At 37.2% G+C, this 61,778-nt stretch overlaps 1 protein-coding gene across 1 annotated transcript; it reads left to right on the top strand.

The window, feature by feature from the left end:
* Positions 1 to 25,778: 25,778 nt before the first annotated feature.
* On the top strand, positions 25,779 to 58,126 carry LOC127444849 (uncharacterized). The gene is made up of 10 exons (XM_051704429.1): positions 25,779 to 25,905; positions 26,806 to 27,030; positions 27,257 to 27,379; positions 27,994 to 28,026; positions 28,162 to 28,241; positions 28,460 to 28,523; positions 32,850 to 32,939; positions 39,034 to 39,213; positions 42,238 to 42,323; positions 55,842 to 58,126. The coding sequence occupies exons 1-9, from the start codon at positions 25,866 to 25,868 to the stop codon at positions 42,288 to 42,290; spliced, it is 888 nt and encodes a 295-aa protein (XP_051560389.1). The 5' UTR covers positions 25,779 to 25,865; the 3' UTR covers positions 42,291 to 42,323; positions 55,842 to 58,126.
* Positions 58,127 to 61,778: the final 3,652 nt, after the last annotated feature.

Here is a 61,778-nt window from a genome sequence, read left to right as displayed (position 1 = left end):
TCACATAGAGAGAGGCAACGTCAGCTCCTCAAGGGCTTGTGTTTCATTTGCGGCCGGTCTGGCCACCTCTCAGCTGCATGTTTAGTTAAAAGACCCCGCTCGTCGGTAGCAAGGGGGTTACTGGCAAGCGCAACACCCCTAGACAAAGCCCCCAACTTCGCACTCTCCTTCTGATTCGCTTGCAGAGTGGTATTAGCTGCAACGTTATCTTGGCTTTGGTGGATTCTGGCTCAGAGGGAAATTTAATCGACACGGACTTACCCTAAAATGGCGGCTTCCCAGATTCCGACTGGACAAAACTATCACTGCACACAGGCTTAGTGGAACTCATAACCCACTCTACCAAGCCTGTTACCATTGTTTCCAGTAATTACATTGAACAGCTGTCATTCCTCCTCATATGATCTCCAGCTACCCCAGTTGTTCTGGGACACCCGTGGTTGGTAACACACAATCCTCACATTGATTGGGCAACCAACACTGTTTTGTCTGGGAGCTCTTTCTGTTCTTCACACTGTCTGAACTCTGCTGTCTGCTGCGCATCTGTTTTCCCCACTTGCTTAAAAAAATGCCACCATTATCACTGTGCCAAAAAAGTTACCGGCAACATGCCTGAATGATAATTGCCCCATTACACTATCCCCTGTGCCACAGTGAAGTGCCTCAAGTGGCAAGTCATACCCACATCAAGCCCTCCATCCCATCCACATTGCAATGTAGATTTAGGCAAAACCATTCAGTATGACATCATTCTTCACACACTTGGCCCTAGTTGGTTCCGTTCCTGGGGTTCATCGTTTCATCCGAGGGAGTGCGTATGGACCTGGCTAAGGTTAAAGCTGTTACTGAGTGGCCAACCCCAGATCCTTGCAAGGCTTTGCAGTTTCTGGGGTTCGCTAACTTTAATCGAAGATTTATTAGGAACTATAGCCAACTCGCCATGCCTCTGATGGATCTTACCTCCACACGCACTGAATTTAGTTGGTCTCCACAGGCAAAGTCCGTGTTTGCTAAACTCAAGGAGCGATTTTCCACCGCACCCATTTTAATTACCCCTGACTCTGCATTACAGTTCGTGGTGGAGGTGGATGCATCAGAAGTTGGTGTTGGAGTGGTTCTCTCTCAGCGCTCTCCCTCGGATGGAAAGGTGCATCCTTGTGCATTCTTTTTGCACCGGTTAACTCTAGCTGAACAGAATTACGATGTCGGTAACCAGGAATTACTGGCTGTCTGGTTGGCCTTGGGTGAGTGGCATCACTGAGTAGAGGGTGCAGGGACACCTTTCGTCATTTGGACTGATCACAAGAATCTAGAGTACATCTGTAGCGATAAACATCTTAACTCTAGGCAGGCTTACTAGGCGTTATATTTCACTCGTTTTGATTACACTCTCATATCGTCCAGGCTCCAAAAATGTCAAGCCTGATTCCCTTTCTCGATGTTTCAAAATCAAGACATCCACCACCCCAGTGGACACCTTCCTCCCCACTTCTCGAGTGATGGGCATGGTGTCCTGGAAGGTTGAGGCTAAAGTCCGCACCTCACTATGTAACACCGCATCACCCGTCACATGCCCAGTGGGTAAGCTGTTTGCTCTGCGATCAGTTCGAACGCATGTCCTTCAGTGGGGTCACTCGTCCAATGTCGCCTGCCACCCAGGGGCTGCTCGTACTGAAACGCTCATTAGACAGTGTTTTTGGTGGCCATTGCTTATGTGGGACGTTCATCAGTTCGTCGCCACTTGTCCTATTTATGCGACTAGTAAGACCTCCTGTAGTCCCCCGGCTGGGCTCCTCCAACTGCTGTCAGTCCCTTCGAGACCCTGGTCACACATAGCTATGGATTTTGTAACTGGTCTCCCCCCCTCCCATGGCAACACAGTCATTTTGACTGTAGTGGACCAGTTCTCGAAGGCGGCTCATTTTATTCCCCTCCCCAAATTCCCCTCAGCGAGAGAGACAGCAGTAGCAGTCATTATTTACGTCTTCCGTATTCACCTCTGACAGAGGCCCCCAGTTTGTGTCACGTTTTTGGGCAGAGTTCTGTCGACGGTTGGAGACTACAGTTAGTTTGACCTCTGGGTTTCATCCCCAGACAAATGGGCAAGCAGAGTGGGCCAACCAACAACTGGAAAAGATCATGTGGTGTATGGCCTCCCGAAACTCTTCTTCTTGGAGCAAGAGTTTAGTTTGGATCGAGTATGCTCACAACTCGTTGCCGTCATCATCTACGGGGTTGTCACCCTTCCAGTGTAGCCTCAGTTACCAGCCCTCCCCGTTTCCCACCCAAGAGCCCAATACTCAGGTTCTGTCCGATTTTTACAGAGATGCCGACACACCTGGAAAGCCACCAGAGAAGCCCTGTTACAGACTGGCACTCGTGTTAAGAGGTCAGCGGTCCGACACCGATCTAAACCTCTGACTTACGCAGAAGGTCCCTCTGCAGGCAGAAGGTTTGGCTCCCAGAACATTCCACTCCATCTCCCCTGACGTAAGCTGGGTCCCTCATGGCTCCGGCGTTTGCCAGTTCATTCTGTTGTTTGTTTTTCTCTCTCCCTCGTGTTTCACAGGTGGAGTCGGTGAGCATAATCGGCGTTTCCGTGGGAATGCTGATAGCTCCTGGGGAGGCGACAATTACGGTAATGGGTTTCTCACACACTCCACCTGTCTTCCTCTGATTGCACACCCCACTTTATCCCTTGTGTGTTCCCTGTATGTTTGCTGTACCTTAATGTTGTTCTCCTGTTTAGTGTGAAGTTCCGTTCTGTTGGTTGCTTTGTCTCCAGTAGTGTTTTCCCTTCAGATCACCATTGCCTGGTGATCGTGCTCAAGGAGGATTCCTTGGTTTCTGCCCGCGTGTCGTGAGACTAGTTCTGGGTTCTGCTTTGCACCACACCACTCTTCAATGGATTGTTCCAGTCCTCCACAGCACACACACCGACGAACACACTATCCTTGCTCCAGTGGATTCCTTATTGAGTTCGACCGAGCTGGTGCTGTAGCGATTTACCTCTGCGTTTAGGTCCTGTCTTTTCCCAATGTGACAAGCTGTTGCAAGTCATGTCTTCTGTCATCCCAGTGGAAAACTTAGTGAAAAAGTTTATCTAGTACACAAAGTATTTTCCAGAACTCATGTGGCGGCATATACATAGAAAGACCAAAAATATGTGGAATAAATTCATGACGTTTCCATTATTACTTTTTTATTATTTTTGAATAGACATTAAGCAAAAGGACATAGTGGAGCTGGACTTTTTTTTCATCCTAGCATCATCTTGAAGACTTGAAGGTTGGGAGGTGAGAACTTGAAGTCGTAGGCTGTTTCCATCACTGCCTTGTTGACATGCAGAGGGGATGGGGCACATGAGATACCCTGAAGTCAGCAATTATCTCTTTTCAATTTTTGATAGGTTTCTAGTTAATATTTCTTGTAATCTCATCACCATGTCTCATCATTACCACTTATGAGTCATTGAACTTGATGATATGGTTACCCAGGTCCTTGGTAACAGTTATGAGTCTGCAGCTTGAACAGCTAAGGACACTGGGTGGCACGGGTACTCTAGATGATGGTTTGTGAGAGGTCTGGTTATAGATCCTGACCGCCTGAGGTCTGTTAGTCAGGAAGACTAGTATCCAGTGGCAAAGTGTGCTGTGCAGTCCAAAAGTCTTTGTTTTGTCCATTAGTGTCTTTGGTGTGATAGTGTCTAATGCTGAACTGAAGTAAATTAACAGCATTCTAACATAAGTGTTGTGATTGTGTAGAATGTAATGGGCCAAGTATGTGAAGAATGATGTCATACTGAATGGTTTTGCCTGTAAGTCTACATTGCGATGTGGATAAGGGGTCCAATGTGAATGGGATGGAGGGCTTGATGTGGGGATGACCTGCCACTTGAGGTACTTCACTGTGGCACAGGGGAGAGTGCAATGGGGCAATTGTCATTCAGGCATGACTTTTTTGGCACAGCGATAATGGTGGCATTTTTGAAGCAAGTGGGGAAAACAGATATTGGTAAGAACATCAGTCTGCTGGGTCATGAACTCCTTCAGCACTTTACCATTGTTGCATAGGAGAAAGTAAATTTTCGTTGTCAGAGTGAATTGTTACACCGCTACTGGGATTGACAGGACAGACTGATCGGAGTACACTGTAAAAAGTGGATACATGCTGTTGTTACCTTAAGGTTCTATTTTTATTTGATATGATTGTAAAAAAATAAAATAAAATGTATTGCTGTACCCTAAACTATCTAGTTCAATTCTGTCAAATTAAATGTTAAATATTTTTTACATATAATTTAAACCAGTTAAATTAGATTTTACCAACTGAAGCAAATTTTTTAAGGTTACCAGACATAACATATTTAAGTGTAGTTGAGATGGGTGCAAAGGCCTGCAAGTCACAGGTATAGTTCTAAAAATTATTCAATGTTCTTTCTTGTAGGGACAGAGACATGCTTGTAAAATGGATGATACATAGTGTGAACATAATTAAGTTCCTCCTTATTAGATATACACTGAAAAAATGTAAACCTAAAAATGTGCTTCATGTAGTAACATAAAATAACTCTTTGTTTTTTTTAAACAGTCAAAAAATAGTTTAACACCACTGAATCTACCTAAATACATTACCAACAAAACTAATTCTAAGGGTTAGATCAGGTAGAAATACCTCCATAAGGTAACAATTGCAGGTTATCACTTTTTACCATGTAAAATAATCATTGACAATATATTCAGCCTTTTCCCATGAAAATAATGTGACCATGGCAAAATTTTTCCAAAATGAAATGATGTGCTTTATAACATGTTTCTCTGCAGTTTCCCAGTGAAATGTCCAGCAAGTGGCGACCAAAAGCAAGTGAAAGGTGATGTAATAATACAAGGTTTTTAAGAAGAATATTAGATGGAAGTTTTAATTATGAAAATGTACTTTCCTAACCTAAAGCTTTAACCTAAACCTAAAAAATAGTGTCCTAAAAGCAAATGAGAGGTAAACAAAACAGACTTCCTTACCCTAAACCAAAACCTAAACCTAACCGATAGTGTCCTCAAAGCAAATGCAACATGAAAAGAAAATTTTCTGAAGCAACCACATCAGTTCGTGTCGCTTCTTTGACACTCTTGTCTCACGTGTCAGCTTGTTTGTTTGACTGGGCTCGAGCCTCGCTTTCCTGAATTAAAATCAAAAACTCTATGAAGTGATCTACTGAGCAAGTTACATTTGAATAAGAATGCAAATGAAAGCGGGTTTGTAATACAAGCGTTAAAATGTATCGGTTTTCAAATGATGCGTTAGAGTAAAAGTGTTTCGATATCACAACATAGCAGTGTGTGAGTAATAGAGCAAAAAATAAGTGTTTAAAAAATGGAATCCAGAATATTCCTTTAATTTCACTAGGAATCTGTGGCGCAATGTAGAATGCAGCAAGTAAAACGTAGTTTGCAAAAATGTAGTTACAGTATATTAACTTTCATTCTATGAGACTTGGTTGGATATATTGGTCATATTTTAAATACTAATGCATGAAGTTTATTGATATAGAACAGTATTGCACATGACAGCGGTTGGCATTTCTATTATGTTGTTTTTCTATGTTTTAATATGTTCAATGTCAAGTTAAAATAAACAGTTTTATTAATCTGCAGAAGCATGCCAGCATTACTGTTGCTGCCATTTGAGAGCCTCATGTGCTTTTGTGGCCTTAGAATCTTTAAATCTATATCATTTAAAATAGGTTTATAACCTCAGGGAACATATTATGCTCCATATTCTGAATTAAGACAGACAGAGTGACCAATTTATAAGCTCTTTTAATGTTCCATTTATGAGCGTTCTTCTATCCACAAGTCAAGAGCAAATTCACAACATGAAGGCTAGCAGCATTGCCCACACACATCGACTAAAACCTCTAAAATAGAGCCAGACCACAAGAATTCAAAATTAGCTCTTTAAATGTCCAAATAGTTGGAGTAAAATCAGAATATAATTAGAATTATATATGGAATAGAGATAATCAAGATAAGTGTTTACACAAATTATTTCTTCGATTATATTTGCAATAAGATCTAGATTGATGTTTGTGTAAACATTCCTATTATTAGATCTAATCTGAATAAAACTTACCAAGCTCAGCCAAATATACTTATTTGGAAATTTTATTCAAAATATATAAATGCTATTATACCTACAGTATGAACTATATGAATTCATGTTCCTTTTAAAGAAACTTTGATTGATTTCATACTTACAAGTGGTTTTTGTTCTTTTTCTTTTACCAGCCATCAATGATAAAAGTCAAAGAGGTGTCTACAACATGCAGCTCAATATAATTTATGGCATACTTTGAGCTTCTTACCATGCTTCTTAAGATTTCTTAAGAAGTGGTACTATACTGCATGATGTAACATTTAGCTCTCACCCGGTCCATCAATTGCCATCACTTATTCGCAGCCAGCTGTCATAAAGTTCACTGCAGTATTATTAGGAATGCTTCATAAATTATGACTGCTTCATAAATACAGGGTAACAAATCATTGTGTGGTGACTTCAGTTTACCTCAGCCTTCCTCCTTCCATCCTTACTGCCCACCGTGGCTCAATTGCACTCTTTGATTCGCGGTCCAAGCCTCAAATAGTGTTGCTCTTGAGTAGCATCCAACTGGAAAAACATAGTTGATATCTACCATACTTGTATACAGGTCAGAATCATTAGCTTCTGTGATGAAGTCTCTTCAAAATCGAAAATGTTTAAAGGGAACGTTCACCCAAAAATGCTAATTCTGTCAACATTTACTCACACTCATGTCATTCCAAACCTGTATGTCTTTGTTTCTTCTGTGGAACACAAGAGGAGAAATGTTAAAGAATGTTGACATTACGCCACCCCCCCCCCATAAAATAAAGGTCAAGGGTGACCAAGGCTGCCAGTCCCTAACATTCTACCTCTCCTTTTGTGTTCCACATAAGAAAGAAAGTCATAAGGGTTTGGAACAACATGGGGGGTGAGTAAATGATGACAGAATGAGTGAACTATCCCTTTAATGGCATGCAGATGCATTATTTTCACTCTTTTGTATGAGGTGTTGTTCTTGCATGGCATGATTAATCTTAGTGTGTCTTAGAGCAAAACAAAACCATATTGTACCTTACAAGGGCCTTTGTGGTACCATAACGTACCACAGAGGCATTTACTGTTTATTTGTCTGGCTTTGGATTCGAACCTTAAACAAGCAACTGAAAATGTTTTGCCACAATGTAAGACAATATTGTGTCACAATAGAAGTTTTGCAAGAAAATACTGGTCCTCTTAGTATCATACCAGAGATACCATTATGCATTATAATTGTATTCGTGTTGGTTGTAACTTGCCTCATCACTTGACTGACAGAACTCCTCTGAAACAAGAGAAACAGAATGTAATGCCCTGTTACTGTGTGTATCACTGACCACCTCAACCGCATACAGCTATTAAGTATGAGTGATGACATAATGACTCTAACTTTAAAAAATTATACATTAAGTCCAAGTCATTAAAAATCAATCTTAGGTCACATTTTGTGGGTCCTCTAAGCTGAAGTGAACTGACACCTACTATCATTAAGTGTCATGCAAACAGCCACAGGGAGACTGATTCTGGAAAAATAGCTGAAACACACACAGGGTTTTTGAGCAGGGACTGAAAACGTTCCAAGGAACAAAAATGAAAACCAAAAACTAATGAAATTAATTTTTCAGAATGCAATCGAAAATGGGAACAAAGTTCCTTTAATTGTTCCGGAATGAAAACATTATTTACAAATGTTGGTAACCGGTTAATAACCAGTTCATTTCGTTCCAATATTTGTTTTCACGAAACCAAAGTCTGAATGGTTTTCACAGTAAGTTTTGAGAATATCACCACTTGCCCAAAACATCTCTTTTTTTTTTAGGTAAACATGATAAGCTTGTGCTTTGATTTATATAATACCTTTGATAAATGCACGGTTAATCCAGATACAAGGAAAATTGAGGTAAAAAGTACATTTCTCAATTATTTCCAAATCTTTACTAAATTATTGTTAGATACAATGCATTAATTAATATTTGATGCTGCCGGGTTCTGACTAAGAAGCAGATCTGTAATTAAAACAAAGCATTAAAATAATTATAATTATTATTAAATAATTAATAAATGTTTCAAATAAAATAATTCTGCACTCATTGTCCAAACACACCTAAGCAGTGTGTGCATGCATGCAGGAGAGAGAGGTTTTGGCTATTCATTGATTTTAAATGGCCAGATGTATTTTTTTCTTTTTTCTTTTTTTAGATTTGAAATATTTTTGGTGATATATTTAATATTAAGAATACATTTATTGAAAATACGTTATTTTAGGCTACTTTATATTTTGCTTATGATTTCTATGCTGATAATTCCTTATTTATTTTGGTTTAGGCAAGTCCTCCTTTCTTGAGAGATCTGGTAACACTGCAACTGGTATATCATCAACCCTTAACACAGAATACTGCCATTTTAAAAAGTGTGTTATTAACCATTCTTTAATTTCATTCTAACCGGTTATCAGTTGGAAAGGATGCAGCAGAATGCCGAAACCAGAGCGAAAAAAATACAGTTTCTGCTCAGTATGAACTGAAATTAAAATAATTTCATTTTTAGCCCCTGAATCTCTGGATGCTTTTGTGCTGTTTAAATTTCAAAGGTACAAATGGCTACTCTCCCCTACAATGGCAAAATGCAGTAATAACTACAACACTGATACTGGCATTAAATTGATCTGGTTTTAGGGTAGATTTTGTAGTTACTGTAATTTTCACAATCTGTTTTCTCTGAATTTGAGTTAAAGTTGAGCCAAACGCATCTGCCACAGGACAGATAATAGTCTAAGAGACCTGATTCTGGTCATAAATTAATTTTTACAAAATGTGCAATTACTGTGTTTTGCTGTTGCATAGCATTAATGTCACCCCACGTATGATAAAAGTGACTATGCATGGGGTTTTCTCAAAACCCTACAAAAAAATAAAAGCCAGAAATTCAAAAGAGAGTGAGGTTATGACCAATTGCATATCTGGTTCAGAGTCCCATGCTGAAACAGACTGATCCCACTGTGATTTGGCAACAGTAGGTCAAAATGTTGAAATTGGTCTAGCCGAAAGTCAAATCACTGCAACCCGTGGCCAAAGCTGAAATTGTTGTTAAAAGTATTCCAGGTGAATTGTCCACAAAGTGGCAATAAAAGTGAGCTTTTTTAGTTGTAAATGATATGATACAATCAACAGGAATGCATGTTTTATTAACTCTACCCCCTAAATCCAAACCCCAACCCAAAACATAACCGTTAGTGGAGAAAAAATGTAATTTTAGAGCAAAAATGCAACCTCCGAATTGTACTCATCATTGTTTATGTGAACTCACTTACTTCCTGGTTTCCACTAGGCCAAAACCCATTTCTTGGAGGCTACTCGAGGAATGCAGTATAACTAGCACTAGAGAAAAGGGTGATCACGCTAGAATTGATGTAAAAATGTCTGATAGAGGATGGCGCTTGTCATATTGGAAGAATGGGGTTGATTTCAGAGTACATGAACTCAGAGGAAACATGTTGATTTACTATGCGATTATGTTGGCTGAGAAGGCCATCTTGGCCAGCATGCAATTCTAATGCTAGCCTAGGCTGGTTTATGCTGATTTGGTTCTGGTCTAGCTGGTTAAGATGGTCAACTTGTATGTTTTTTCTACTAATGCTGGTTAACCAAGAAAGTCTTGCTGGTTAACCCTTCTGTTCAGCTGGCAATCAAGTAACACTATAGCACCCCACAACAACTGTTTTACATCACTAACCAACCTTTTACTAATTTACAAATTAAAAATTAAATTTTTTATATTAAGCAAATGCATTGTTTTTATATTGAGCTAATAATATTGTGACAATTTACGGATGTATGTGTGTTTGTTTGCATGTGCGTGCTTTGGGTGGGTAGGTGTGGGTGTGTGGGAGTAAAGTTTTGAGTGTGTGTGGGTCAGGTATTTAAGGGTTAAGCTATGCTTTTTTTCAGCAGGGTCTGTAACCCCAGTGTGATAACTTAAGATCACAATAAAAACAGGCCGGAGATGTTCATGGCTGCTTACTCAATCCTTGCAACTTTATTACAAACACCCACCTGGTGAAACCCTAGTTTCTCTTATACATGCAATGCCCCCACCCACTTGTCTAACCAATCAGATATAAGCATACTATCTCCTATGACAGTCTATCACATTTTCTACTCTTAAAGAAACAACACAATTTCTTCTGTATAAACTCACATTCACTCACATTTACCAATTACTAAATTTCTCCGCCCTTTAAGATAGATAACACCCCTCTAACCTGAGTAACATTAATTCTGTAACCCTAAAAAAATTTTGTTTTTGTTTTGTTTTTTTGTTTTTCTAAAACAAATTTTGTAAACAGTACAATATTTTTTTAGGCATACAAACATTCATTAGAAAAACATGAGAAACAACTTTCATGTTGTCTTTCAAAGGAACAAATGTCTTTTTTTTATCTCACAAAGTCTTTCAAGTGTCTGGGCTTTTTAACAGTCCTTTGGGACCTATGCTCACTTGGTGCAGCGCTTAAGTGTCCCCACTGCCCAACACTGGTTGTTGATTAGAGAGCATAACCAATGGCTCCTCAACAGTGTCTCCACTGCATTCCTCAACTCTAACCAAATCTGACGTACTCAAAGGCACGCGCCCGAACACGTCCTCCATGTTCACTGACTTTGAACCTTCCCCCTCACGAGAGAGAATTTGGTTCACATGTCTGCGCACCAATTTTCCATCTCCCAACATGACTTTGTAAGAGAGAGGGCCCGTCATATTAGCAATGAACCCAGGCATCCACTTTGGTCCATAACTAAAGTTCCTTGTCAGTACAGCATCTCTTTCACTAAATCTCCTCCCTGGCAGGAAGATAACACCATGGGACCACGCAGCCATCATATTGCTCAGGAAGGAGATGCATTCTGTCTCCTAGAGGTGGACATATTTTGGTGTGAAAAGTGCAAATCAATCCCAGAACAACAGCAAAGGACCTTGTGAAGATGCTAGAGGAAACAGGTAGACATGTATCTATATCTACAGTAAAATGAAACCTATATCAACATAACCTGAAAGGCTGCTCAGCAAGGAAGAGGCCAGTGCTCCAAAACCACCATAAAAAAGCTAGACTACAGTTTGCAATTGCACATGGGGACAAAGATCTTACTTTTTGGAGCAATTTATGAAACAAATGAAACAAAAATTGAACTTTTTGGCCATAATGACCATCGTTATGTTTGGAGGAAAAAGGGTGAGGCTTGCAAGCCAAAGAACACCATTCCAACAGTGAAGCATGGGGGTGGCAGCATCATGTTGTGGGGGTGCTTTGTTGCACTTCACAAAATAGATGGTATCATGAGGAAGGAAAATGATGTGGATATATTGAAGCAACACCTCAAGACATCAGCCATGCTGTTAAAGCTTGGCCACAAATGGGTCTTCCAAATGGACAATGACCCCAAGCATACCTCCAAAGTTGTGGCAAAATGGCTTAAGGACAACAAAGTCAAGGTATTGGAGTGGCCATCACAAAGCCCTGACCTCAATCTGATAGAAAATGTGTGGGCAGAACTGAAAATGCATGTGCGAGCAAGGAGGCCTACAAACCTGACCAGTTCTGTCTGGAGGAATGGGCCAAAATTCCAGCAACTTATTGTGAGAAGCTCGTGGAAGGCTACCAAAAACATTTGACACAAGTTAAACAATTTAAAGGCAAGGTTACCAAATACTAACAAAGTGTATGTAAACTTCTTACCCACTGGGAATGTGATGAAAGAAATAAAAGCTGAAATAAATAATTCTCTCTACTATTATACTGACATTTCACATTCTTAAAGTAGTGATCCTAACAGACCTAAGACAGGCAATGTTTTCTACAATTAAATGTCAGCACTTGTGAAAAACTGAGTTTAAATGTATTTGGCTAAGGTGTATGTAAATTCTGACTTCAACTGTAGCTACATGAGGGATGTCCTACAGCAACCCTTCCATGATACACTGAAAAATAGCAGGACTGGATGCAACACCAAAAGGTAATCTGTTGACTGTGAATAGTCCTTTGTGTGTATTCAGTGTTACATATTTTTTAGACCCCTCATCTAAAGTCACCTGCTGATATGCCTGGCTTAGATCCAGTTTAGTGTATTTTTCTCCCCCTGCTAAATGTTCTAGTAAAATCAAATCAAATCACATTTATTGTCACACAGCCATATACACAAGTGCAATGGTGTGTGAAATTCTTGGGTACAGTTCCGATCAATATAGCAGTTGTGACAGTGATGAGACATATACCAATTTACAATAACATCAAATTAACACAACACAATTAAAGTCTAATATACACATAATTACACACAACACAATATACAAATAATAACATACACTGTACAGTATACATTACGCACAATATAGATACACATTATTCAATAAAAATAAAAAAGTATATATAGTATATATAGAATGTACAGTAGGTTGTATTGTACTGTATTGACATTCAGGCTGTCGGTTGATAGTAAGTTGTTAAGAGAGAATATATATAATAATAATATAATTTATGACAGTCCAGTGTGAGATATAAGAGTAGAGTAATAAAGTGCAGTGCTGATGTATTTTGATTGTGGGAGATCAAGAGTTCAAAAGTCTGATTGCTTGGGGGAAGAAGCTATCATGGAGTCGGCTGGTGCGGGTCCTGATGCTGCGATACCGCCTGCCTGATGGTAGTAGTGAGAACAGCCCATGGCTCGGGTGGCTGGAGTCTCTGATGATCCTCCGAGCTTTTTTCACACACCGCCTTGTATATATTTCCTGGAGGGAGGGAAGCTCACCTCCGATGATGTGTCTGGCAGTTCGCACAACCCTTTGCAGTGCTTTGCCGTTGTGGGCTGTGCTATTGCCGTACCAGGTGGAGATGCAGCCAGTCAGGATGCTCTCTACAGTGCAGGTGTAGAACCGTGTGAGGATGTGGCGGTTCATTCCAAACTTCCTCAGCCGTCTCAGGAAGAAGAGGCGCTGATGAGCCTTCTTCACAACGACTTCAGTGTGGATGGACCATGTGAGTTCCTCAGTGATGTGGACACCCAGGAACTTGAAGCTGCTGACTCTCTCCACTGGTGCTCCATTGGTGGTGATGGGACTGTGTTCTCTGTCTTTCCTTCTGAAGTCCACCACATGCTCCTTTGTCTTACTGACGTTGAGGGAGAGGTTGTGCTCCTGACACCAGTGTGTCAGAGTGTGCACCTCCTCTCTGTAGGCTGTTAGAAAATGTTCTCAATTCTTTAATCCAACCCCGGCCCAAGAGGTTTGGCCCTGTGGTGGGCACAACCACCACTGGAAGCTCTCTCACCTGTTCTCCATGCTGAACGACTACATCTGCTGCCCCCAGTATGTCTAAAGACTCACCCGTGTACATTTTGAGGTTTAGTGAACAGTCTTTTAACTCCGGTATGTTGCCAACACCCCATAACTTGGCATATGCTTCTTTTGTTATAATTGTCACGCTGCAGCCTGTATCAGTTTCAGAATTGACATCAGACTCATACACTTTTAAGCACACTGTGATTGGAGCAACTTTTGGGATTTGAGTCTCTGACTCACTATGCATGGTGAACAATTCCTGATCCTCACTGGAGGTGGTTTCTATATTTTCACTTATGTGGTGAGCTGATCTGTTTTTCTCTGCTTTTGACTGCTGTTGTTTGTGCCTCACTACTCATTTTTGCTTAAACTTGGTAAAGGGCATCCTTGCTCTACACATTTTCCTGATATGACCCCTCTTACCGCATTTGAGGCACTGTTCTTGAAGGAAACGACATTTGCGCGGTCCATGCTCTCCACCATATCTGTAACAGGAGGACGAGTTTTGTTCCGAGCCTCGAACTTGTGCACCATCTACGATGACTGTTTAGCGTGCACATCCCCTGGTGCTTTGTTTTGGTATTGCACATCCAGCATGGCTTTATTTGCAGTCTCTATGGCTTGTGCCAGCTTCAACGCTTTTTCAAAAGTCAGGTCTGATTCCGTTAACAAACGTCTCTGTATTCCGTCAATTCCACACACCAGCCTGTCACGGAGCATTTCTTTTAACTTATCACCATACTGGCAGTATTGAGCGAGTTCACGCAGCACCGCAACATATTCAGTCTCGTTTGTTTGTCTGTTCCGAGAATTAAACTTGAATCACTGCACGATTTCAATAGGTTTGGGGTTGTAGCAGCTCCACCAACTCATCATAACTCTTCAACAGCCAACTTGAGTTGAACTGGAACCGAAGAAGAAAAATTCCTTTCCTCTTGTAACTTGTGAACTTAATCACATTATTTTCAAATCCTCGTCACCAATGTGACAACTTAAGATCACAATAAAACAGGCCGGAGACGTTCGTGGATGTTTACTCAATACTTGCAACTTTATTACACACACACACTTTGTGTAACCCCAGTTTCTCTTATACATGCAATGCCCCCACCCACTTGTTTAACCAATCAGATATAAGCATACTATCTCATATGATAGTCTATCATATTTTCTACTCTTGAAGAAACAACACAATTTCTTCTGTATAAACTCACATTCACTCACATTTACCAATTACTACACCCAGAGAGGCTGTAGAGAGGGATGTACATGCAACCAAAGTAATGGAGAAAGTATGCTGCAGAGCCACATGCTGGGTTGACCCTTTAGGTCACTGGCAGCAGATAATTGGAGTTAGAAAATAACTGATAGCCTGGCTGTGATGATCGGGGCTAATATCTCAGAGTGGAAGAGGCTTAAAAAGAATAAGATTGCAGCATGAGAGCAAGCAAAAGTGAGGGAGGGAGGTAGAGAGAGCAAGCCATGGAGAGCTTCCTTATGTTTTGTCATCTGTGTTGCAAATTAGGAATGGAAAAAAGCTAAGCGAGTGAAACAGATGGACCACACTGGTGGGGGCTAATACGGACAGTCCTTGGGTCAGATATTTACTTCTAATTAGCCCAAGGAATGTGACGCATAAGAGCGGAACAGATACGTTGCCATTATTACTGGAATTTCCTTCCTCAAGGAAGCATGTGGTGCTTTAACCTGATTAGGTATGGCACTTATCTGAGAGATCAAAGAGCTCCAGGAACTGGTGACATAGTGGCAGAGTAGTGGTGCTTGGAATCCTGTGGCCTGCTCTTTACAGTAGCTGACACATCTCATTCAGACTCCTTTAAAAGTTATAGTTAAAAAAAAAAAAAAAATCCAAAATGTTCAAAAATTTTAATTCTGTCATTTTTTACTCACCCTGACAACATGTCATTCCATCATTCCACATCAGACTTCAAAGGAATAATTCACATAAAAATGAAAATTCTCTCATCATTTAGTCACCCTTATGCCATCCCGGATGTGTATGACTTTCTTTCTTCAGCAGAGCACAAATTAAGATTTTTAGAAGAATATCTCAGCTCTTTTGGTCCATTCAATGCAAGTGAATGGGTGCCAAAATTTTGAACCTCCAAAAATCACACAAGTCAGCATAAAAGTAGCCTAATCCATGTGACTCCAGTGGTTAAATCCATGTCTTCAGAAGAGATATGATAGGTTGGGTGAGAAACAGACCAATATTTAAGTCCATTTTTACTATAAATTCTTCACCCTGCTCAGTCAATCTCCACTTTTACTTTCACTTTCTTCTTTTGTTTTTTGTGATTCACATTCTTCATGCATATCGCCATCTACTGGGGAGGGAGAACAATTTCTTAAATATTGATTTTTTTCTCACCCACACCTGTCATATCACTTCTGAAGACATGGATTTAACCACTGGAGTCATATGGATAACTTTTGTGCTGCTTTTGTGTGCTTTTTGGAGCATCAACATTTTGGCATCCATTCACTTGTATTGTATGGACCTACAGAGCTGAATTATTCTTCTAAAAATCTTAATTTGTGTTCTAAAGAAAGAAAGTCATAGTCAGATGGCATGAGGGTGAGTAAATGATAAGAGAATTTTCATTTTTGAGTGAACTATTTCTTTAAGTAACACATGGGGGGGCCACATTGTCCTCCTTTTGAGATACAATGTTCCACATTGATTTAGTTCTTGTGTCTTTTAAGACCAGAAATAGTTGTGTTCACATTCTAATGCGTGATGCACAATTTTCTAAAGTTTGTGACTGGTGGAATGTTATGCCTGAAGTATTGCTCTACAAAGTTAGATAATTTTCTATCAGGCATTCGAAAAAACTTGATAAAGGCTAAGTGTAATTTTAAATAATTTTATCATCTCTACTTTCCAGGTAATTTATTATACAAATTAACACACTCTCTACATCAGGGGTCGGTATTATTAAAAAAACTAACAATATTAATAAAACTATTATTATTAAAAATGTTGCTGTTTTATTCTATTTTAAAGCTACTCAAGTTATTCAGCCAAAAGTAGTGAGTGGTTTTCTCATTTCCTTGATATTGTTGTTTGATTAATAGCCTTTATATGACTTAGCCTACTAGACAGTGCTCAATACGGTTACGTGCACACTTCAAGTCTGACATTTTGATGCAAATACACTTTTTGTCCCACTGTTTACATTCACTTTAGACCAAACTGACTGCGTTTACATTAATGCCTCACCAAGACGGGCATTGGCAGAATTATGAAATGTATTTGACCATTTAGGCACGTACCCGCATTTGCACTCTCCGAGCACACGTGCATGTAAAGCGCATAAACATTAGCCGCTTGTCAATAAAACAGCACGCAGCTACAGACGCCCAGAAATAAAAAGCCAATCTTTTATATAATATCTAGATCAACCAACCAGTGTTGTCTTGCTGTCGTGATTGATGTAATGAACACTCCTGTTCTAGATGTAGAACATAGTCTAATAAAGAAAATTACTCAAAAGTTTATCATCGATTTCAAGAACATCTGTTCTTTTTTTTCTTTTTTTTTTTTTAAGATAAACATCGAGATTGTTTTATTGCCCAGCCCTATTGATAACATTGCCTTAATCTCTCACATCAACCCAATAATCTCAGTGATAGAGATTTAAATTACAGGCTACATTATAGACACACAGAATCTAGTAAGCAGAAAAATGAAATTACCTTGAGATGTTTCTTCAAATTAGAGGTAGGATTAATGCTGATATCTGGCTTGAGCAAGTTAAACTCACATGACACAATCAAGCAATTGGCCTTTTTCACTGCGAAAAGCCCTTTCAGGTGCGGACGTGATGTTCAGGTGTTGAAAATGCGTTTGAGGCATCCTCCACATCCATAACAGTTGGCACCAAATCTACAGCTGCTGTTCAAGTTTTTTACGCGTGATTTGATTTGACGGGAGTCACAAGACTCTCCTTAGCCAATCATGTTGATGTATACAAATAAAATCAGGACAGGGAAGTAGCGAACACAGACAGTGGGAAAATAGCACATTAAAAGTACAGTTACAGCACTTAAAATGTACTCAAGTAAAAGTATACAATTTTAAAACTACTTAAAAAAAAAGTACAATTCCTGGGGTAAACTACTTAATTACAGTAACGTGAGTATATGTAATTCGTTACTTTACACCCCTGTTCATATGCCACTGCCTGAACCATGGATTTAGGATAGACCTCACTGAAATGACCTGCCGGTTGAACTGCGATGCACCTCACTGATCTCTGCCTACATCACCTTGGTCTAATGATGGACTACACTCTTAAAATGGAATACATAGACTATCAATTAATTGCCAACAAAAGCCTTCATCAGCCAACTAACAAAGGACAATGCATCTATTTGAACTTCTGCAGTTAATCCAGGATGGACTTCAAAAGACATTAGTCATTAATCTTACAGTTCATACAAAATCTTTGTTTAAACACTGGCCCTTAACACTTACTTAGTTTACTCATTTTAAACCATGACTTGCACTGCAAATAAATAACTAATATTGGCACAGTGAGCCTGGTTTCTCCCTAGGTTATTTTTCTCCATTAGCCAACATCTTATGGAGTTTTGTGTTCCTTGCCACAGTCGACTTCAGCTTGCTGACTGGGGTTCTAAATACAGTTATTATTTAATTATCTAATTATTTATATTTATATACAATTTACAATCATATTTAATCAAACTACACAATGATGACTCTAAGACTTTATACATATTACAGTTTCATTTTCTGTTAATGCATGATTTTCTGTAAAGCTGCTTTGAAACGATGTGTGTTTTTAAAAGTGCTATACAAATAAAATGACCTGACTTTTTGGGATATAATGAAAATAAAGAGTGACTCTGGGCTGCTAACCTCCATGAAAGACAAAAAAAAAAAAAAAAAAAAAAAAAAACTTATTCAATAATTAACTTAGTCAATTTAACTCATGCACTATTTTCCAAATCTTCTGAAGCCATATGATTACTTTGTGAACAGAATGTACTTTAAGTCATTATTCACTCTCAAATCATTGATCAACTGCTGTATACATTGCACAAATCAAATATGATTACACACTTCAGCTTTGAGGATTTTGGGGTAATTAATAAATTAATTTATTAACAATCTAATTTAATAATAAAAAAAAAAAATCTAAATATCAGTGGGGCATGTAGGCATGGAGAACTGTTGAGAATTAAAACATGGATGTAGAATAAACTGTTATGTTCTGTACTTGGAGAAGAGCAGGAAGGCAAAAGCCTTGCATTAGCTCTAAGACCTTGATTTATGTGCTTATTCTTGGTGGTTTGTTAAACTTACAAGGATAAACTAAGAAAGAACATAATAACTAACAAATCTGCTAAGCCACTTACAAATTAAGGTTGAGCCTTGCATTGGCAAAGGATGAACTGGTCATTAGCAAGTTTAGTCATAACATACATACACACGCACACATTCACAAAGCCCATGCTCCACACACATGTGGCATACCCACCCGCTCTGCTTTCAGTCAAGACAAACAAAGCCACAAACAATTGTCTTTGGAACTAATTAATTTCCAGGGTACATATACTTTTAATCAAAAAGCAGAATCAGACATCACTGTCTAAAGCAGACTTGAAAAACTACAGGACAAGAGCAAGAATTAATCAACTGTGATTGGACTAAATACACAAACAAAATCAGGGAGACCTAGGGAATATTCTACATAAAATGATTCACATAGCCTGGGTTTGCTTGAGATAAACAACATTTAAAGGAGTGAGTGAGCACAAAAGCTGAAAAACCTGAAATACTACAGGACAGGAGCAAGACATAAAAAAACCAACAGTAATTGGACTAAGGAATGACACAAACAAAATCAGTAACTCATTTACACACATCCAATAGTATACAAGCAGCCAGAATATGCAACTCATTTGATTATATGGTTATTATTAGCATGCTCAGTGGGGAGTTGGATGCTTGTTTTTGACTTATAGAGTTGTCTCCTTCTTCTGGCCACATATTTCAAACTGAAAATTATGTCAAGTTCCAGCATTAGGGCCATGTGCAGTGAGCTATCTGTGAGTACAAGACCAACCTCACATCGACACACTTGCAACATCTGTGTACCACCTGTGGACCTCAGTCTGTGCATGTGTTTCAGTAAGTGAACTCCACTTGAGACCAAAGAACTCCATTGAATTTCCATCCCTAATGAATGAACTTACCATCAATGTTCTGCTGAGACACCGGCTCCTATATACACATAGAGAATTTAGGGAAACGTTTTATGTATTGCAGCTCTAGTGGAGATTTCCTGAACTCTTTTGGGGTAATGCATAACAGAAAAGCCTTGGTAAAAAAATATTGACCTGACAAACAGGTCAACACCATTGTGTCCTTGAGCAAGGCACTTAACTCCAGGGGAATTGTCCCTGTAATAAGGGCACTGTAAGTCGCTTTGGATAAAATGCATCTGCCAAATGCATAAATGTAAATGTAAATGTACTGAACATTCCAGTACCCTGACAACAACCCCATTCTGCTGAGTTACTGACAACCGGCATCTCTCATAAGACATCTTTGCATCATTTCAAATGAGTTTACCTTGTCTGTGGCTCTATTGACAAGACTTGGGTTCTGGTCCCACGTAAACCAGGAAGTAGTAATGTTCAAAAAACTATGATGAGCAGGATTTGAAAGTTGCATTTTCCAAGATAATCCACCAATGGTTTAGGTTTAGGGTTGGGGTTTGGCTTAGGGCTTATGGTTAATAAAATATGCATTCCTGTTGACTGTTTTAGCTACACATTTACAACCAAAAACAACTCGCTTTACAACTTGGATTAGGGTTAGGAATAGGGTTCAAATAGCATTACATTATCAAGCATTTTGTCTCCCATTTTCCCATCAAACAGCATCACTTTATCATGCACTTCACAGAACTCTATCTTTGTCTGTTATTGAGGAAGAGGGATCTGGGGTTTAACATGTACAACAACGACCATTCAGCCCAATTAAATTCAATAACAGAAAATATCAGACTGTTCTCACAGGAAAATCAGTGACTCAAGGTTGATTGTTTTGTCTTCTAATATCCCTCTAAGCTTTCAAAAGAAAATTCTGAACTGCACCAGTGGCCAAAGGTGGAATTACAGTCATGAGCAATAGTACTGAGACCAAACTTGCATTCTGTGACTTCTTTGAATGGATATGACGTTAAAGGCACAATATTCCCAATTTTCTGAAACATTTGAGTAGTATTTACATTAATATACTCCTAAACCTACCCCTAACCCTAAAAGTACAGAGACCAAAACAGCTTTCTTGCACTTAGTTTCGTTGCAAATCTCTTACCTTGCTAGCCGGAATGTGACATGAAAGGCATAACACGGCTGATTTTCGTGGCATGAACAATTGCTACATGGTGGCTCTTGTCTGGAATTCGCCACACTGGATCTGAATTTGGGTAGAGAACATCTCGTACGTAACTATACAGAGAAAATTTCATGGTGGTGACCGTAATTGGGATCATCTTTGCAGGGAAATTGCAAGCTATATCATAAAAATCAGAGTTTGAGTTATATTGTCAGGAATACTAAATCTAAACCTATCTATACAGTATATATCATGTACATTATGTAAAGATTAAAACATGCAAGTCTTCCATTCAGACTTCCAGATCCGTTTATCCTTGCCTGATCTTTTGGACTTTCCTATGGCCTCTCTGGAGATTGTTTTCTCCAGAGAGAATATGGCTCTTATGGGTGTTTTTGTGGAAGCATTAATTGTAAACAGGATGTGTTTTTGTGTGGTCTTTAAGAAAAAGTGTTTCATATTCCTGCTTGGACTTTCTTCAAAACCACCTCTTGCAACTTAAAAATTACTTATGTTAAAGTGCCGAACAAACCACATGTGACAATCATATAAATGGTCACTTTGGGTTTGTCTGGTAGATGTGCGTGTTGCTGTAAGATCACACAAGAAGATTCAGCTATAGCTATTCCAGTCTTCAACCGCAATGCATCATTTGCAAGGAAAACAGCAGCTACAAAGCATATGATTTATGTTTCCCCAATAACCTACCTGCAAATAAAACCCCTCTTTCGAAGTTTTGCTTGAGTGGGAAACTCACACAGTGTTGGGTATAAGTAGAAGCATATGAAACAATGTGAACAATGATTTATACAAGGCACTGCAGAGAGTGTCTGTCAAATGCACCCCTCAGGAATCTTTCATAGAGAGGGAGGATAATAGAGGGCCTTTTGAAAAACAGAGAGGCAGCAGGTCAAAGGTTTGAATGCTCACAGTTCTTGACCTTTTGGCATTAAAAGTCTTGTAAGTTCAAACCTCTATTACCGAGCTGAGCTTGACTTAAGTGGCTACACAGACTGGAGACCCAGCAACAGGTTCCTATGAAGTAATACCACTGGACATTTTATTGGACTAAACACTATACAAACATCCATGCAAATATTTATATTAAGCACTGTAATGTATGTGTGTGGTTGGAGGTTGCTTTGTTGTGTCCTGTAGTCAACATTGTGTTACTATTGTTTTGAGATATAAAGCCAATAATGTGTCCTGCATATTGAATCTATAGAGCTGGTGGAGTCCTGCAGAGCTTCTAGAATCAATGCTAAAGGAGGTGCTTTGCTGATGTCCACTAGGCAGATTACATGGGGTGTATCTTCCAGAAATCATTGACATAAAGGATAAATGTGGAGGAATCACACAGGATATTGGACTAAATGGGAAATTTTAAAATAATAAATGATTGACAGAGAATGTGGACAGGATACATTGAATGAAATCAAACAGCCATGGTTGTGCTGTCCAGATACTTGATTTTCATTGCACAGTCTAAACCCAAAATGACATTAAGTGCATTTACATGTGAACCGAGATAATCCTTGTATAATTTGTTCTTTTCATGTTCAATCAAGAATCCAAAATCATAATAATAAAAAAGTGTTTCTGCAGTTTGAAAAGGCATGGTTTTAAATGAGACACTGTAAAGTAGCAAAAATAACCATAAATTCGCAAGACTAGAAAAGTGCTTAGGTCTTCACATTGTATACAGTTATTTCCGTGAGAGTGGTTGAGCGCTGATTAATGTCTTCTAAAGCGACACAATTGCTTAAGGTGCAAAAAAGATCAATATTTAAGTACTTTTTTAACTCTAAATCATCGTTTCCAGTCTGCAGCGGTATGCACGTGTGATGTAATAGCTTTGGATGTCTCAACTGAGAGGAGAACGAGAGATTATGTCTGTAACACGGCAATGTGAATACGTCACACAAGAGACCACATGAACTCCACCCTCTCCTGAAGTTTACTGGAAGTGTTTGATTAAAGTTAAAAAGTACTTAAATATTGTTCTTTTTAAGCACCAAAAGCGATCGTGTCGCTTTAGAAGACATAAGTTTAACCGCTGGAGTTGTATCGATGAAGTTTATGCTGACTGTCTGTGATTTTTGGAGCTTCAAAATCTGATCACCTTCCACTTGCATTTTAATAACTTATTGAGCTAAGATATTTTTTAAGTTTTTCTTCAAATGTGTTCTGCTGAAGAAAGAAAGTCATACACACCTGGGACATCATCAGGGTGTGTAAATGATGAGAGAATTTTAATTTTTTGGGTGAACTATCCCTTTAAAACGTAAACAGTGATGCGCACAACACGTGCATACATTAGATAAGCTGGTAAGAATGCAATAAAATGTGTTTACATGCAACGTGAAATTGGGGCAAAAAAAAATCTACCTCTGCTGATTGTTTTATGCTTAAACTGTTTCTGACCTTACCTCGATAAAGAAACATCTTACACGTTAAGAACAATGATTCTATTCTGAAATGGCATAAAGTTAATTTTTGTACATTCTTTGGCTATTTTTCTCTCACTAAGAATGTTGACTTCAATGTTTCCAGTTTATAACTTTCACAAAATAATTACATTTCTCAGCTTGTAATATGTTTGAATTTAATATAAGGGTGTGGAAAACATATATAGGATTATGCCCCCAAACAACAAAACACATACAAATTTTCTTAACCTTGTAAAATCTATGGTACAGTATGCTCACATATGCCAATGCAAGGGGAAAAAAAGAGAGAGAGAGAGAGCGAAAGAAAGAGAAATATGTAAAATGGTCCAAAAACAGGTTGCCAGTTTGGTACACAACAGAATAGCATTTCCCCCTTAGGCTATGTGCCTCCACAGATGTTTCATTCAGCCTTTGCAGCATTTAGCCACTCTAAAAGTGCTTCAGCCACTGCTTTCTCTCCCATTGTACTGTGAAGGAGAGAGAGAGAGGGAATGACAGGGACAGGCTGTTTACTACCACCCCTCCTCCTTTCTCCCTGTGTTAGCTTGAGGGAGGCAAAGGGGTGGAGGTGGGGGACGTTTGGGGCGGCAGCACAATTGCGAAGGGTCCAGCTAGAAGCTCCGGGCGGCAGAGAGGGTCATAGAATGGAGCACCACATCTGGGCCTCCCAAATCCTGAATCCGCCGGGTGGGTGGTCTCCTCTCTCCACACCCATTCTCTCCCTCCCTATTTCTCTCAGTCACTCTCTCACTTCTCTGCTATCCCAACACCTCCAAGAGAAATGATTAGCTCATCCACTCTGGCCAGCACTTCAACTCTGATGTGGCAGTCAGTGGCACTGACTGGATTTATTCAGAGCTAGATTAGAGAGCCTCATGGGTGAGCTGCATGGCAAGACCCACAGAGGGAGCCACTGCCTCTGCTGCTGCCTCAGGTTCTTGTGTTGGGCAGCTGGTGGGCTCCTTTCACTCATACAACTAACTGGGTGGCAGTTAGCACTAATCCTGTCACTGATTACCTCTGGCATGAGGAAATAAACAGTAATAAATTCATGTATGCCCTCCTTCCGTCAATACACACACACACACACACACACACACACACACACACACACACTCGGTGCAGCTATCCTTATGAGGACTCTCCATAGACATAATGAATTTTATACTGTACAAACTATAGATTCTATCCCCTAACCCTTCCTCTAAACCTAACCCTCACAAAAAACTTTCAGAATTTTTACATTTTCAAAAATAAAACATCGTTTAGTATGTTTTTTAAGTGATTTGAATTATGGGGACACTAGAAATGTCCTCATAAACCACATTTATAGCATAATACCCTTGTAATTACCAGTTTGTAACCTAAAAAAAGTCCTCGTAAACCACCCAAACACACACACACACACACACACACACACACACACACACACATTTCCAACCATTAACCCCCCTTTTCAACACTTTTCATTGTTTTAGTGTTTATCATGTCTTTCATATTCTTTCTATATGAGTATGAAATTATAGCTCCAAAAGCAAAAGTCTGACAATAGACATTTATAACTTCTTTTGTATGTAAGATAATTTTTTGACATGGTATACATATGCGAGATTTAGAATTGCATTACTGTTTTAGAAAAATATGACATTTTATTGTTTATTGATTTTTCATTAAATACAAGTTATTGTCATATATTAGAAATGTATGTATACAAGTAAACTGCAAATGTAAACAAGTAAAATGCTAATTAAGAGAATAGCATTGATATAAACATGATGTCATGGTTACAGGTTCTCTCTGAACCAATCCAACCAGTTGGTGAGGTTTAAGAAGATTATCTTGTTTTCTCATACTTACAATGACACCTTGTGGCTAGATGTAGTTTTACATGACAATATTCAAAGTATGAATATTAATGTAATGCATCAAATGAGTATGATGCCCTGTGAATTTGCACTGAGAAATACTGTCACTGCCTTTTACAGTAAAAGACTTTCAGTGATATTTTCAAATTCTCATGGACAAAGTTCCTCTGATGCCATTTATCTGATACCATGCATGTGTTTGTGAAATACTGTTTTAAAATGATTCCGAATCAAATTAAAAACAGTGTAGTTGAAAGCCATGAAAATTCTTACTTAAGTGGGGTTACACCACAGAAATTCTTGTCTTATGAAAGTCTACTGTTTACTTGTGTTATTTTTAGGAATGGACTATTTCTATGACGACTTGGGCACTGGCAAGTATGAGGGAGGTATTAAATATCTATTCACATACAGTGTATGCACCACAGATGTTGTCCTACAGCTGTATTTCCTGTTTTCTTGACTTTAAATGGGATTACACTATAATATCAAACATTACAAAGCCCACAGTACCTATGTATTTCAGTTTGTAGACAGTGGAAAATATGGTGCAAGGGGCAGTACAAGAATTATGCAATTTCCTTAAGTGCCTTTTTTGAGAAACTGTCTGATGCATCCTGTGCTGGTCACAGAGGTGGAAGTTTCAAAATATATTTCACTTAGATCTTACTGTATTAAAGAAGGAACACTCATTTGACTAGAGTCTACATTATGGAAAAAATGTGCTGCGTGTCTATTCATCTCCTTATTGGTATGTTTTAAGATATATTTGTGTGTTTGTTTTTTGTTTGTTTTACAATTTTATACAAATAGATAATAATAAAAAAAAGTGGCTTCTAATGAATTGTCTGTTGCCTATGATTGGATTGGAGTGAGGATTTTTTTAATGTTTTTATTTTTTTTAATTTTTTTTTTATTTAGCCATTATTTTAGGGCTGTCAATCAATACAATTTTTGAATCAAATTAATTACATGAGATGCCGATTAATTCATCAAATTAATCTCAATTAATTGCATATATCAGTATTTGCGAAACACTAATAAATATATCATTATAAATATAAATTATAAATTATATGTCAAATGATCCCAAATAAGGATAATTCATTATAATCAAAAGAATTAAATTATCATACAGTATAATATCTATAATAAATATAGTAATTCAGATAATTTAAACATATTAAGTTAAGCATTAGACAATACAAAAAGTGGCTTTAGAAGTCAATATTTTGTTTGTTTTATTTCCATGTAATTGCAAATAAGCTTATTACTGGCCTACAGTTCACAGCAAGTTTGTCAATCTGTCTGAGGTAGACTTGTGCTGTTTTCAGAAAGCGTGTCTTCTTGCATTCCGTCAACAAATTTTGTTGGTCTGTGTTCACATGTGTCAGATGGATGCTTTTTGAGTGTTTCACTGTGGTGTCGCTGGTTTTCAGCATCTTGCGCCATAAATGCAGCATTTTTAGGTTGCTTAGTCAAGTTAAATGTAGTTTGAAACTTTGAAAAACTCATCTCGAGACCCCTGTTTTCTGTTGAGCTTCGTCCAGCTGTATTCTGATTAAATTGACAGCCTTAATTTGATTACAATTTTCTCCCTAAATTGCTTCTCATAAAATGACCTAATCAGTCCTTCTCTGGTAAAATCCAGGTGTCTTTCTTGGCCTGACTAATGCTATTGAAAATGAGGCAATGACCACGATAACCACCATGGAACCCACCACTGCTCCAGTTTCAATGCCTCATGACAACACAACCAAATTCAAAGACATGTCAGAGTACTTAGAAGGCAACTTTACCTCTTCAAACACTGCAAACTCCACTTTTCCCTCTCAAAACACCACTGTTAAATATACCACTTCAGCTGAAGATTCAGGTAACTGGAAAGAAGTAAAAAGCTTGTTTCATTGTGCTTGCTCATTATTTGTGTCCAACTAAACCTGAAAAGTTGGTATCTACACACTTAATGCTGCTGATAACATGGTAGGCAAATTTGTAAGCCAGGTTATACTGTATGCTATGCTGCTCGCTTGAGCATATAAATAAGAATCTCTAAGTGCAAAAAGGACATCTGATGATCTTTATGTTTGCATGGTCAACAGGTTCTCCCACTCCTCCTACCTCAAAAAATCCTCAAACCAGCAATGACACCACACCAGTTCTACCAACCAACACAACTAGCAAGACTGCAAAAACCACCAGAACCAGCAAAACTCTGGCAACCAGTAAGATTGAAAATATTGCGTATTATCATGACTGCATGCATAATGATCACAGAATGTGCCACACTTTAAAAATATATATCGCACTTGATTTTGCATTAAAGAGCAATGTGAGAGTACCTTCAGAACATTAATTTGTCTTTTGTTCATATATACTGAGTCGTTCTTACACAGGAAGGAGGCCTTTTCTGTGGCCTAGTGCTCTTGACACTGACATCATCTGCTAAAAGATTAAATGTAAAATAAATTACTTTTATCATTTACTTAAAAAACTAAGAAAATCCTCCACATGAATTCATAATTATTACAGTATGTAAGTTGTATGATGATACCTAAATTGTTAGTTATATAATTCATTGCATGATTTTGATAGTTGTCTGACCTCTGTATTCTCTTTCTTTTATGTTAATCATATAAAAAGGCGCTCATCGATGACAACTGTGCCGGCAGACTACAACTAGTTTATGAAATTGTTTTACCCCCCAAAACAGAGCACCTGGAGGAGCACTTTTAGTTTTGAAAACAACTTGCTTTTCATTTAAGCATCAATTTCTTCTATTTGTGCATTGAGTTGCAAATATAAGCATTATTATTATCTATTTTATTTATTTTTACAGCAACTATAGTACCAGAACCTAGCTATGGATCAGGTGAATTGTATTCTCTCTTTATTGTCAGGGTTTATTTATTCATGCTCTTTCAGTTTTAATGTTTGTTTTGAATTGATAGATCAAAATATGGTGACCGGGCACTTGTTCATTCGTACCGTTTTTTTCTCCAAACAGCTTACATAATTATCTTGATTATTATTGCTGTGTTCATCACTGGGATAATAGTTTATTTCTGCCTTCAAAAGAACACCAGGGTAAGAGATTTTTGCAAATTATTATAAGGTTGTTTAGGTTGATATAAAACATCTAAACAGCAGCTGAAGTTAAATCCAAAGTCAGTATTAGAAATCAATAAAAATTTACTAGCTCTCTATGCATTCAGTATTTTATAATCATTAGATTGGACATCCAGTATGTCCATTTTGATATTTATCTAATGCAGAGGTACTTTGTGGATTTACATCCCAAACAGGAAGATGCTCAGATCCCACTCAGCACAGTGGATGGAGAGGTGTTTGACTCCACATCAGTGAAAGGTACCTGACTTTCCTAACACTCTATCACCACATGTATTTCTTTGCTTAACCCTCCTATGGTCTTCATAAATGAGCCCTACTTTTGGTACTCCCAGTCATTTTTGACCGGAAAGAGCAAAGATGTAATTTATTTATTTATTTATTATGATGATGATGATGATGTTAATGATACCATTTCTTCTTCCCTTCAGTAATAACAATAAAATAATCAGAATCAGAATGAGCTTTATTGCCAAGTATGCTTACACATGCAAGGAATTTGTCTTGGTGACAGAAGCTTCCAGTGTACAAACAATACAACTACAAGACAGAGATAATAATAATTTTTTTTTAATCAAATAAAAAGTGAATGGAAAATATAAGTATATATCGTAATACACAATAATAAAAAAAAATAAAAAAATAAAAATATATATATATATATATATATATATATATATATATATATATATATATATATATATATATATATATATATACGTATGTACAAATACAAATCTGTTAAATACAGATGCAAGGGAATGTATGGCAGAAAAGGCTGGATATGTTGGATGAATATAAATGTGTATTGCACATAATTATTGCTCACTGGGGCTGTTTTAACTGTTCATGAGATGGATAGGCTGAGGGAAAAAACTGTTCCTGTGCCTGACGGTTCTGGAGCTCAGAGCTCTGTAGCGCCGACCAGAAGGCAACAGTTCAAAAAGGAAGTGGGCTGGATGAGTGGAGTCCAGAGTGATTTTTCCACCCTTTTTCCTCACTCTGGAAGTGTACAGTTCTTGAAGGGGGAGCAGGGGGCAACCAATATTTCTCTCAGCAGCCCGAACTGCTCTTTGTAGTCTTCTGATGTCCGATTTCATAGCTGAACCAAACCAGACAGTTACTGAAGTGCAGAGGACAGACTCAATGACTGCTGAGTAGAACTGTATCAGCAGCGCCTGTGGCAGGTTGAACTTCCTCAGCTGGTGAAGGAAGTACAACCTCTGATGGGCCTTTTTCACAGTGGAGTCAATGTGGGTCTCCCACTTCAGGTCCTGTGAGATGGTAGTGCCCAGGAACCTGAATGACTCCACTGCTGCCACAGTGCTGTTTAGAATGGTGAGGGGGGTCAGTGTTGGGGTGTTCCTCCTAAAGACCACTATCATCTCCACTGTTTTGAGCATGTTCAGCTCCAGGTTGTTTTGACTGCACAAGTGAGCCAGCTGTTCAACCTCCCTTCTGTATACAGACTCATCGTCATCTTGGATGAGGCCGATGACAATAGTGTCATCTGCAAACTTCAGGAGCTTGACAGAGGGGTCCTTGGCAGTGCAGTCATTTGTGTACAGGGAGAAGAGTAGTGGGGAGAACACACATCCCTGGGGGGCACCAGTGCTGATTGTACATGTGCTGGAAGTGAATTCCCCCAGTCTCACTAGCTGCTGCCTGTCCGTCAGAAAGCTGGTAATCCACTGACAGACAGACGTGGGAACAGAGAGATGTAATTTAGTCCAGAGAATAGCTGGGATGATGGTGTTGAAAGCTGAACTGAAGTCCACAAAAAGGATCCTTGCATATGTCCCTGGTCTGTCCAGATGTTGCAGAATATGATGCAATCCCATGTTGACTGCATCATCCACAGACCTGTTTGCTCGATAGGCAAATTGAAGGGGATCTAGAAAGGGTCCAGAGAGCTCCATACCGAGGCAGCCATCAGCGGCACCATTTTTTGTTTGCACTTCTTTTGGAATTTTATGCTACTTTGATCTTATTTACATGTCAATTTCTACATTTAACCATTAATTTGCATATGCAAATAAGAAAATGTATGAAACTTTAGTACATTAAAAACCTTCTATAAGTTGAAACTTGAAGAAAATACAAGAATATGACATAGTGTATATTGGAGGCAGATTGCTGCGATCTGGTGAACAAAATATAAATAACATGACTTGAAAATAATTTTGTGACAATAATAGCCAATAGATGGCTGCAGTGTTCTACGCAGCCACCTATTGTGTTGTCTGATTGCTTGCTGTAACCTAAATTTATATTTTATTATAAGTTGTTTGTATTTGGATATATACAGAATTTAGAAATTATCAGACTATTATTTGTCAAAGTTTATCATTTTAAAATTGATTTGAAGTGTCAGTTTTGGAGTTATCAGAAATGAACAGCAAAATTGTGAAAATTTAATCAGAGTATAAAACAGAAGAATAAGAGTAAACATTTTGCAATTTTAAAATTTCTATAGTAAAAATTTATTTCAAGTCAGTGAGGTGAACAGCAATAATGAACAACAATAAATGCAAAAAAGGAAAAAAATTATAAACAGTAAGGACAGTAAAGAATGATGCAGTTTCTTCATGCATCCGTGGCAGTGTACTTATGATGGCATGTACCCTGCAGATGGATTTTTTTTTTTTTTTTTTTTTTTTGTGCATTTTTTGCACACCATGCTGGTTTTAATGTCTCTTGGGGGACAGTCCGCACACCTTTATTTCTGTGTGTGTGTGTGTGTGTGTGTGTGTGTGTGTGTGTGTGTGTGCATGTGTGTGTCCAGGTATTTCCTACATTATGGGGACCAAATATCAAGGATAGTAAAACCTGAAATTTTTGGTTAGTTACATTTGTGCAGTAGATGTGAGTTCTTCATATTCTTCATTTATCTGTGTTTTTTTTTTATTTATATATATATATATATATATATATATATATATATATATATATATATATATATATATATATATATATATATATACCTTTCATTTAGTTAAGCAAACCAGGTGTCAAAGATAAATGCAGGTGATGAAATTTTAATTCATTTCTATAGGTTTTAGTTTTGTTGCTTATTTTGGTTTTGACTTTTCCCCTAACAAACTAGTGAAAATTGCAGAATGGAAATGACTGCAGTTGACTTGGAAAATAATAGGTTACAAATTTCCCCCTAACCTAAGTTTTGCAACACAAGACATTTTTATTAAATCAGCAAAGTGATTCCGGTCAGAAATGAGCGAAGACCATAGCAGGGTTAAAGCGATAGTTCACCCAACAATAAAATTTCTGTCATCATTTACTCCCTCTTATGTTGTTCAAAAACTGTATGAATTTCTTTCTTCCATGTTACACAAAGGAGATGTTAGACACAATGCAGCCTCAGTCAACATTCACTTTAATTGCATCTCTTTACTATACACTTAAATTATATGGTGACTGAGGATGTCAGCAGGGGTTTGCCTTAACAGAAAATTCTCCAATATTTACAGATTTTTTTAAATACTGATGGATTTTTTCAAATGCTTTCCATCATTTTGACAGATAAAAAAGAAACAAGCAAACAATTTAAACTCAGTTTTGTTCTCTCTCTATCTCTATCTCACTCCCACGGTGTGTGCCCTGCCCTTGTTTTTTGCCTGGTATAAAGATGTGTTTAGGGTGATCCGATCACAAGTAGACAGGTGCCATCACCATATACAGACACATCACAATATACACCTGATCGTAATATGTGTCTCTTTTGACCACTTCTGTTCAGATTTCAAAAGGAGCGTCTCTGATTTCATGACTGTACACATAAATCATTAGTGTACGTCAGTGTGTTACAATATGACAATAAAGCGCAAAAAAGTTTAAGAGCAAAAAGAAACACGTGGCACTGCTTTTCTGCCAATTATAGGCTACCTGCATTTAATCTTAGCACAAACATGACATTTAGAGCAGAATTCCCTGTTATTTTAGTGAAGTACTTGTTTTAACTGAGCTGATGTGCTTGTTTCTTATCTGTGTTACTTTAAATTGATATCATGCACAAGTTCTGGGAAGTCTTGTTCATGAGTATATGAGCTTTTACAAATTGTCCGACCAAGTGGTTATTTCCTTTTAAGCCACACGTAAATGGCAAAATGTAAAAATCTTGTTATAGCTTAGCAGTTGACTAACAGGTAGAACTTTCACCCTAGAACTCCTGTTTCACCAGACTCGCACTTGAAAATAGTATAAAACAATTGTCAAAAGTCTATTATATAAACTGTACACTGCCATGTACATGACATTATAATGGATGCTACGCCCCTGAATGTAGCCTCAGTATTTATGAAATGAAAACATGTATGAATGATAAAAAAAAAAAAAAAGACCATGATTGATATTTTATTATTCAGTCTGTCAGAGTGACTGATAAAGATTTTTTTTTGCTCAATCTCTGGTTGTCAGTCCCTGAAATTCTGACCATCATCCCCTTTCATTTTCCACTGAAGAAAGAAAATCATGTAAAATCAAATAAGTAAATGTTGAGAGAATTTTCATTTTCATCTTTTTAAACTATGTTATACACTGTTCCCAAAGACATGCAAACATTTAGTCCTGTTGAGTCCAGCATACCATTAAAGGGCCCTGAACCTGTGAAGGATGATGAAAAGCCTAGGGGAGAGAAAGGTAAGATACAAGCTGCTGATTTCTGTGAAAATACTGTCTGGTATCAACTTTCCCTTCAGAGATGTTGTTTTATGTTTGTGTATTATAAATATATATATATATATATACAGTTGTGCTGAAAAGTTTGCATACCCTGACAGGAATTGTGTCTTTTGTCTTTTATTTAAGGATAGTGATCATATGAAGCCATTTATTATCACATAGTTGTTTGGCTCCCTTTTAAATCATAATGATAACAGAAATCACCCAAATGGCCCTGATCAAAAGTTTACATACCCTTGAATGTTTGGCCTTGTTACAGACACACAAGGTGACACACACAGGTTTAAATGGCAATTAAATTCCCCACACCTGTGGCTTTTTAAATTGCAATTAGTGTCTGTGTATAAATAGTCAATGAGTTTGTTAGCTCTCACGTGGATGCACTGAGCAGGCTAGATACTGAGCCATGGGGAGCAGAAAAGAACTGTCAAAAGACCTGCATAACAAGGTAATGGAACTTTATAAAGATGGAAAAGGATATATAAAGATATCCAAAGCCTTGAAAATACCAGTCAGTACTGTTCAATCACTTATTAAGAAGTGGAAAATTCGGGGATCTCTTGATACCAAGCCGAGGTCAGGCAGACCAAGAAAGATTTCAGCCACAACTGCCAGAAGAATTATTCGGGATACAAAGAAAAACCCACAGGTAACCTCAGGAGAAATACAGGCTGCTCTGGAAAAAGACGGTGTGGTTGTTTCAAGGAGCAAAATATGACGATACTTGAACAAAAATGAGCTGCATGGTCAAGTTTCCAGAAAGAAGCCTTTACTGTGCCAGTGCCACAAAAAAGCCCGGTTACAATATGCCCGACAACACCTTGACACGCCTCACAGCTTCTGGCACACTGTAATTTGGAGTGACGAGACCAAAATCACAACCATAAGCACTATGTTTGGAGAGGGGTCAACAAGGCCTATAGTGAAAAGAATACCATCCCCACTGTGAAGCATGGTGGTGGCTCACTGATATTTTGGGGGTGTGTGAGCTCTAAAGGCATGGGGAATCTTGTGAAAATTGATGGCAAGATGAATGCAGCATGTTATCAGAAAATACTGGCAGACAATTTGCATTCTTCTGCACGAAAGCTGCGCATGGGACGCTCTTGGACTTTCCAGCACGACAATGACCCTAAGCACAAGGCCAAGTTGACCCTCCAGTGGTTACAGCAGAAGAAGGTGAAGGTTCTGGAGTGGCCATCACAGTCTCCTGACCTTGATATCATCGAGCCTCTCTGGGGAGATCTCAAACGTGCGGTTCATGCAAGACGACCAAAGACTTTGCATGACCTGGAGGCATTTTGCCAAGACGAATGGGCAGCTATACCACCTGCAAGAATTTGGGGCCTCATAGACAACTATTACAAAAGACTGCACGCTCTCATTGACGCTAAAGGTGGCAATACACAGTATTAAGAACTAAGGGTATGCAGACTTTTGAACAGGGGACATTTCATTTTTTGCTTTTTTGCCATGTTTTTTTTTTTATGATTGTGCCATTCTGTTATAACCTACAGTTGAATATGAATCCCATAAGAAATAAAAGAAATGTGTTCTTTAAAAATGGTACATATATTACCAATTCTCCAAGGGTATGTAAACTTCTGAGCACAACTGTATATACATACATACACTGGCAGCCAAAAGTTTGGAATAATGTACAGATTTTGCTGTTTTGGAACAAAGTTGGTACTTTAATTCACCAAATTGGCATTCAACTGATCAAAAAGTATAGTCAGGACATTACTGATGTAAAAAAAACAGCATCATCACTATTTGAAAAAAGTCATTTTTGATCAAATCTAGACAGGCCCCATTTCCAGCAGCCATCACTCCAACACTTTCTCCTTGAGTAAACATGCTAAATTGCTAATTTGGTACTAGAAAACCACTTGCTATTAAATCAAACACAGCTGAAAGCTATTTGGTTCATTAAATGAAGCTTAACATTGTCTTTTGAGTTGCCACAGTATGCAATAGACTGGCATGTCTTAAGGTCAAAATTACGCTAAAAATGGCAAAAAAAGAAACAGCTTTCTCTAGAAACTCATCAGTCAATCATTGTTTTGAGGAATGAAGGCTATACAATGCTTGAAATTGCCAAAAAAACGGAAGATTTCATACAAAGGTATACACTACAGTCTTCAAAGACAAAGGACAACTGGCTCTAACAAGGACAGTAAGAGATGTAAGTACATCAGGGTCTCTAGTTTGAGAAATAGCTGCCTCACATGTCCTCAGCTGACAGCTTCATTGAATTCTACCCACTCAACACCAGTTTCATGTACAACATTAAAGAGAAGACTCAGAGGTGCAGGCCTTATGGGAATAATTGCAAAGAAAAAGCCACTTTTGAAACAGAAAAACAAAAAGAAAAGGTTAGAGTGGGCAAAGAAACACAGACATTGGACAACAGATAATTGGAAAAGAGTGTTATGGATCTTAACCCCATTGAGCTTTTGCGGGATCAGCTAGATTGTAAGGTGCGTGAGAAGTGCCCGACAAGACAGCCACATCTATGGCAAGTGCTACAGGAAGCATGGGGTGAAATGTCAGCTGAGTATCTGGACAAACTGACAGCTAGAATGCCAAGGATCTGCAAAGCTGTCATTGCTGCACATGGAGGATTTTTTGATGAGAACTCTGAAGTAGTTTAAGAAGTACTGAACATTTTTTTCAAATTTGAATAGTCATTTTTCATGTTATTAATGTCCTGACTATACATTATGATCAGTTGAATGCCACTTTGCTGAATAAAAGTACCAATTTCTTTCCATAAGAGCAAAATCTGTACATTATTCCAAACTTTTGGCCACCAGTGTGTGTGTGTGTATTTATATATATATATATATAGAGAGAGAGAGAGAGAGAGAGAGAGAGAGAGAGAGAGAGAGAGAGAGTACTGAGAACTGTGCAAAAGTCTTAGGCACATAAGATGTTTCACAAAAGCATTTGTCTTAAGATGGTTATTATTTGTATCTTCAGCTTTAGCGTGTCAAAAGGAAATATAAATGTTAGACTCCCAAACATTGCTTTTGCAAATAGAAAAGATTAAAATAGAAGAACAGGGAGCCCTGCAACAGATGTCATGGCCCCCACAAAGCCCCCCACTGAACATCGAGTCAGTCTGGGATTACATGAAGAGACAGAAGCAATTGAGACAGCCTAAATAGATAGAAGAACTGTGGCGAATTCTCCAAGAAGCTTGGAACAGCCTATCTGCCAACAACCAAGAAAAACTGTGTCCAGGTGTACCTAGGAGAATTGGGGCTGTTTTAAAGGCAAAGGTGCTCACACCGAATATTGATTTAGCTTTTTTATGTTTACTGGACTTTGTATGACATTAAGTGATAAATTAAAACTATTTATGTCATTATTTTTGAAGACATCCTCACCATGCAACATTTTTCACAAGTGCCTAAAACTTTTGCACAGTACTGTATATATATATATATGAGAGAGAGAGAGAGAGAGAGAGAGAGAGAGAGGGAGAGAAAGGGAGAGAGCATGTTGTGGTATCAAATGTTTTCTTTTTAGAATGGTTTTGAATAATGTATCAGTGATATTCTCTTTTTCCAAGCTGTTTATTCCTTTCATTTGAAATTGTCACCTTCATAACAAGGAAATCAATGGTTCTGTGTATGTCCGTTCATGTACTGTATGTTTCATGAATTATCATTAAGATCTTTACAAAGAACTATGATCATCTTATGAAGCAATAATTAAGTGTATGTGAGGAGAGTGTTATCTTGTTTTTAACTTCACAGATATGTAACGGGAAGCAAACCCATGCTGTTGATAACTGATAAGTAATTTGTAACCCTTGAAAAGCAGTAGTCAGAGTTCAAAGCTTCACTGACCAAATATTGTTTAAGAATAAAGCCCTAAGAGCAGGAATATAAAGCTTTAATTATCTAAATCATCACAGTTATGAACTGTACATTCTATGCAAGTAATGCTAAACTCAAAAATGTGCTTTCAGTTATTGCACAAATAGTCTGGGTATAGTTGGAAACCCTTGGTCCACCAGCTAGACCAGCATCAAATCAGTGAAAATCAACATTAACCAGCATAGGCAAGCAATTACATGCTGGTTAAGATGTTTTTTGTAGTTGAAAGCTACATGTCCAAGCCCAAAATCTAAAAAGAACAAGGATTTTATGAACTAGTTGCAATAACAGAGAGCCCCACAGGATGGACCTCTAAGACAAGACTGGGGAGCTGCCAGACTCCTCTCAGAAGTGAACCACACATTTTACATCTATGTAAAAACCAAGTTAGCAAATAAGGAAGAAAAATCACCTGTAGGGCCACAATGTAGCTAACTCCATGGCAATGGTTTATTCATTTATAATGAATAAACGTCAAAAGCCTTAACCCCCTTTAAAACCAAAACTTGAGAACCTTTGATAAAAATAAACTCAGCTTTTGGATTGTTCAATTTCTGCATAAGAATCTTTATGTAAAATATTGACATTTAATGAACAAAGAACAAGCAATTATTTCTGCAGTACAAAATTATATGCAACACCAATTATCAGTATTTACGCAATAATAACAACATTAATTATTGAAAAGTTGCCCTCTGAATTTTATGAATTTATATGAGCGTGTTGAAAATGTCCTTACTGCTTAAAGTAGATTGTGGGTGGTTACTGAATAAGATGCAGGTTTTTTCAAAATTGGAAGAACTATTTAGTTAATTCGCCCCGTACTCTACAAAAATGCATGTGAGCTGACAGAAGGACCTTTCCCTTCTTTACACTTTCCAAGATCTCAGTGTCAAGACTAAATGTTTTGTTTGTAGATAATTACAGTATAAGCTCTGTGTTTGTTGATAAGGCTGTGAACAACTTGTAAAATGTCAAACAAGGTAACAAAGTAACAAATGTGGCAAACAAAAGGGTAGTACATTATTGTTTGTCTGTGTATAGCAGTAGAATGACTTGGCTGTGTAATAACACAGCATTGCTTCCTATGGTCTCAGAGTCTCTTCAAGCTCCCTATAATTACAGGATGGCTCTTTTTCCCACCAAGATCTGCTGCCTGTCATTGACACGCTCCACAGTTTCCTCTTTGGTCACTAATAGGTCTCTATCCATTTCCTGCCTTTAGCAGCTTTACTTACTGACTGCCTCCAGGTCTAAATGAACCACATGTTAAAAGAGAGTGAGGAGCAATGAGAGAGGGAAAGAAAATAACCATGGAGGAAAAAATAAAACAGTGGTGTGCATTGCAATGACATGGTTGCTAATGGTTTTATGTTGTGCCGACTTAAAGTGCTGACTTTCCAGACATAAGGCTCTGTTTCTACCACCTGTCCACTGTGTCCCTCCCACTGCTAATTTTCAAGATTTATTGCACTTAAAATGATAGGAACAGGAGACATGTCATCAGTTTTGAGACCACAAAGACCAGACACCTAGGTGTTTTAGAGTGCAATTGTCACTGTTTTTAGTGATAGTTTTTAGGAGTGGTATTATCGAGAAACAAGTATCTAACTGCATCAAGTATCAAACTGAAGAGTGTTAAAGGCATAGTTTACCCAAAATTGAAAATTATGTGATCATTTACTCACCCTCATGTTGTTCCAAACCTGCATGACTATCTTTTTTCATGCAACAATATACTGTAGGATAAATTAGGCAGAATGTTAGCCTGAATGTCACCATTCACCTACATTGCATCTTTTTTATACAATGAAAGTGAATGGTTACTGAGGTTGTCACTCTGCCAAGCATCTTCTTTTGTGTTCCACTGAAAAAAGAAAGTCATACAGGTTTGAAACAACAAAATGGAGAGTGAATAATGACATAATTTTCCTCTGAACTTCGGCAATACCTGCACCTGTGCCTGCAACTATATCATTTACTCTAAGAAATATTCTGTGAACTTGTGAAAAGGCAATTTTTTTTTTAATGCAAAACAATGAACTATGATTTTTACTAATTTACATTTATTTCTGTGTCATACTTTTTCCAAATAACTGAGGGACATTTTACTTTTGATCAAATGAGGGCCTTAAATGAATGCTTTCATATGCCCCCAACAGAAACTGCTGATGTTCAAACAGGACACCGTGAGAACTCCCAGGTCAAAGAGAATCCAAAAGCAGAGGAGCTCACTGTGGTAGATCTGACTGATAGAGAGCTGGCCATATCTACCAAGACATCAATGGAATCCCTAGATGAGCCTCTCAATGAAAACAATAGCAACAATTCAAGATTTGAAGGTGAGAAAGGTTTGGAAAACATTTACAGACAAATTGACATTTCTAATGTGAATTAGACTCTAGGGTGAAAGCACTAAGAATTAATTACACCTGCTGATAGCGTTGTTTATTTGCACATGCTTTCTAAATGATTTTAGCACCTGATTCACTAAAAAAATATGCAAATCAGGTAAGGGTGCAAACACGGCCAAAAAAAATATGTGTTGAATGCAATTTACTGTACTGAGTGATAGATTGTGAAGGATGCAGCAGATTACCATGATCTGGCACATTCTGCTGGACTGTACAGCATCACTTCATCACTGCAATCCAGACATCTGAATTAACTGAATGTATATATATATATATATATATATATATATATATATATATATATATATATATATATATATATATGAATATATATGAATATAGCATAACGTGTTAAATTGGCCCAATAATTAGTGAATTTGCCTCAGTCTGTCTGTCGTTTCTGTACAGAGCCTCTTAGAGGACAGGGAAGGAATTTTTTTCTGGACTAATTTTGTGTGTCCTCACAAAAAGTTTTGCATTCCCTTATAATAGTTTTTGTTCCCTCTCAATAAGCTTTGCATTCTCTTGCAATAAATTAACCATAATATTGTAGTAACCATGTTTTTTTCTGGTTTCTGGCTGAAATCATTGATGCTAGTAATATTGTAGAATGTAGTCACCATGCTTGTTCTGGCAGAAACCATGGTTTTAGTAAAGTAAAATTGTAGTGACCATGACTTTAGTAACCATAATTACTGTAGTAAAATCTGTAGTAAAGTAAAATGGTTACTAGTTAAACCGTAGTAACCACAAAATTATTATTTTTATTACCACAGTTTTCCCTTTCCTTTATTACTACCATGGTTATACTATGAATACCATTGTTAAACTATAGTTATCACAGTACAACCATGGTAAATTTTGCGGTTATTATTATTATTATTGTTATTAGTAAAATCTATGTTACATTTATTGCAAGGGAACCCAAAATAATTGTGAGGGAATGCAAAACTAATCTGAGGGGATGCAAAATGTATTTCAAAGTGACGTGTAAATTGTTGCAGGGGAAAGCAAACTTTTTGTGAGGGAAAGCAAAACTATTTCAGAAAAAGAAAAATCCTCCGTTCTCTAAAGCCAGCATTACACAAAACAACTCGCTTTTGCCGAGGGTGTCACACTTTTGATCAGCTTGAAGTCTTGTCAGTTCTTCAGTAAAAGAAGAAGCGCACTGACTGTATAAAACCCCTTGTTGAGTCCATGACGTCATAGGTGGGCGGGGCTACGGACATGCCCGGACAAGTTTCGTCTGATCTAGAGTGTTCTATTGTTGCTAGTGATGGGAAGATCGGATCATTTTACTGACTTGAATCTTTGAGTCTCGTTCAGCAAAATGAACGAATCTTTATTCAAGTCATTTCATTCATTTCGTTCATTTAAGCAGAATTAAATTAAAATGTTACATTTTCAATAGCCAAATCCCCCCAACACGTCTACTTACGCAAACTTTGATTATTGTCCCAATAAGGAAAATTGATAAAGCAGCCAAGGACAAATGATGATAAACAGAAAGATTAGTTCACCTCGTTCTTTTGTCACTGCATAGCGTATACAGCTGTCACGTGACAAAAGAACGAACGACTCGGACCAGAAAACTCGAGAGGCGAACTAATAATTTCTGTTTCCTGTTTGAGCAATGCATAGTGTATACGGCTGTCACGTGAAAAAGAATGAACGACTCGGACCAGAAGACTCGAGAGGTGAACTAATAATTTCTGTTTCCTGTATAGCGTATATGCGGTTTTCACGTAACAAACGAACGGAGGTTGCGCAATGCACATGTGCTGCCAACACAAAATGAACGAATCACTCTCTGAGTCTACTCGTTCTTCTGAGTCACATAAAAGATTTGTTCAAAATGAACGACTCGTTCATGAATGACCCATCACTAATTAATTGTTGCAACAAGACAGATCATACAGTTTGTTTGGATGTATGTGAGTTTTTGACGATGTAAGTTCACTTTAATAAGCTTCTAAGTGATATACATGCATATTCCTTGTGATATAATTAGTTAGTGTTTCCATAGTTATCTGTTTAAGATCTAAGTGTTCAAATTCATTTATAGACAAATAGATATGTAGAAACATGCTAGGAATTTCAATGCTCAAAATATGCCAATGCAATAGTAACAAGCTATTACATTCTGTGATATTTGCACTGGTATCATCATTGTATGTAAACAGTTTAAGCATTGTTGTAGGCAATATATAATGAGTAATTAAGAATTAATGTTTAGTATGGTAACTTGTATGTGCTCCGTCTAGTGGCCATTTGGGTACATTTGACTCTGCAGTACTTAAATGTTATATATTCATTATTTAGACTTATTCCATTGGAATGTACATTCAAGCATTATAAGATTTGTTAAGTTTATTGAATTTTTTGTTCGTTGTTATTCTTTACATCATTTCACAGACCACATTCAATCACATACAAACAGACAAAGAGAAACAAATTACATGTGGAATTGATTTAAATAAATCAGTGCTTTGGAACATAGGCTGTCATGGAACTGTTCTTCTTTGCTTCCTGTTATAAACCTTCTGACCGAGGTTGAAGATAACTAGTTAACACACCAGTGCATGTACACGCACATCATCTATTACATTGGTCACTTGAAGAGAACACAAGAGCCAGCCCCGGTGACTGAGCGATTTTTTCTGTCATGTTGGATCCTTTTTTCCCATTGCTGGAACCATTATTTCAGCAGGGAGTCCCAATGGTCAAGTGATTAACACCTCCCGTTGGCACACGCGCGCTTCGTCTACCTCCGCCTGGCCGGCAATTATGTAAATGAAGCTCATACCTGAAAATCACTGGAAAAATTGGCTAGTGTGGCACTGGCTTAAGCGGCTCTGTATTTGTGGGCTGAGAGAGATTCTGTAGACTTGTGTACCAGATGCATGTTTAATTTTTTCACTCTCTATGCACTACTGCTTTTGTGTTTTTCAGTCAATGACTATGGCCATGAATTCACTGAAATCTGTCTTGATGGCCTACTCTAGAAGAAATCAGCACCTTCTCAGCATTTCACAACAGTAAGTGTTTTACACACATTACACAGAGAAACTCTCAGTGCTTCAATAAATATGGGATCAAGTAAGGAAATGATTATATACTGTACATACTCCGTTTATGGCCTTATATTGTAAGTTCCAATTCACAGATAAAAATGTAAGACATTTCTCCTAAAGGTATTTTAGGTGTACACTTTAGGTCTGTAATGGTAGCCATGACCTCGACTGTAGAAGTTCTAAGGAATGATAAGCTAGAAATGCATCATTAAACATCCTGATTATTTTTAAATTTCTCTTTTTATATTGCGAATCTTATCATAATGGCCCTCATATCAAATATTTCCACAGATTTTAAACAATACAATGCAAAAATAAAAAAATAAATCCAAACAAGATTTTGAGGAACGTCAAGGTTGTGACATTGCTGAGTATGAATAGTTTTAATATATTGTAGAATTAATACTGCAATAATAGATATTATATATAGGAAGTCTTTGTTTGGAGTAGTTTACAAGTGTATATGTAGTAGAGGGCAGTCCATCTCTCATCACACCATATTCACTGAGCTCAATCACTTATGCCTGCTCCAGGTCTCATGTCATCAGACACTTGAGAGAGATACTTCAGTTTTGGTCCTCACTGTCAGGATGTTTTCTGCACACATGCCCAAGCACGTTGAGGCCTAATTGCTGTTTGAGGCTCCCAGTGAAAATTTTTTTTTTATCTTAACAATCGATGAGAGAACCTCATCATTATTTCAGTACATGCCGTCTCATGGTCTTGTCAATAGTATGCTTAATAGTGCTTATAGAGAACAGTTATTCCACACTTTATAGAGTACCTAAGAAATTTTCAAGTTTAGAGGTTTTTGGTTTACTAAACAATGTCCAGTTTAAATGGTTGGATAACAGTAGTTACAGTATTGTGTCAATAAGAGAGATGCTTGTACTGGGAGTTTTTAAAAACTGATTTCGGGGGGGGGGGGGGTAGTGGATTGAGTAGTTGTGCATATATCGTGCCTCGCTTTATAGCTTTAAAGAGACCCAGACATATCATAAAAGTAGCCCATGTGACTCGATTGTCATATTCCAAGTCTTCTGAAGGCATTAAATAGGTTTTGGTAAGAAACAACCCAAATTTAAGATTACATTTTTATTATGAAAAACAACATCCAGGTTGTTTCTCAACAAAATCATATGCCTTCAGAAACATATGATGCAGAGTGCTTTTACAATTCTTTTTAAAGCTTTTTCTTTTTTTAAAGTTTTAAAGTGAAGCATTATCCACTGCCATTGCAATGCATTGTATTATTGTATTGCATTCTGCATAAGAGAGAAAGTTATATGGGCTCGGAATGACATGTGAGTGTGAATAAATTATGATAGAATTTTCATTTTGGTTAACTGTTCCTTTAATGTAAGTAAATACCGGTAGCCATTTTCCAACATCTAGTGAAAAGCCTACACAGAAGAGTGGAAGCTGTTATGCGGTATAACGTTCGGGTGTCCATCTTCTGCAGTATATTTGCTATATCTTGAGAATTTGTATCTGTACTAAATAAAAATAAAAAGATATAGCCAATGTACTGTATATACAGTAGACTATGCTTGCACAGAATAATTAGGAGAAAAGTGGAAAAAAGGCAAGAGTGAAAGAATCAAAGAGAGGAAGCAGAGAGAAAACCTTTCATTCATTCCAGCTGTTTTGGAATTGCTGGAGAGATGAACTTGAAAGAGTCCATGTTCTCCCAACCCCCTAGTTAACATCTAATGATCATGACTGCTCATAAAGCAGTATAATTAGACAGAGCCCCAGGGACTATCATATAGGGTATTATTTTCCAATAAGAGGCTATGCTTTCATGTGCTCTCCAGTCATTGTTGGAAGCCCCATTTCCAGGTTTTGGGAGTTGATAGGGCTCTCATAATTGCTTCAGCTGTATCTATAGACAGCATTTCCACCTTTTCCTATGGAGTTCGGCCTATTTTACAGACAGATACAAGACAAGTAATCAGACAGCAGTATTTTATACAAAAGACAGCAGTTGGTCTCTGTGAATAGATGCTCAAGTTCATAGACAGGACACTTTGTTTTCAGAGGCTTAATGTCAGGGCCTATGTGTGGGGCGGCAATTAAATCATACATCAGATTATGTATATATGAACTACATTCACTTTTAATCGAAAATGATTGACTTATATTGAACAGTTAAGTTGTGTACATGGCATTGGTAAAGTTTGCATACTAAATTAAAATGCAAACAAATAAACACCCATCACACACCTGGGCGATCTTGTTCAGGTGCGTAGGACACTTAAAATGGCTGAAGAAGGTCTTTGGCTGAAATTTTGCTTAAGTTTTGCAAGCTACGACGGTGTGAAAGAGTTTTCTTTCGAAATGAATCTGAAAAGTTATTACTTGAAAGTATTATAGAAGTGGTCTTCCCACCATTTTCTAATGAGAAATAAGTGGGCTCTGTGAGCATTGTTAGTTTTACAACAACAACTTAACACTAGCCCAGGCCTGAAGAGTATTAGACTTTGTGCTTTGGTGTGGATGTAATAGCAGTGTGTGTTTGTACTTGTTTGGAGTTACTGACTACCAGCTTTTTGATGTGGTTAGGGGCTTTATCACATCACCTGGCCAGGTGTAACTTGGGTTGAGTGGGTGTGAGAGAAACTCAGAGCTGTACCAGGTGGTGTCTTCTGGTTTAAATGTAACCTTGAAATGTTTCAGTTAGCCTTTCCTTGTAGTTGAGTTGTGCAGAATTTTACGACTTTTACTCAGTAATTGCAATATGAATGTAAGTCGTGGTGAACTGACCGTATGGAAAAAAAGATGATGTTAGGCAGAATGTTGGAGACATCATTCACTTTCATTGTATAGAAAAAAAGATGCAGTAAAAGTGAATGGTGACATTCTGCCTAACATCTGCTTTTGTTTTCCATGGGGAAAAAAAAAAACAAGAAAGTCATACAAGTTTGGAACAACATGAGGATAAGTAAATGATTACAACATTTTTATTTTTTGAAGAACTATCCCTTTAACTGACCTAAATCTGAAGAAGCTTTCTCAGCCACTGGTTAAGTGTGGTTCTCTTTGTTGGTGGTTAGAATGTATTAGTAATTTGTTATGTTTCCATGGGTACATTAACAGTATGGGTTTTATAAGGTTAACCACACTTTTGTGGTTTTCTCCTTGGATTGCCATTAGTTGTATGCACACAAAACACCAATATAGAAATAAAATTTTGGGCAGCCAATAAATAGCATTGTTGCAAAGTCAGCATTGAATGTGGCAACTCTTGTTTGTCCACATCCAGCTATGTTCATATTGACTTCCTCTTCATACTTCAGAGAAAGTTTATCTTAAAAGTGTGCAAAATCTGTTTCTGTAGATACTGTAATATTATCTTGCCATTAATGGAGTTCAAAGATAGGCACCATAACCATTAAAGAGCTGAACATTCATACAGGCCATTACACAAATAAGACTTGTGTAGAATATTAGGGTTAAAGATTGGTGTGTGTGTGTGTGTGTGTGTGTATATACATATATATATATATATATATATATATATATATATATATATATATATATATATATATACATACAGTACTGTGCAAAAGTTTTAGGCACTTGTGAAAAATGTTGCATAGTGAGGATGTCTTCAAAAATAATGCCATAAAGAGTTTTCATTTATCAATTAACATCATACAAAGTCCAGTAAACATAAAAAAGAATTCACCACAGTTCTTCTATCTATTTAGGCTGTCTCAATTGCTTCTGTCTCTTCATGTAATCCCAGACTGACTCGATGTTCAGTGGGGGGCTTTGTGGGGGCCATGACATCTGTTGCAGGGCTCCCTGTTCTTCTATTTTAATCTTTTCCATTTGCAAAAGCAATGTTTGGGAGTCTAACATTTATATTTCCTTTTGACACGCTAAAGCTGAAGATACAAATAACCATCTTAAGACAAATGCTTTTGTGAAACATCTTATGTGCCTAAGACTTTTGCACAGTACTGTGTGTGTATATATATATATATATATATATATATATACAGGTGCATCTCAATAAATTAGAATGTCGTGGAAAAGTTCATTTATTTCAGTAATTCAACTCAAATTGTGAAACTCATGTATTAAATAAATTCAATGCACACAGACTGAAGTAGTTTAAGTCTTTGGTTCTTTTAATTGTGATGATTTTGGCTCACATTTAACAAAAACCCACCAATTCACTATCTCAAAAAATTAGAATATGGTGACATGCCAATCAGCTAATCAACTCAAAACACCTGCAAAGATTTCCTGAGCCTTCAAAATGGTCTCTCAGTTTGGTTCACTAGGCTACACAGTCATGGGGAAGACTGCTGATCTGACAGTTGTCCAGAAGACAATCATTGACACCCTTCACAAGGAGGGTAAGCCACAAACATTCATTGCCAAAGAAGCTGGCTGTTCACAGAGTGCTGTATCCAAGCATGTTAACAGAAAGTTGAGTGGAAGGAAAAGTGTGGAAGAAAAAGATGCACAACCAACCGAGAGAACCGCAGCCTTATGAGGATTGTCAAGCAAAATCGATTCAAGAATTTGGGTGAACTTCACAAGGAATGGACTGAGGCTGGGGTCAAGGCATCAAGAGCCACCACACACAGACGTGTCAAGGAATTTGGCTACAGTTGTCATATTCCTCTAGTTAAGCCACTCCTGAACCACAGACAATGTCAGAGGCGTCTTACCTGGGCTAAGGAGAAGAAGAACTGGACTGTTGCCCAGTGTTCCAAAGTCCTCTTTTCAGATGAGAGCAAGTTTTGTATTTCATTTGGAAACCAAGGTCCTAGAGTCTGGAGGAAGGGTGGAGAAGCTCATAGCCCAAGTTGCTTGAAGTCCAGTGTTAAGTTTCCACAGTCTGTGATGATTTGGGGTGCAATGTCATCTGCTGGTGTTGGTCCATTGTGTTTTTTGAAAACCAAAGTCACTGCACCCGTTTACCAAGAAATTTTGGAGCACTTCATGCTTCCTTCTGCTGACCAGCTTTTTAAAGATGCTGATTTCATTTTCCAGCAGGATTTGGCACCTGCCCACACTGCCAAAAGCACCAAAAGTTGGTTAAATGACCATGGTGTTGGTGTGCTTGACTGGCCAGCAAACTCGCCAGACCTGAACCCCATAGAGAATCTATGGGGTATTGTCAAGAGGAAAATGAGAAACAAGAGACCAAAAAATGCAGATGAGCTGAAGGCCACTGTCAAAGAAACCTGGGCTTCCATACCACCTCAGCAGTGCCACAAACTGATCACCTCCATGCCACGCCAAACTGAGGCAGTAATTAAAGCAAAAGGAGCCCCTACCAAGTATTGAGTACATATACAGTAAATGAACATACTTTACAGAAGGCCAACAATTCACTAAAAATGTTTTTTTTATTGGTCTTATGATGTATTCTAATTTTTTGAGATAGTGAATTGCTGGGTTTTTGTTAAATGTGAGCCAAAATCATCACAATTAAAAGAACCAAAGACTTAAACTACTTCAGTCTGTGTGCACTGAATTTATTTAATACACGAGTTTCAATTACTGAAATAAATGGACTTTTCCACGACATTCTAATTTATTGAGATGCACCTGTATATGTATATATATATATATACTTCATCCTTTCTCCTGTTTCTAAAGCTTCTCCTTTTCACCTGCCGTGAGAAGTCATGAAAGGATTTTTTATGTTGTGACCACACCCATATATAGGTCTGTCCCACCACACTGACCCAGCAGCTCTATCTGTTTGATTCACATAGGGACCATAGATCAATGTCCCTGTTGATCTCACTGTAAATCCTTACACCTTCCTTGTTTGTAGCTATTTTTGCAGAACAGTTTCAGAGAAATGTAATAGGCCCCGGTGGCAAGCCAATGACTTCTATTCCTTCACAGTTGGGAGGCAGAAAACTTAAAGCTCGCTCTCACCCAACTGTTCGCAGACCACACAAGTTTTTACCAACGGTAATAATAGTCCTACTGTAACTATTTTTTTTAAATTTATCATTTAGTTCAAGGACATGTAAACAGCTATTATAAAAACTATAGAATAAGACAGAATGTTGCCACTTACTGGATTCTTCCTGGGTTATTGTCACACAATCAAACTCAGTTCATCTATATTTTCTTCTCCAGCTGTTCTTTTGCTTGTGCTTTATTTATCCATCCCGTGCTAGTCATACTTTTAATGATGGATGCTTTCAGTGGGGATATATTTGCAAGGGTAACTTTACAAGCAGTGAAGTAATTTTAGTAGGGTGATAATTAGTCCATAGCAAACAGATCTCCAACTTCCTGTGAGTTTCTTGGAACTTTTGTGTTAACAAAATTGAGCTTAACAAATCTTGGTAATTAGGGCCACCATATTGGTAGATTTTTTTTCAGTGTTAGTTCTGTGACAACTTGGAAAACCTGAGACTAACAGACAACCAATTTATCCTGCTGTTTGTTTGTTGGTAATGCTAATGTGTATTTGCGAAGGAAAAAACAATTTCCTTTTTGAGAAGTCTAGTCTGTCTTATTGTGTTTTCACTTTGGTGAAGCCATTGCTTGTTTAAAGTTTACAATGTAGGCAGGCACGATAGCCAGTGACTTTTCCCAATGTGAGCAAGTCTGCTATTCTTTAGCCCACTACATGCAATTAAACACCCACCACCTGCTCTGAACAACCAACACAACGACTTTCTTGACCACCACTAAAGTCTGGCCATGCTTGTCTAGACAACAGAAGTGCCCAGAAGGGGATATTTTACTGTCTGTGTTCCATATGTGGATTCTCAGGATTCGTAAAGTGAAATGGTCATTGTGATTGTTAGATGTTCTTGTTGATGTATTTCTTTAAATCTAAACCTGCTTTTTACCACTTTTTGTCATTTAAGGTGTCACTCTGTACATTTACACGTGCAGTTACGGCAGGTTTTTGCGTAGTCAAGCTATAGTTGTAACGTTCGGGTAGGCAAGAACAAACAAGGATGAGATGATGTGTGAGAACACAAATGCAGTTATTTTATTGAATCCAAAAACATGAATACAAAGTGAAAACAGAACATAAAACAGAACCTAAACTTGACTATAAACAATGACTAGACTAACAGAAAGAACAATGACACAACGTTACACTAACACAATACTTGACCAACGACAATGGCAAACATGAGGGCTTAAATACATGAACATGGGTAACGTCAAGACAGAGACAACCAATGACAAGACTGAACTAATGAACATGATAACAAGGCTCATAAACATAGACCAATGAAGAGACAGGACTAATAAACATAGTGGAACTAGAGGGTCACATGACAGTAACATGACAAGGAACCAATAAGAACAAAACACATGAAAACTTGGCAGGAACAGGAAATCATATGACAGGAACAAGGAACTTAGTTTTCAAAATAAAAGACATGAACAAAAACACATGAAAATGTGACAACAGTCTTCATCTGTCTGTCCAAGTATGCATGACACAATGCGTAATCAAATATTTAAAGGAAGAATGTCAGCTGAGTAAGTGCCCAGCTTACATGTTGCTTGTCAAGTCTTGTGATGCACGTGCAAAACGCAGTGGTCAATTGCTGTCCGATTAATGTGTATACATGCTGGATGAAATCAAGCTACAATACCATTATCAAGATCTGTAAGTCAGACTAAAGTGTTTACAAGACATTTAAAAAAGACAAATTATTGACTGAAATCGAACTTTTAACCCTGTATGGTATGCATTATTATACAGCATGTTGAAAAAGGTTTGTCCTGTTTTTTTCTACTTAAATGAAATACTGAAACATAATGAATATACATTTTCTAAATGTGGAAGTGGAAATCACTGGTTTACAGTAACGGGGAATGTCAGGCTATTCAACTTATTTTTGTCAATACCAATATAATTTTCTACATAATACATAAAATTCATAACATTATTATAATTATGAATGTATTTTTTTTGGGTGGGGGAGTCATAATTCTTGGCTTTAATGCAAAAATATTCAGACCATTCTAACTCTGGTCCTTATAAATGCAATGTACTTTCAGTATATGTATACCTAATCATGGCCTAGTGTGAATTCCATTATGGTACAATGTTGCCTCTGGGCAACATCTACATTTTCACAGTTTTCTATCACACATGTGTACATAACTTGTATAAAGATATTAACAATACATCTTTGCTTATCAATTAATGAGAATACATTTTTATCTAGATGAAAAATTACAGGAACATTACTTTTTGCCTTCAAATTCTGTGTAAAGATGCAGTGCTGCATAAAAGCCATACTAAAATATGACAGTTCTGACCCGTCATATCCCCTAGTATCAGAGGCGGTACTGAAGCGGCTTTTATGTTTCCTTGAATATTGCTGTTGTTCTGACAATTAGCATATATCTTACTGAATATCAGCTGTTTACAAGAATCAAGAATCAACTGCCGTGTATATTGGTCCTGCAATTATGATTCCTGTTTAAATAAATTTACAGAGTGCAAATCTGCGCAGCATGAAAAATTTGTAAATATGCCATTTCAGATCCAGCTTTTGAGTTGCCTTTGTGGTGTTAAGATGGCTTAAAGGGACAGTTTACCCAAAAATTTAAATTCTCTTATGATTTACTCACCCTCATGCCATCCCAGATGTGTATGGCTTTCTTCTGCAGAACACAAAGTAAGATTTTTAGAAGAATATTTAAGCTTTGTAGATCCTCACAATGCAAGTGAATGGGTGCCAAAATTTTGAAGCTCCAAAATCCACATTAAGGGAGCATGACAGTAATCCATATGACTCCAGTGGTTAAATCCATGTGTTCAGACATGTTATGATAGGTGTGGGTGAGAAACAGATCAATATTTAAGTAATTTTCTGTCATAAATTCCCCTCCCTGCCCATTAGGGGGCGATGTGCAAGAAGGATGTGAATCACCAAAAACAGAAGAAGGAGAATGAGAAAGTAAAGTGGAAATTGACTGAGCAGAAAGGAGAATTTAAAGTAAAAAAAAAAAAACAAAAACAAAAAAAAAGGAATAAAATATTGATCTGTTTCTCACCCACACCTATCAAATTAGTTCAGAATATATGGATTTAACCACAAGAGTCATCTGGAGTACTTTTAGTTGGCCCTTATGTGGATTTTGGAGCTTCAAAATTTTGGCACCCATTCACTTACATTATATAGACCTAAACAGCTGAGAAATACTTCTAAAAATCTTCGATTGTGTTCATCAGAAGAAAGAAAGTCGTACACATCTGGGATGGCATGAGGGTGAGTAAATGATGAGATAATTTTCATTTTGGGTGAGCTAACTCTTTAACTTCCAATCACAAACTATACATTTATATTTAAATATGATATTTATACATTTATTTTAAATATGACCTTTGTCAATATAAATATTGACAAAGGTCAGGCAATTCTAATTAGAGAGTAGCTTGTCAATAAGCTCAAACCCCAAACAATCCAGCGGTTTCGGTAGCTAGGTTTTCATCCAAAATGTTTCACTTTCTTTATGCGCATTTCTGAATATTCGACTAAAGAAAATACAAATCATTGTGCTTTTCCATCCACTACGTTATGCGCATTATCTTGAGGGAGCCCACCTTGTCATGATGGAGCCCGTTGCTTCAGAGAGTTATTTGTAGTGTTGGACATCATTTTATTAAATGCTGCCTGAAGACACCGAAGAATGAGTGTAATATCTCATATTATGAGGGCTGAAATGGCTGCTATGCCCATATGCCCGCACCTCCGTATGTACCTACAAGCGCCTGAGCTCAAAACATCTACACTGTAAAAAATAATCCTGTAAAAAAACAGTAAACTACTGGCAGCTGTGGTTGCCAGCATTATACTGTAAAAATACAGTGTGTTACCGCTCTTGAAATTAACAGCAAGATACTGTTTTTGACAGCTACAGCATACAGCTGCAATTTAGCAGCATATTGCTGTTAAATTACATACTGTCTACTGTTGTTGAAATTAACAGCTATGTTCCCAGCATGCACTGCGGCATGAAGAATTTACTTCGATTTTTTATTATTTGCTGGTTTATTTTGACATTGTTTTTGTTGTAGTCTAAGTAACTTGTATTTTAATGTTCAGCTTTTACTCTTTTACGTAAAAGTATGTTTGTTAATTGTCACCATTGTTGCGTTTTGTATGCCGAGTGTTGATTTTTGTGTGTGACTTACAGAGGTGCAAAAAACATACATGCAAGTTATGCAACGCATAGGGGTGCCACGTAAAGCTCACTGGGCGGCGCCCGCAGCTCACTAAAGGTGGTGCAATCGGCCTCCTTGACCCATCCAACGTCACCCCCCCCCCCCCCAAACACTAAATATGCTGATATAATTTTGCTGTAATATCCTTTAGTGTTTTTGCTTTAATGTGTAATGCATCACTATTGCCACATATAGTGCCATTTATAAGGTAGGATCAGACATTCAGTTTGACCTTAGATTTGTCTTCCAAGTAGCACAATATAAATTTCAAAATGTCACTACAGCTTTCACCAAGATGATATCACGATTTTAAATGTTCATTTTCCCTTAATGCCTTGCATAGAACAGCTATTTACCGTAAAACTAGTCACTTCACTGTGAGCCTGCTCTTGATCTCCCAGAATGCAATAATAGAATGAAATAATAGGGTTCAAAACAGTGTTACTATGAATGCAAACTTTAATACAGTGAAAAAAATGTTATGCATAACATAAATATATATAAATAAAAAACATTTCCAACATTCTTTTGAATGTCCATGTACTAAAATAAAATATTTGATGCCATGAGTGTACCTTCATTTAATATTACTATTATTTTGAATGGCTGTGGAAAATGAAGCAATGTGATAACAATTTTACCTGGTCGCAAAAAGTAAGTTAATTTACCTGATGAACTTTCACCTTTTGCTGACCCTTTATGCTTCGCAGAGCTAATGTGTGCTTCTAAATCACTTGTACCTTTATTAGCAACTGACACGTAAGTGCCAGCTTTACATGTCATACCTTCTGCTTCCCATGGATCTCGACCTGGATGAAAGCATGGGAATTTTTGGTGCAAATCTTCTGTAAATTTGCACTTTCATTTGGGCATTGTTTCCACTCAGCTGTCATTTGCTGCTGCTGTCAAGCAACTGTTTGATGCCGAACACAACACCTCTTCGCGCGTTCGCGGAGAGATTGACAGGCAGGAATTTGGCCAAAGGTTGCTGCAAGCCTCTTATAATCGACCAATTGGTGTGCAAGAAGGCAGGACTTACAAAGAGGGGTTAAAGCAATGCAAATATGCGCGCACACACAATGAAGTATTAGACCAGATGCACATCATAATGCAACTAAAGGCGTATCCCGGACATTTTCGCAAATTTAGAAATCCCGGCCAGACGCTTTTTTAAGGTCTAAAAAAGAGGACATGTCTGGGAAAAAGAGGACGTATGGTCACCCTACCAATTTTTATCTGATGTGGTTTTTATATGTTCATACATAGAGAGAGGGAGGGAAAGATAGATGGAGAAGAATAACCAGTGATTGTTAGTAGGAGAGACTTTACTGGAAATTACCAATTAAACATAGAAGCTGGACTTCTGGAAGTTTGTGACATACATACAACAGCAATTCGTATGTCATAAACTGCTATTTTCTGTGCTCTTTTAAAGCAGTAAGCACAACTGACCATCCATACACATTGTTTCAGGCACATGTTTGACTGATGAGATGGAGCTTTGTGTATTAAAGGGGGGTCATCCTATATCACATTCTCTCTCATCCAGTTCTCTATTCTCAGTATGTGTCCTAGAGCAGCGGCTTCATAGGTCTGGCTGTGATCAGTCCACTGCTGAAAGATACCCTCACTTGCTAGTATCTGCCCTGGGCATCACAGCCACATTCCAGAGAGCAGGATTGACAGGTCCCAGATCACCAACACAGACTCTTATAACTGCTAGAAGAAGGAAAAACTTAACATGGAAGCTTTGGCACACATTCCATGAGGTGGTTGAAAGCATCTTTTGCTTTTAAAACATGCATTTCACATAATTAGGTGAAATTACTAAATAAATTGAGAAATATCAAAGGTTTTCTGATGGCTGAAACCTGTCATCTATGCTCAGATATTCATCTGTGGCTGAGGAATAACTTTTACTCAATATGACTTAGTCTTATTTTGTCAACGTGTCAAGAGTAATTTGTTTTGCATCTAGAAAACACTCATGAGTCTTCATCTCTGAGCATTATTTCACTTCGCACAAAGCCTTAAGGAGTTGGGGGTTTTATTGTATTCTAAAAAACTCATTCCTTAAGGGTGCATATTTTGGGTTTTGGGTCACACAAATCCCTTTAGGTTTCCACACCTGAAACCAGACATGAGGCCGTAAGAATAACACTTGAAGTGTCACCTCAGCCTCAGGTCTTGTTATTTATCTGAACTCCAGTGGAGACAGGTATGACAAATGAATGATATACCTTTTGAAAATACTTTCCCTAAATGGTGTTTTAAAGGTAATTCATATCAAATTGCAAATGGAAAAGGATGTTTTTTCCCTAAAAAATAGCTGCTATACACTCTAGCTATTACATTTAAAATTTAGTTGATTTAGTATCTTCGATAAGGCTTAAATCTAGACTATAAACAGACAAAAAGAATTGGGATGGAAATTTTAGCTGGGTCTACAAACATGCCTTAACAGCTCTAATATAAATAGAGCTTCCACTTCAGTTTAACAGATTGGTGCTCTTAGTTCCCTGGTTTCTTCTTGATAAATCTCTAAAGGAATGTCCAGCTACCTGCTTTTCTTTCTCTAGTTAAGGGGGGTCGGGAGATTGATATCTCAGGCTCACTTTACTATGTACCCCAGCTCAGCCTAACTAGACTATTCAGACTTATATGCTTCGTTTGTGCCTTTGTGTAAACCTGTAAAGAGTGCGTTTGTGTTCAATTAGATAACAAGCAGTTTTTCTGTTTTTGATTATTAAGTGGGTGGGTTGTAATTTTCAGTGCAGGTGCCAGTGCACACCACTGTGTAAGCAACCTTAAAGGTTCAAGGAAACATTAAGCATATCAGTTTTCAAAGACTGTGAGCACATCTATAGAAGTCTCATGAGTTTGGTATTTAATGCAATATTTAAACTCACTGCACTTATACCATACTGACAAACTATGTCTGGTTTATACCAGGGTTTGACACCTTTATAAATTTTAGGTGCCCAACTTTCCACCTGTCAAACAGATGTTTTAGTGTCATGTAAAATGTCATGTCAAAGGCTAAATACATACAGGAAAAGCAGAAGGAAAATCAATGAATGAGGTTATGAAAGCTGGCTTTACAACTAAAAACAAGTGAAACATAGAAAATGGCTTTGATAATTTTAAAGCCAATTCTAATGTTTTATCAGCCTATTTGTGTACTTTTTTAATCTTATATTAACTGAATGGCAATGAATCATAACTACAAATTGTGTGAGTAAATAATAATGCAACAATAAAACAATAATCAATGCTTTGTTTAACAGATCTCTGAACCTGATAAATGGATTTTTGAACCTGCAAGTATGTAAATTAATGTCTGTTGCAACAAGGAAAAAATAACTCATCATCATCATCATCATCATAAAAATCATCAAAAATCATTCATTTGTAAGCTGAGTCATTGTTTTAATTGACACAATTTATGTTAGTTGCATATATAACTTCTCTGTTCTATTTCAATATTGTAATAATTTCAAATTAGTGGTCGACCGATATGGGTTTTTTATGGCCAGTGCCGATATCCAGAAAGCAGGGTAGCCGATAGGCCAATACAATGCCGATATATCACACAATTTCAAATAGTAAATAACATAAACGTAAATTGATAAAAAAAAAAGAAATTAAAAAAATTACAAACTCTTATTTAGCACTATATTTAATCAATTTCACAAAAAAACTTTAACTTTGTAAAAAAGAATCTAATAAAATAATATTGTATTTTAAATAGTAAATAGCAGTTTATATTAATAGCAGTTTCTTCTGATTTCTGTTTAGTCATCAAATTTTAGTAATTTATTTGCACATGAAGAAATTGTTCATATATTAGGAAGAAGGAAATAACAGTACACACAGCAGTCCAGCAACCATGGATGACATGTCCACGTTAGCAATCACATTTTCTCAGAATACAGAACCAAACCAATTGCACATACAGTGCACAGTGAATAAGACATTTACTTATAGCACACGGGAAGTGCTTTTACTTTGAAGTTGCACTCATGTGCTCATGCAGATCCAGCATGAGCAGCAATCTCCTGACAGTTTAAACGCCCCGGATCGCCTGCTTGGATTGTCACGGACTGACCGTCATAATTTTTGAATCAGAGGAACTTTTGATCCTGATCCTGAAGTTTTTATTCTGCAGACGGTATATAATAGAAGTTTTATTGATATTTGCCTTTTATCATCATAAAATAAAGTTAAAAGTGACAGGGAACCGCTGAGCAGAGGCTGATAGAATACATGCTTTAGAGGTAGATAAATAAGCTCTCCACAGGATGCTGGATCTGCTCAAGTTTTGTGAGGTTTGTTTATTACATCCATTTAAACAAGATATGCACATATTTGCAGACGGTATATGATATTAGTTTTATTGATATTTGCCTTTTTACCATTAGACATTTCAGTTAAAAGTTACAGGGAACTGTTGAGGAGGGAGAGGGAGAATGAAACAGGTGAGCACTTTAACATTATGAGCTCAAACACATCTGCCGCGGCTCTGATATACGGACCATTTAAATGAGACTGTGTTGCACACGGTCTATTATTGTGGTAACACGATGGCACGTAACAACAAAACGAACCATGACTGGTCATTTACATGTCTTAATCGCTTCACATGCAAGCAGGTGATTCTCGGCGCCCTAAAGATAATTAATTAAAAAAGTCCAAATATCGGCCGATTCATCGGGCTTGGTGATATATCGGTCGACCACTATTTCAAATCTAATTCATGCAGCTTTAAAAAGTAATTTTAAATATACATTTCTCATTCCATTTATTGTGACATTTTCATTATGTTTCACTCAATTTAATTTCATGCCCTGTTGTTGTACATTGAATACATTAATTTAAAAATAGATGTGCATTTTCAGGTTATGCAAAGAATATCTCATAGTTTTGCACATCCGCCCACAGTGCTTACATTTAGCGAAGAGTTTAGAGTTCCTTTGTTGTTGCTGTTAAATATGCCAGAACTATAACGTTTTGGTAGGCTATATAATGGGATGTACAGCAGGCTAATACAACTTTCATCACTATGCTTATTGTGAATTTAAAGTTTAATCTGTTTTCTGGCTCTGTATGTTATAATGAATGCTCTGTTTTAAATGGCCATTGCTCATAAATTGTGCTTTCTTAAGCTTGTGTATACACAGTCTTAAGGAAAATATTGTTGGCAGCAAAGTCTGTTTATAATTACTAGATTCTCCCTTCCAATGTCATTATGTCAGGTAATACTCAACAAAATGATCATGTGGTTATAAATGGACTGTATCATTATTTTTAGTTCACAGATACAGTATTTCTTTCAAACAATCTTGCTTTTAATTAAACAATACTTTATGTTTAAGCCATATTTTTGTATCTAATTGTAGTTTTGTATTGTAATGTCATGCTCTGGTGCTCATTTTATTTAGCCTATTGCTGCAGATACAGTTCAACATTAACTATCACTGTTACTTAACTGTGCTGTTGGATCAAACTCTGTATAATACTGATTTGAGCAAGAAGAGCATGTTCAGCCTGTAATAAAACAAGTTTACCAATATTTTCACTCTGTGCTACATTTTGATCTCAACAGTACTTTACAATATTAATTGCTCCAAGCAGATGTCAAAATAGATGGCTAGTTATGTCGTATGCCACGCACAATAAAAATGCCACTGTCTTATAATTCTGGTCGGAAGTAATTGGGATTGTATTTATGAGCCATTTCCTCACATGCTTTGATACCTGATTAGAGAGCAACAGTTATATGGCAGAAATAGTCTTAACTGCCAGTTAAGACTATTTCATACTCAAAAAGTTTGTACTTTTGGGTATAATAAAATTCTCAGACTGTGTTTCTGATATAAAAAAATAAATAATAAAAATGTCTGATGCAAACTTCCAGACTTCCTAAATTTGTGCCCCAGGTGAATACTGAAACACCTTGAAACCTCTGTGCTGTGTGCTAAAAGACAGGAAGACAGGAATTAGTTGTCACCTCAGAAAATTATTTTCACCTGACACCTGAACATCGGAGGCCCCCTTTAAAAAAACTGGCCTGACATGTTCATGTAAACAAGAGGAAGAGGAATGTGAGGAAGTAGTGGATGACTTTGTCATCCAAATAGTTTATACTACTTGCCCTATTTAGTATTTACTTGAAAGAGTGACCCTTCAGTTCAGAGTATTGGGTTTTTATTTGGGTTTTGCATCCATTATTCATTAAAATCGTGAGTTGAACATGAAAGAATGTTTTGAGCCAAACGTTGATGAAAAGTGTGTGGGGGGGAACAAAGAAGAATGTTTTAAAAAGAAATTAGTGTTAAAATATAAAAATTATGTTAAAGGTAGAGTTTATACTTTTTTTGTGATCAACATACACTCATGAAGAAACATCACTGAGGGGACTTATTGCCTGCACAACCAAAACATCGCTCTTGGTCTGAATTTTAAATGCCACTCTGATGCCGTATTCAACTAATTTCAGAGCATTCCGTTGCTTTACCCAAGGCTAAATAAAGCACTCTAAAAATGATAATAAAAGTATTATTATATATATATATTTATTTATTTTTTTTTTATTTTTTTTTTTTTTTTGCTTTCTTCTGATGCTGTGTGAGGAACAGATCTTAATTTAAGTCTTTATTGAATGATCAGTATTCCCATCCACCATAACAGTTTTACTCTGTTCCTTATACGGATATTTAATGTGACATCGGAGGACTTTGAATGCAGTATTAGTCATTTGAAATAGTTTTATGCTTTTTTGACATTTTTGGGAAAAATTTATTGTGACTGTGTTTGTATCTGCTTGTTATATCTTTAATGTTATTAAGGAATAGTTAGGTTTAGCCGTAAGGGTGGGTTAGGTGCTCAAAAATATCTGTGTTGTGTAAAAAAAATGATTGTAACTAAATTTACCTGTCTGTTATTTGTTTTATATTGTTGATAATTGGTCTGGTTTAAGACTGGTGATGGGTTAGGGAATCTTAAATATCGATATGATAGTAAAATGTACCTAAAATAATGTTTTTCTAAGTATAATAAAACATAATGTGATTAATTAAACAAAAACAGCCTGTAACGCAGGGATACCCACACTTTTATATCTACTTTTTCATAATGCCATTATAGTAAGATCTACCATGCATTATAGACAGTGTTGTTACAATATCAAAATATCAGTTTTCCGCACCAATACTAGTAAAATCTGATGAGTCTCGATACCAAAACTAATACTTACAACTTGTTAATTAAGTAAACATTGATTTAAGTTCTTAAGTAATTATTCAAGACAAGGAAACAATCAGTAAAAAAAATTAAAAAAAAAAATAAGAAAAGAAACAAATGAAGAAAACAGTGCTTAAATGTTTCTAACGGTAGTATTAAATATTCAAGTAAACATTTAGAAACAGAAAAAAATAACATAAAACTATATACAGTAAATCACAAGTCTCCAATGCATGATAATACATTAATATTAATATAATATATTAATATATAATACATTAATTTAATCTACATAAACTATTCAGCCAAGAGCTGTGGGATGAATATAGTATTGAAATTATTCACAAATGCGTAAACACATCCATCAATTCGATAAATGTCATACATGCATCTTATTATCCACACACAAATGCCTTTCAGCTTGTGTCTGTGAAATTGAATGTGCACCTGTTTGTACAAATAGAGACATTTGTTAATACAAATGTTCCCTTTTGTATAAATGTAACACAATTTGCATGTCTAACCAAAAGAATATGTTCCAAATTAAACACAAAATGGCCTTGTGAAGCATTGAACGTGCATTTGTGGATCAAGTGACACACATGCATTCATTGACATGTTTTTGTGTCTATTCTGTTTTTATTTCTTTGGATTTTGAGAATTTAGTTTCTCTGTTTTCACCATGGCCAACCCACACACAAACAACTACCAATGAATAAGTCCTAAATTCATCCATAAGTGTAGTTACTTCTACCCAACAATTTGGGAAAACTTAAACGCGTGTTTTTAGCCTTAAACAAATGTCTTTTTACTTATGTCTGTGTAATTTATTATTAAAGGAATGTGCAGCTATTTGTCCAAATAGAGAATATAAATGTTCCCTTTTGTACAAATAAATCACAGTTTATGTATGCAACCAAATGAAGATGTTCCAAATGAAACACAAAATGGTCTTGTGAAGTATCAAATGTGCATTTGTGGATCAAGTGACGCGTGCATTCAGTGACGTCTTTTTGTGTGTTTTCTGTTTCATTCATTTTAATTTTGATACTTCCTTTCTGCTGGTTTTGCCTTGCACGATCCACATGTCACTTTGTGTAATAAAAGCAGCTACCACTAGACAGCGGTCTCATTTTACAGATGTACCATCAGGTGGAGCGTGGTTTATTCACAAGGTCACTCGGCATGCGCGGTTTACAAGCGGCACTTCAAACTAACAGCGTCTGAGATCAGCAGAAAGAATCAAAGGTTTGTCTCAAATGTTCTCATATACAACCAATGATAATGTCCTGTCACATTGTAAAAGGCGAACATTTTTAGAGTGCAAGTCCTGGTGACAATATGTTTGTGTTACATGTCAGTAGCTTTCTAGCTAATAGGATTCCAACACCTGGCTCACCAGGTCTTTGTTCCAGGTTAGCATTAGAATCTGCTACTTAAAGGTTAACTAAGTTTCTAGACTGAAATTCCTGTCTACACAATGGGAAATATCTGTTTGTGTAGTCAAAGCATGAGTACAGTTCTTAATGTTAGTATCCAAAAGGGCTGGGCGAAATGGCGATATATATATATATATATATATATATATATATATATATATATATTGTGGCGAGGGAAAGAAGTGTCAATCGGTAGAAATGTTTCTATATTGTCTATATTGTGGTATGCAAATATATGTGCATGCAATGCTCCACTTGGCTGAAGGTGAGACTGATACTGAGACAGAAAAACAAACAAACAAACACAGAGACAGATGAACAAACAGAATGCAGGATGACTCCGAAACAATTCAAACGCAGGAGGAGGAATATATTTTTGCATTAAAAGGTGCGGTCTCACCTTATTGGATGAGAGCCCTGTTTATCAGCTGTTGTTAATTACCATTGATGCTTTCAAGCTTTCCTACCGACTGTTCTCCCGCAAGCACGGAGAGAGAGGCGATCGCAATTACATCAGGAATTCATAAATAACACCTCTGACAA

This window comes from Myxocyprinus asiaticus, chromosome 8, assembly GCF_019703515.2.
Source record: "Myxocyprinus asiaticus isolate MX2 ecotype Aquarium Trade chromosome 8, UBuf_Myxa_2, whole genome shotgun sequence".
NCBI classification, from domain to species: Eukaryota; Metazoa; Chordata; class Actinopteri; order Cypriniformes; family Catostomidae; genus Myxocyprinus; species Myxocyprinus asiaticus.
The sequence above is the reverse complement of the archived record's forward strand: the minus strand, read 5'-3'. Positions and strand labels throughout refer to the sequence as shown.

Coding starts and splice junctions, on each gene's coding strand:
- LOC127444849 (XM_051704429.1), top strand. CDS start 25,866: ATGGAAAAAATGTGCTGCGTGTCTATTCATCTCCTTATTG. Junction 25,906..26,805: donor GTCTATTCATCTCCTTATTG/GTATGTTTTAAG, acceptor GGTAAAATCCAG/GTGTCTTTCTTGGCCTGACT. Junction 27,380..27,993: donor CAGCAAAACTCTGGCAACCA/GTAAGATTGAAA, acceptor TTATTTTTACAG/CAACTATAGTACCAGAACCT.